This window comes from Diospyros lotus, chromosome 9 (assembly GCF_014633365.1).
Source record: "Diospyros lotus cultivar Yz01 chromosome 9, ASM1463336v1, whole genome shotgun sequence".
NCBI classification, from domain to species: domain Eukaryota; kingdom Viridiplantae; phylum Streptophyta; class Magnoliopsida; order Ericales; family Ebenaceae; genus Diospyros; species Diospyros lotus.
Window position 1 is genome coordinate 6,232,703 of NC_068346.1, and position 71,723 is coordinate 6,304,425.

General features: G+C 34.4%; 6 protein-coding genes across 11 annotated transcripts in view; 1 reads left to right on the forward strand and 5 right to left on the reverse strand.

Moving 5' to 3' along the window:
* Positions 1–10,676: 10,676 nt before the first annotated feature.
* On the reverse strand, positions 10,677–12,159 carry LOC127810307 (putative clathrin assembly protein At1g25240). The gene has a single exon (XM_052349699.1). It carries the CDS (start codon positions 11,978–11,980, stop codon positions 10,835–10,837), a length of 1,146 nt encoding a protein of 381 aa, XP_052205659.1. The 5' UTR covers positions 11,981–12,159; the 3' UTR covers positions 10,677–10,834.
* A 1,720-nt stretch (positions 12,160–13,879) lies between these two features.
* LOC127809822 (uncharacterized) lies at positions 13,880–19,477 on the forward strand. Of its 3 annotated transcripts, none has more exons than XM_052348952.1 (4): positions 13,880–14,087; positions 15,056–15,241; positions 18,461–18,719; positions 18,861–19,477. In XM_052348952.1, the coding sequence occupies exons 1-3, from the start codon at positions 14,085–14,087 to the stop codon at positions 18,713–18,715; spliced, it is 444 nt and encodes a 147-aa protein (XP_052204912.1). In that variant the 5' UTR covers positions 13,880–14,084; the 3' UTR covers positions 18,716–18,719; positions 18,861–19,477. The 3 variants fall into 3 exon arrangements, with proteins under 3 accessions (XP_052204912.1, XP_052204913.1, XP_052204911.1); XM_052348953.1 differs by having other exon boundaries at positions 13,881–14,065; XM_052348951.1 differs by lacking the exon at positions 13,880–14,087 and adding an exon at positions 14,126–14,951.
* Positions 19,478–19,607: 130 nt separating this feature from the next.
* LOC127809821 (IAA-alanine resistance protein 1) lies at positions 19,608–28,743 on the reverse strand. The gene is made up of 11 exons (XM_052348950.1): positions 27,895–28,743; positions 26,691–26,774; positions 26,529–26,578; positions 25,401–25,452; positions 23,441–23,560; positions 22,482–22,765; positions 21,177–21,329; positions 20,843–20,950; positions 20,077–20,178; positions 19,923–19,967; positions 19,608–19,840 (listed from the first exon to the last, which is right to left on the reverse strand). The coding sequence occupies exons 1-11, from the start codon at positions 28,253–28,255 to the stop codon at positions 19,688–19,690; spliced, it is 1,512 nt and encodes a 503-aa protein (XP_052204910.1). The 5' UTR covers positions 28,256–28,743; the 3' UTR covers positions 19,608–19,687.
* A 620-nt stretch (positions 28,744–29,363) lies between these two features.
* Positions 29,364–35,452, reverse strand: LOC127810355 (65-kDa microtubule-associated protein 6-like). Its single transcript, XM_052349786.1, has 12 exons — positions 34,774–35,452; positions 33,784–33,987; positions 32,764–33,027; positions 31,910–32,125; positions 31,680–31,835; positions 31,435–31,594; positions 31,192–31,343; positions 30,931–31,018; positions 30,772–30,845; positions 30,604–30,678; positions 29,987–30,339; positions 29,364–29,830 (listed from the first exon to the last, which is right to left on the reverse strand). The coding sequence occupies exons 1-11, from the start codon at positions 34,840–34,842 to the stop codon at positions 30,004–30,006; spliced, it is 1,794 nt and encodes a 597-aa protein (XP_052205746.1). The 5' UTR covers positions 34,843–35,452; the 3' UTR covers positions 29,364–29,830; positions 29,987–30,003.
* Positions 35,453–45,321: 9,869 nt separating this feature from the next.
* On the reverse strand, positions 45,322–59,870 carry LOC127810303 (cyclin-J18). Of its 4 annotated transcripts, XM_052349695.1 has the most exons (9): positions 59,781–59,870; positions 59,566–59,642; positions 58,129–58,228; positions 57,955–58,053; positions 57,855–57,872; positions 57,698–57,768; positions 57,441–57,567; positions 57,295–57,355; positions 45,322–45,763 (listed from the first exon to the last, which is right to left on the reverse strand). In XM_052349695.1, the coding sequence occupies exons 1-9, from the start codon at positions 59,832–59,834 to the stop codon at positions 45,663–45,665; spliced, it is 708 nt and encodes a 235-aa protein (XP_052205655.1). In that variant the 5' UTR covers positions 59,835–59,870; the 3' UTR covers positions 45,322–45,662. The 4 variants fall into 4 exon arrangements, with proteins under 4 accessions (XP_052205655.1, XP_052205652.1, XP_052205651.1 ...); XM_052349692.1 differs by lacking the exon at positions 45,322–45,763 and having other exon boundaries at positions 57,124–57,355; positions 59,566–59,639; XM_052349691.1 differs by lacking the exon at positions 45,322–45,763 and having other exon boundaries at positions 57,124–57,355.
* A 10,340-nt stretch (positions 59,871–70,210) lies between these two features.
* Positions 70,211–71,723, reverse strand: part of LOC127809543 (type IV inositol polyphosphate 5-phosphatase 9) — a 3,794-nt gene continuing 2,281 nt past the window's right edge. Inside the window, exons 6-8 of the mRNA XM_052348406.1 lie at positions 71,153–71,261; positions 70,887–71,038; positions 70,211–70,779 (exon numbers count right to left, since the gene is read on the reverse strand). Of these exons, the coding sequence (XP_052204366.1) occupies positions 70,539–70,779; positions 70,887–71,038; positions 71,153–71,261 (502 nt within the window). The 3' untranslated portion in view covers positions 70,211–70,538. The remainder of the gene's footprint in view (positions 70,780–70,886; positions 71,039–71,152; positions 71,262–71,723) is intronic.

The window sequence follows — 71,723 nt, forward strand, 5'->3', positions numbered from 1 at the left end:
TTGTTCATTGTGCTATGCTTGGCTGTGTATGGGAGATGATAGAGATTTGGTGATTTATGGGACACATATTTTATTGAGTTATTAGATTCAGTTTTAAGCTGAGGATACACTCTTTGTGAATTCAGGAATATGAATTGTGTACAAAAAAGAAATTCTCTTTGGCCTTCATAGAACAGGGAATTTGGTGTCCTGGCATGCTTGCTTCCACGCCATCACAAGGCAAATTTGTCTGTCATTATTCAATTTTCTATCTGTTAAATGCTTTCAATTTCGATGAGCTGCAGATTGATGGGCTTACTTGAATACTTATAGCCCCCTCTTGTCACTGTATGTACTTTTCCTTTTCTGAAATAGATTTTTCCAATTAACTAACTTCATGCTTCACACTCTGGGGGTTATGAAATTGATACCAAACGGAAGTGAATCTTGTTTTTTTTTTTTAAATATTACACATTAGATTTCATAACAATCATTTATAAGATTAAATATATTATTAATTATATAATTAAGAAACAGTCATTTACAGAAAACAAAATTATATTTAGTAAATGAAACAAAGAACAAAAAAGGAAAAAAAAAAAATGTACTTGTAGAATGGGATCAGCCACTTCATGGGCTTTGGGTCGATACTTCTAGTATCTTTTTTAACTCTTTTTTTAATAATTTGTAACTGAGGGCGGTATTTATGTGTTAGAAAAATCAAAATTCGTTAGGTACTGAGGCCGTGTGTTACTGACGAAGAAGATGAAGAAGAATATTTTTAAGTTTTTAGTTTCACTAAATAAGGTTGGTTATATGAATTTAATTTTTTAATTATTTTCTTTTTATTATTAACCAAATGTTGAAAAGTGATTTTTAGAAAATTAATATTTCGTTTTAAGATTTTTTTACATAAAATAATTTTGTAAGGGAATGTGGTTTTTTTTGATAAAATAAATAGAGCCTACAAGAAAAGTTTTTTGTAATGAATGAAGCATACATACATTATATATATGTTATGATTCAAACATCATATTACATTTGACTTTTTAATTCAAATTGCAACAAAAATATTAATACATTTCAGTTTACAAAAACATCATAATAATAATTTAGGTCAGCGAAGAAGAGGGACAAGCAAGTAGACATAATTTAGTCGGGGAAGTACTATATTTATAAATAATTTTGGTAAATTTATGTGTCACATATAAATTTATAATAATTTAATATAAAATTAATAATAAATCTATTCACTTATTATTATGAATTATAGTTAATTTTAAATAAAATTATTGTAAATTTGTTTATTATGTTAATTTATAAATAAGAGTTATTTATCAAAGTATAATATTTTCCGATAGGTAATAAGAGTGGGAGAAATTTGACATAATAAAGTGGCCCTCCATTCTTCAGTCATTCATTTGGTGAAGTTGGCTGCACTGACTTGTTAGATTTCGCTCTAATTTGTGTTTTTACAAAGAGAAGAACAATTCTTAAAAAGAAGTATTAAGAATATAAATATATTTTAATTCAAAATTAGATGCTTTATAAGTGCAACCAAACGAACTATTTATATCTTACCAAATGTATTAGAGACCACACATTTAAAAAAAATTAGAAAATTAAGTACAACCATACAATTAGTACTAAACCCATTCAATACTTAAATTAAGTATAATCACACAATTAACACTAAACCCAATCAATACTTAGCTAATGGAACACACACATAAGAGAGAGCTAACTTAATAATGTAAAAGTGAAAAAAAGAAAAAAAACTTCCACAAGTTAGGCTTCATTTGGTCTTCTTTAGTTGATACTAATTTGGATTTGGGCTTTTTTATTTTTTTTTTTGTGTTTTGAAAATATTTGGGCTGCATCAATTCTCCCTCTCTTGAAAACAACTTGTCCTTGAGTTGGTCAAGGTATTGGTTTTGGACCATGGTACTTGTACAAGTCTTGAACGTTGAAAGTCTTAGAAATTGCACAACTTTCTGGTAGATCAATGATATAAGCATTATTATTAATCTTTTGGAGGATGTGAAAATGACCAATCTTCTTTTTCTTAAGCTTATTGTATTTCCCGATAGGAAGTCATTCTCTGCACAAATGAACCATGACATAATCGCTTACATCTAAAGATTGAACCTTTTGTGCTTGTCAGCAATGGTCTTATACTTTGCAACGGACTCTTCTAACTTCTTCTTAACTTCTTCATAGACGTTGGTCACCTTATCGATCAAATGATCAACAATGATACTCACTCTAGGTAGCTTTGGTAAGGGAACCAAATCAACTATGCAATAGAGGACGAATATACACAACTTCAAAGGGAGATTTGCCACTAGAACGATTTGACATGTTGTTGTAGGCAAATTTAGCTTATGGTAGGACATTGTCCCACTGTCTTGGGTTTTCTTTGATTAAACATCGCAAAATATAGCCTAGCGTGCAATGGTAACCTTAGTTTGCCCATTTGTTTGTGGATGATAGGTGTTGTTGAACTATAAAGTCGTAACAAGTCTTTTCCACAAAGTACGCCAAGAATGACTGAGAAATTTGTTGTCGTGATAAAAAAACTATTGTTTTTGGCAATCTATGTAAACGAACAATCTCCCGAAAGAATAGTTGAGTAATGTGGGTAGCATCTAAAGTTTTCTTACAGGAAATAAAATGAGCCATTTTAGAAAAACGATATACCACAACAAAAATAAAGTTCGAACCTCTTTGTGTCCGCAGTAATCCCATAATGAAATCCATGGACAAATCTTCTGAATGGGCATCAAGAATAGGAAGTGGAATGTATAACCTAGTATTCTGAGTTTGTCTTTTTGCAGTCTGGCATGTATAACAACACTTAACAAACTTCTCGACGTCACGCTTGAGATGCAACCAAAAGTATCAAGATTTAACTAATGAAATGGTCTTGTCTCGCCCCATGTGCCCTCCTAGACGTCCCCCAATAATGTGTTCTTTGAGAGATCCTCGAGGAATACATAAACAATTTTCAAAGAATAGAAAACCATCATGTATTTGATGTTTATTTGCAACCCCGTTAATGCATTGTTGCTATTTTTCTTTGAAATCTTCATCATCTGCGTATAGATCCTTCAAATAATTAAAACCAATTATTTCATTTTGAACTGTTGTCAACAACAAAACTTGACGATTCAATGCATATATGACTTTGTTCAACTAGCCTGACTTGTGTCGGAGTGAGAAAGTAAATCTCTGGATATAGGCAATCCATCGAGCATGCATTCGATTAACCTTGGAAGAATTGTTGAGATACTTGAGAGCCTGATGATTTGTGTTGAGGATAAATTCCTTTTTTACTCGGTATGATTCCCATTGTTGCAAAGTACAAACAACCACATACAATTCTTGTTCATATGTTAACCATTTCATCCTTGTGTCACTGAGTTTTTCACTAAAAATTAAAAGCTAACGACTTTATTTCTTGATATAGAACTGCTCTAACTCCTACCCCAAAAACGTCACAATCAACTTCAAAAGGTTTATCAAAGTCAAGACTTGCTAGAACATATGCATTTGTAAGTTTCTCCTTTAAGACTACAAAACTTTGTTCTGTTGCCTCCTTCCAAACGAATTGCTTTTGCTTCAAATAGTCAATAAGTGGTGCAGCTATGGTATTGAAGTTCTTCACAAACCGCCTGTAGAAAGTTGCAAGGTCATGAAAACTCCGAATGTTGGATAACAAAGCCCAAGAAAATTAGGTTGTCTATCATAAAGCTATATTTCTTCAGGTTGCCATGCAACTTATTTACTCGTAACGCTTCAAAGACTTCTTTCAAATGTATAAGATGTTCTTCCTCGCTACGGCTATAGATCAAGATATCATCAAAGTATAAAACACCAAACTTCCCAATGGAAGGTTGAAATACTTGATTCATTAACATCATAAAAGTATTTGGAGAGTTAGACAGACCAAAAGACATGACTAGCTACTCATACAACACTTCATGAGTTTTGAATGTTGTCTTTCATTTATCACCGGGATGGATACGAATTGATAGTACCCACTCCGTAAATCAATTTTGGAAAATAATTTTGATCTTCCCAATCTATCAAGCATGTCATCTAATTGAGGAATAAGAAATCGATATTGTACCGTAATTATGTTGATGGCCCAGCTATCCATGCACATTCTCTACCTTCCATCTTTCTTTGGAGTTAGAAGTGCAGGTATGGCTATTGAACTCATGCTTTCTTGAACCAAGCCTTTGTTAAGAAGATCTTTGACTTGTTCATGCAGAATCGCATATTCTTTAGGACTTATGCAATAGCGTGACAAGTTGGGTAAGCTTGCTCCAGGGACAAGATCAATATGGTGTTGAATATCCCTACGTGGAGGGATTTTGGTAGGTAACTCATTGGGAATAATATCATTAAATTCTACTAGAAGAGGTCGAACCAAATTTGGTACGTTTTAAGAGATAAAAGCTTTTTTCGGCACAAAAATGAGGTTGGTTTTGACCTTCGAGCAAGCCAGACAATTTAGTTGTTTCATCAGGATAAAACACGTTGTGTAATACCCCATATCTGTGTGAGGTCACTGCGTAATTTAGATGAATCTAAAATACCGAAAAGTGGGTTTAAAAGTAAAATAAATCTCCGAATCGACCGGAGGGAGTACCTTGGACCCTAGATGATTAAGAAAAATGGTATAGCATCATCAAGTAATATAAGTTATGATTTTTGGTGATGAAAGAAATTGGATCGGGAACAATTTTCGGTACAGCTGTCGACCAGGCTGAGAAAATCGAATCGACGTGAGAGACGTCCGAAAAGTCAACGGACCGTGTCAATGGCTAATATTTTATGTATAGAACAACCCTTAAGTGATTCCAGGTTGAATTGAGTGGATTTAGGGTCAAAACAATCAGTCGGGCCTAAGTACAATTTTCCAAATTTGCCCGAGAGAGGTCAAAACAGTAATTTTTTGAAAGTTTCAAGAGATAAATGAGAAGTACTAATCTTGTGGGTCTTAGTGATAGTGCTGGGAAGATCAGCGGCTTGAGGATAAGGGCTAAAATGCAAAAGAAAGTTTCAAGAGGGCCAAACTGCAATTTTAGAAAAATTTGCACACGCATGGTAGAACTGGCCGAGAATTTGGCCAAAAATTCCAGAAAAATGGCAGCCAATCTCGTCAGGGCATGGCCGAGGATGGTCTAGGAGAAGTGTGGGAAAAGCTATGGCTGGAGATTGGCCATGTGAGGGTCGATTTTGGCCTATAAATAGCGAGGGTTCTTGGCCGAATTTGAAGCACCAAATTGCTTGATTTTGAGGGCGAGATGAGCGTTTCTGGAAAGTTTCGTGAGTTTTCGAGATGTTTTGAGAGTGTTTCGAGGGTGGCCGGAAAGTCGCGCGGTGGCCGGATCAGGACTGATTTTGCTAGATTTGGAGGCCTCTAGTGGTCGTTTCGGGCACCCAAGGGTACCTTCATGATTGACTAGGAGAGAGCTTCCAACTGGTGTGATCGGGGGAGGATTATGGTGTCGGCCGATGACCAGCTCGTCGGAGAAGAAAGAGCCCATGCAATACATGCGCAACATCACTCGCCCGCGCGTGAGGACGCGTGAAGCCTCAGGTATTTTTGAATTTTTTTTATTATTTTGAGAAAAATAAATTAAAAATTATGGTGGAAGAAAATTCTAAAAAATGGTGGAGGAAATGGTCATTTTGTAATTTTCAAAGGAAATAAGGCTTATGAAAAATAAGAGGAAGTATAGGAAAATTTTCAGAAAATTCTAGAAGTCAGGTAATATTGATTTATGAATTGTTGTGAAGAAAAATCGAGGAAAAACCTTGTGTAAGTATTTATTTGAATTTTTGAAGAGAAATATAGAGGAAATAAGAAGAAAATTGGAGAAAATAGATATTGATATGCTTTTATGAATAAATATGATAATTAGGATGCCTTGCGACTTAAGGTGAAGTGACTCGTGCAAAGTTCGAGGTGGGCACGCAAGTCGAGGCTATCGCGCTTTTCGAGAAAATTTGAGTTGCGTCTGAAGGTGAGTGTTTATCCTTGTGGCTTGGTTTATTGTGAGTGGTTCTACTAGAAAAATTAGTTTGTGGCATGTGAATGGTTTACTGTGAGTTGTTCAATCCACATTAAATTTCGTACATATTCAATTTCGTACGCACGTATTAAATTTTGTACGGTAAATTGCATACATTGAGATGTTGATTTTATGACATACATGTTATGATTTTCGGCATTGGCATGTTGTGTGTTGCCCATGTGGGACGTGGGTTGTAATCCTGTGACGTGTCCCTCAAGTAACAGCACTCGGGATATGTGTCGAGGATTAATGCTATGTGATCCACCTAGGATGGGGTTGAGACGGACTTCACCCTACGGTACCCAAGTGGCAGGGCTGAGAATGGATACCACCCCGGTTGTTGGCTCAAGTGGCGGGGTTGAGAGTGGACACCACCCTAGGTTCCTTTAAGCTATAGCATTAATACCTAGGTGATGTTGATTCCGGGGATAGTGCTGATGCGATACTCTTGGGGCTAGGGTTGTGTTGGGTTTCAGAATGCTTTTGAATAGGAGCGTAATGCCTAACAATGATAATGGGGTGATTCCAGGATTTAGATGTTGAGGTTGTCCCTCTTAAGCAGGATTGTGTTGTCAATTGATCGATGTGGTCGTGTCGCCTTTAGAGAGATTGCATTTTCCCCAGTTAGGGCTAAGTGCTATGTGGGATTCTCTTACGCTAGGACATGTCAGGATTTGTCGGTTATTTTGCATATTTTCATGAAAATATTTTTGAACTCTCACTTAGATGATTCAGCATCTAATTTGGACTATGTGTCTGGAATATCCAAACGTTCCAAGTGAAAGCAGTGGCGCCAAGGGAAATGATGTTGTCGAGATGTAACTGCTATGTTTAGTTTTCGTAGGTCTTTGTCTATGATTACGATGTTCGGAGATTATGTAATATTTTGATATTTTCATGTGAAACATCGATTTGGTTATTGTAAAAGAAATTGTCGGTTATATATCATTGAGGTTTCGATCTTGCTTCCGCTGATGTGATTGATAATACCTGTCTTAGTCTATTAATTTTTAAATTTTGATATGCTGAGAAGGTACAATCGGGATTGTCGGGAAATGGTTATGATGAGGGTATGTATATCGAGAGGCTTATGTTGTGTGTATGATGTTGAAAAATATATATATATATGTATATTCCCAAAATCTCGAGATAATGCACATTCTGGGAAAACGGGACGTTACACGTTGTCTTTATAGAACATGTATGTATTATTTTTTCCATTGTGTATGGCATTTAAATCAAATTGCCATGGATGACCTAGTAACATGTGATAAGCATCCATATCAACAACATTGCACAATACATCATCTTTGTACATGTTGATTAAGAAAGGAATACGACATTGCTCCATCACTTTTTGTTTCGCCCACATCCTTGATCCACCCATGGAGATGGGTGTGGCTGAGTTGGTAACTATAATTTAACCACCATGGTCTTGGACACTATGTTCTTGTTACTTTCGCTATCAATGATAAGATCACATATCAGTTAACTAACTGTACATCGTGTCTTAAAGATGTGGCGCTGAAAGTCTTCTTCTTTCTTTGGGGTATACATTAGTTGCCTAATTACTAATGATACACCTTTATCTTTGTAAGTGAACTCTTCAAGTTCCGCCTCTTCCTCAAACTCATCATCTTCCAGATAGACTTCTTCTTTAATGTCATCATCACGAGTAGCCAAATTGATTGGTTTTCTTTGATGATATTGGTTAGAGTAATGACCTATCTGCCAGTAATGGTAACATTTGTTTCCCCTTGGGACGATATAAGGGTCGTTGGAATTGGACTTGTTCATTGTTTTCCTTTGTGGTCGTGCAATTGGTTGGCTTTGAGAAGGGTTTTTCCTTGGTGTTTCATCATGTAGCCTTGTCACAATCTTTCCTTTGCCCAAATTTGGTTTTTATGGTGGTGCAAAAGATTGCAATAGCATTGGGTTACGAGTTCCCCTTTTGCTGAGTTGTGCTTTAATTTTCAAAGCAAGTTGATTGGCACTAGACAGAGTACTATGCGAATGCTTAAACACATTGTCTTGAATATTGGCACAAAGTCCATCAATAAATCTTGAAATCTTCTGATTTTCAAATTCACGGATGTTAACACGTGCAACAAGTTTGTGAAATTCAGTAACATACTATGTACCGATCGATAGGCTTGTCGACAATGTCGATAGCAACTGAAAAGTGCTTGCTCGTAATCTGGGGAAAGAAAGTGCTTGACCATCAATTGTTTCATATGATGCCAAGTTCAAACTTTGTTTCTGCCATGCCGAATCCTTGCTGATTATATATAACTAGTCCCACCAAGCTAATGCGCTTCCTTGGAGTTTATAGGCCACCAAGTTGGCCTTCAAGTGTTCTTCTGTTCCCAATAATCAAAGAATTTTTCTACTTCAGCCAGCTAATCAAGAAATTCTTCGATCACAAATAGACCATTAAGTTGTGGAATTTCAATCTTCATACGATAGTCATTTTCTCGAGGCCTTTGGTTATTTTTTGGTGGAATTGGATCTTCTTCGTCTTTCCTCGAATCTTTATCTTGAAAAAGTTGGTTTTTGTTTTGCCTAAGATTTTGATGAGGATTAGCCTTGTCATATCTCTCTTGTCAGAAGTTATTGTTTGGTCCACCAAGGAAGTGTTGGAATTGTTGAGTCAAGGTTGTAAGCATTGCTTCCATATTCTTTGCTTCCATATTTGTAATTTTCCTTCAAGTGCATCATTGATTTCTTTTTTCTTTTTAAATAAAAACAAACTCTCCAAACTATAAATTGATTTTTTTTTTTTTTAACTCTTGAGGAAAAGGCCAAGAAGACTCCAAAATATATGTAGGATTTTGTTTGAGCTTGAAATATGATATAGTAAGGTAGTTGTTAGGCCTTGATTTTGGTAGATATTGGTCTTGGATAGTAGAGGCTAGGATTGAAGTGTTTGTAAAGATTAGTGGCAGTGAGTTTGGTTTCAAGATGGGAATAGTAAAAATAGTAGAAGAAAATGAGGGTTTTTTTTTTCTTTTCTTTTTGAAAATAGTGGTGATTTGTAAAGATGCTGAAAATGGAAGCAAAGTGATGGGGGTGGTGATGGAAATACCTTGGTAGTGTTGAAGTAGTAATCAGGAAAGCTTCGTCTAATATAGAGAAAATCTCGAAAATCTCGAGAAAATCTCTTATATCAATTGACGTAGTGATTTGCTAGATTTCGTTCTAACTTGCGTTCTCGCAAAGAAAAAAGAGAAAAATAATTCTCAAAGTGAAGTACTGAGAGTACAAATGTATTTTGATTTAAGATTGAATGCCTTACAAGTGCAACCAAATGAACTATTTATAGTTTACAAAATATATTAGAGACCATACACATTTAAAAAAATTAGGAAATTAAATACAACTATACAATTAGCACTAAATTCACTTAATAGTACTTAAATTAAGTATAACTAGACAATTAGCTTAAACTCAATCAATACTTAGCTAATGAAACACACACATAAGACAAACCTAACTTAATAATACACAAGTAAAAAAAAAAGAAAAGAAATAAACTTCCACAACTTAGTCTTCATTTGTGTGTGTGTGTTTTTAAAATATTTGGGTTGCATCATTGGCTATCTTATTTAAATGAAGGTTTAAATTTTTTAAACAAAGTAGAGCGAGACAAGGAGAAATCAGGGAGGCCCCAGCCAGCAGCAGCCTCAAGCTAACAACAACTAGTTGCCTATTGAATCAAATCAAATCAGCCACAACAAAGCTAGGAAAAGGATCTTCCCCCTTTGCATACAATTATAGAAGCATTTCAACTTAATTTTAATAATGTTAATAATTTACATTCATTTATTCAAAAAATTATCCATCAACCAATTTTAATTTTTCTAAAAAGTATAATTTATATTTATAATGTTTTTGTAAAATTAATTGATTATTTTCTGATTTGAAGAACAATATTATATATAGGGATGTGGAACAAGTCAATTACATCTACTCATTTTGGATGTTAATAATTTTGTTTTAATTTCTCTCGTTCTCTGGCCGGCAGCCCCAAGGGCCCACTTTTAATTAATTGAAAATAGAAGAATGTTAATTACTATCTTAGATTCAACCCAGAAGAATTTCATGTCCCAAAGCTCATAAAGGACACTGATCGATTGATTTAAACACTGAAGAAGAGTCAGCTTCAAATTGCAATTCATGAACATTAACAAACAGTGGTGGTGGAGACCTGAATTCCATGGGTATCATAAGAGTGAATGCGATAGCTAGATATATAGATGCTTAATTAGAGGACAGTGCTAGCTTGTTATATGCGAATGTTGATCATAATCCTATTTCCACGACATGTAATGTTGCAGAAAAATGTTACAAAGACCTTTATATAAACATGTTTGTCTTCTCTTAGTCAATTTGGTTTGTTAATGTTGTATCTCTCACTTTGTTCGCTTCATTCTTAATGTCTGCTGTTAGTAAATTAAATTGGTGTTTGAAGCCTCATTTTTCAAAAATAATTTTTACATATTTTATTTTATTTACTTATTTAGGGTTAGAGGGTTGGCAGTGTCCTCAACAACAAGTAGACCAACACATCTCCTAATTGGAATACCAAAAGAAACATTGAGACGAGGGAAAAATATTTTTGGAAGTTACTTCTGATCATATCATATGTTTTGTTTTTCAAAACAAAACCCACAGTTTAAAGAACACTTTGATATTTCATTTTCCCCACTTTTCTGTCCATTCATGCGCAGTTGATCAAAATGCAAATCCAAATCCAAATCCATCTACTACAGGAAACTAATTAAATCTGGAAGATCACGAGGACAATTACCATATGGCTGATCATCATCAAGTCGAATCAAAGGCGAGTCGAAAGGGTTCTCTTTTCTCAAACCAGGACTTGTAATTTCTTCTTTCAACTCTGCCAAATCTTCATCAAACAGTTCCCATTCTTGCGTGATTATCGTCTGCAATCCGCATTTCAGAACCTTCTCTTCTTCCATCGGTTCCTTCTCCTGTTCTGGAACAACCTGATCATCCTTTCGACTGCAAATCCTATCCGGAACTCCATTGATGATGCGCTCGAGCTCTCTGATGCCTTCTTCCGGCAGCCGTTTTATGGTGGGGCACTCCGACGCCCTTAAAACTCCGATCTCACGGCAATACTCGAAGTACAGAGCGAGCTCCTCGCTCTGCACGGTTGCTTTCTGAACGAGCTTCAGAGCCCACGAGGCTTGAATTTTCCCGGCTGAATGAATCTTGACGAGAACTTTGGCCATGGCGTTGCAGACTTTGCTGTACACGTCGTAGACCTCGAGGATGACGCAGTCCATGGCTTCGAGAACAAGCACCGTCATTATCTTCTCCGTTTGGGGCTTGATCTGGAGCAACAAATCAAGCAACTCTTGCAGTTTCTGAATCCTAACCAGATCCTGCGTGATGGGTTGCTCTTCCGTTCTCGATTTTTGTTCATGCATATCCATGCTAACGAAGGTTGATTTGTGATCGAGAAACGTGTAGTAGGCTCGAATGAAGGCATTGAAGCCCCACGTTTTGGCGGCGCTGCCATGACCGTCACGGAAGTTAGAAAGATCGAAGGGGAGCCGGCCGATCTTCTGCGCCGCCGGGACCTTGCAGGCGAAGACGGCGTGCATGAGAATCAAGCCTTTTAGGGCCACGACCCAACTCCGAGTTTTCTCCATTCTCATCCATATAGCCCACAACAAAGGTTTGAGGTAGGCCTGCGACAATCGTACCCAAGACACGACTTTCTGGGTGCTTCGATAGTCGAGCGCGGAGTCGTCGTGGCTGGTGGCCTTGATCACCGCCGCCTCGATGTCAGGGTGCCGGAGCGACGTCCGGCGGCCGAGGCTGGCTATTATGATGCTGTTGCGGTCCTTCAAGGCTCCGCAAGCCCTTCTCCAAAGCCTCATGGTATCAAAAACTTATTTTATGCGATCGTCGACGTCACTGTCACTGCAATTAATCAGTCACTCTATATATATATATTGCAGAGTGACAATGGGGGTTTAAAATGACAATCACATGGGAATAAGTTTTTGATCCGTTCAATTCAATTTGGTTTTCTGGCCCATGTTCGAACATTAGAACGAATCAAGATTGCAAGCACAACTCAGCCTAGCTGGCCACGAAACTCCATTAATTCTCCACCTCGCTAAATTCGGCAAGGTTTACGTTGTTTTCAGCTTAATTTTAGAAACCATGACTGCACGTAAATAGTAGGTAACGGTCACCACTTGACTCCGTCGGAGCCAACTAGAAATAGGGACATTTGGCTTTGTCGCTCTCCATGACTACTCAAACCTTTCTTTCAAACCCAACTCGAAATGTAATGGGCAGACGACACCTGTAAGTGTCTTTTCTTTTCTTTTAACACGTGTATATGTTTTATCTTTTCTTTTTTTAGCCATATGATATAAACAGTATGTTTGTGAGTGACTATGATGGAAGAATTAATGAGTCATCATGAGTGGGCAGATTGGGACTCAATCTTAATTAATGTGTTTGACTGATTTTAATTTATATATATTTTTTAATTTAGTTTGATTCAGCATATTTTTTTTGGGATTTATTAACAATCTGGTAAGGTTCAAGTTGAATTATATTATTGGGTTTACAGACCGACCACCCTCTATTAAAATTTTTAAAGGAAACCTCAAGGAAGATCAGTAATATTTGTAAGAATTTAATGTGATTAATATAATTTAAATAAATCTAAAAAATAACATGTATATATTACCTTAGATTGGATCATAGTAATTTATATAAAATTTGAATCGTCTTACCTCCACAACATCTGTAAATTAAATGAAGTTAAATTTTAGGCCATTATGTTCAAGTTATCTTCGTTGTGATTAAAAAACCAATATATCTTGTCTTCCGAATGTATTATATAATGTGTCGATAAGTTACTATTATTATTTTTTTTTTCTAAAGTTGATAGGTTTTCGTTTGAGTTGTGGATCAGGAAATAAATATAATAAGTAAAGTATTTGATAACATTCAGTTTACTTATGTGTGTTGGAGGGTCTAAATTCAATTTGAGCATTTTGATATATTAATTAAATAAATATTCAAATATTTTATTAAATAATTTTATGTAATCAACCTTACGTCACCTTAATCTCAAATGAAGCTGAGATCATTTTTATTTATAATTAGTCTTATTATCTCTCCTTCGATTGAATTAAACTTGCTCGATTTCATATACATGTGACGTAATAAATATGTTTATTAATATTTTATATATATATTCAAACTAGTTTAATCGTAATTCTTAAATTTTATCTTTAATAAGTATTATTCTAATCGTCTCCCTCGCAGTAATTATAATATATATGTATTTTTGTAATATTTATTTTAACTTGTGTTAAATTATGATAATGGTTAAAACTTGTATTAATTAAGTTTGTAAATATAATAAATGCAAAAAGAAATTTGTATCTATTGTTCAAATATTAGTGGCTTTTTATGGGTTTTTTTTTTTTTTTTTGGTTCTTTTGCTAATATGCATTTTATAGTGTTTCTCTAATTTTCTCAAATGGCTAGAGAATTTGATTTTTTTTAATTGATGAAAATCTACCATTATTACATATTGAGTGTAAATTGAGTAAACCTACCAAATTTGCTTAATAATTTACAAATATTTACTAAATAAACATATAAAAATTAAATCTTAATCATAGAGAAAGTTAATGTAGCTCTTAACGAGTGAAATGACAACCTTAGACTTAGAGAAAGCCTATGCTATTTTGGGTTTTAATTTAACAAACAAGATCTTAATTCTAATTCTGTATCTTTCCCCCCAACAACTTTATTTTCCTGAGAATGACATTTGAAGGCAGGCTGAAAGGTTTCAACTTTCAATTCAACCATTTTGAAAGTTGGTGTGGCAGCGGTTCGATTGGCCATGGAGATGGGCTGTTCTACTTCTCACATTCTACTTGAGACTTGAGGAGGGTGATTCCATCGCAGTCATCTCTGCATTGCGAAATCGGGTTCACTTCTTATATTCATATGGTCATTACATATCCTCTCTTTTTTTTTTTTCACACGCTAGAAGTTTGTTAATGTTCTGAGTTTCTGCATATTAGGAAATCGGTATCTCTGTGGCGCACTATTTTGCTCAGTTTGGAATTGCTCTGACAGAAGAATTCGTGTGCAATTTTTTTTTTTTTTGAAGAAGTCAAAAAACAAATTCAAGAAAAGGAGGATTTTTTTTTTTTTTTTTGGTGGGGTTTGATTTTGGATGTGCATGTCTTAAGAATTTCCGAAGAAGAAAACAAAAAACAAATTCAAGAAGTAGAGGGTTTGTTTTCATTTGTTTTTATGTTTCTGGATGCATATGAACTGTTTGTAAGAATTCCCGAAAGAAAAAGCAGCGCCTTTTCCGTGGACAACGGCTACTTAAAGCAAACCAAAGGCTCGCCCTTTCGGCTTTGCAATCTCGCTTTTCTTGGGTTGCACAGCTAATCCCCCCCCGGTTGCCCTCGCTCTCTCTCTCTCTCTCACACACACACACACACACAGCTTGCTGTTTCTGCAAAGCCAAGAAAAAGATGGAAAGTTGGGACACAGCTATGTTTTTCTCATGCACTTTGTTACTGTTCCTAAAGCAAAACAAAGTGAAAAAGCTGTCTCTATCTCCCATATATCTATGCAGAGGCATAGATTTTCGTGGGATAGGGACCCAATAAAGAAAGAAAAAGTCTGAATTCAGTAGATATGGTGCTTGGAATCTTTTCTCGCCTTTTCTTGTTCAGGCGATCCCCACCATTTCACCTCTTTCCCCCCCTCTCTCTCTATTTGATTGGGCTTTTCCTTTTCCCTTCTGGTATAATCTTGTCATTTTTCTACATGGATTTTTCTTATGGGTATAATTTTGTAAGAGCCTTTTCTCTCTCTCCAATTTCATATATAATTGTGTACTTGGTTGGGGATTCTGTGCTTATTTTATGGCTTTATTACTCTTGTTTCTGAATTTTTAGGATAAGAAAGAGAGCCTTATTCCAGTGATAGATGAGACCAGCAAGGCAAGAGATAGGGTTAGGATGGATTTTTGTCAAAATGGGGTTGAATCCAACACTGAGTTCTGGCCAATAGAGCATCCAACTGAGCCTCCAGATGAGGATCAACCTGTGAAATGCCCAGTGCCGGACTCCTCACTTGTAAATGTAAGTTCTACTAAGAGTTCCCCCCATTTGTTCACATTTACTATGTAGCTGAGCTTGTTCTAGTAATCTGGCTTTTGATATGTTATACTTTTGCTGTGCTTAGTAAAAAATTGATGATATAATGGTTGTGATTTTTGGTTGTTTCAAGTATTGGTATCTATCTCCCTAGAAATACTGAGGCACGAAATTTAATTTTTGAAGGATGTAAAATTGAAATGGAAGCATCAAATGGAACAGAGATAGCTAAGACAAAACTACACAAGGATTTTTTTACTGTGGTTCATCCACAAATTTGGGCAGTTCACTGGCAAAGATGTTAATTTCCATAATGATCCATTAATACAACCTTTTCTCCATCTCACTGATCACTGCCACAAAAATCCCTAAACACAGCTACGAAGAGCAAGACCCAAAAGTGAAAACTTTGGCACAGATCAAACATATTGTTTCTGGACAACGTTGTCATTTTTTGATCTGTTTGTGAAAGTTAGATTTTATTTAAACAACATTGAGGGTGGGTGTCCAAGGAAGTATCTTACAAAGATTGGCATCTTATTCAGCTAGAATCATTCTTACACACCTAACTGGGGAACCGGATTCCCTAAAGCCGTTCAAAAATTATTGCAAACACTGCTTTTCTTTGGGTTTGGGACACATTTTAAATAGAAACATTATTTTCTCAAAAAATATGGGCTATTCACCATAAGGTGCCACACATAGTATTTTATAAGATTATCCTCTCAAGAACATAGTCAAGATAAAATACAGTGTTCGTCTAGGTAAATTTCTAGGGAGCCTTACACTGGAACTCAAGAGCTAGATAATCTCCATGAAGTATCCATTTTGCAGCTTCAAGAATGTAACCTTGTTTGAAGCTGTGATGTGATTATCCATGCAGAAAGGATCTCCAAACAAACATTGGTGTAACACAAGGGCATCTCCAGTGCATGAGGCTTCCCATCCTGTTCACACACTAAGCACTCGTCCAATCACACCTTGCCCTCGCCTCCTCAGATTGTCAAAAATGAGGATTCACTTGAGAGGCTATCGAAACAAAGAAGGCCAACATGGGAGGGGTTTCCATGGAAGGCTAACTCTCCTTTTATTTTTGCTAGTGGCCTCATATAATGAGTGGGCAGTGAAGATTCCTTCCAGACAGATACGTATCCGTAGTGTCCTGCCCAGTGATGTGGTGCTCATGTAACAAACCAAACATGGGGGATTTGGAGTCGATTTTCAATCCATAAGATGACACTAAATTGAGGAGGCTGTAATCCACCTTAATGGCACAGGCGAAAAACATTCCCCCCACCCTGAAGAAGTTTATTTCTGACAATATTAAAGAGTTCAGGAAAGATCTCACATGACAGCCCACACTCGTACCATATCTGGCCATAACCTCACTTTATTCCCTCCGCCAACTTTGAATAAGGTGGATTTAGGAAAATAGCTGAGACCTGCCTAATACCCCTCTGGAGCTCTATAAGGGGTTCTAACCACCCCGGTTGACCATCTCCAAAGACAACAATGTTTATACTCAGTAACACTCTGCAAAGTCTTGCCCCCTCACGTGGAAACCTCCAACCCCCTTAATGGGCATGCATACCTTGTCCCCTAACCCCCACTAAATGGTACTTCAATACTATTATACCAATCAAATGAGAATCCTTCTATAACTTTGTTAATCTCTTGGGTATAGTAATCAAAGCCATGTTATGCTAAGAAGACAAAACAGGGTACGGTTAGTGAAAGTAATCCTACCACCCTTAGACAGATGTCTTTTCCAACTGTCTAGCTGATTTTTCATTATCTAAGAAAACGGTATCCTAAATTGCATTAGCTTGAGAAGATGGATAAACTGTGTAATAATTTAGAACTACACCCTAACAGGCCTTAAGTGATTATGCCATTGACCAACCATGGGCACAAAGCTTAATTTTAGAGGGATTGACTGTACACCCTGATGCTGTATTGAAGCACAATAGGACAAGCGAAGGAGCTCCTTGCGTGGTCCATAAAGTAACAACAAAGGGACGTTTGATACACGGACACTGAGAACTTCCATGTAACCTCAAAGCCATTGATCTAATCTAAACTATAAGTTAGGAGACCAAGAGCCACTGTACTAGGCATGAACAAAAACAAGAAAAGAGGATCACCCTAGTGAAACTCTAGAACTATGGAAAATAATCTACAGGGACCTTGTTCACCAAAACTGTGAACTTCTGAGAAGATATACAATCAAGAATTCAGGCCCACTGTCTCAACGCAAACCCCATCCTCTTAAGCACATAGACTAAAACTCCAATTCACATGGTCATAAAACTTTAAATAATCCTCGGACCAGGACTTCTGCCCAGAATCAATGCATTCATGAGCAATAAAGCAGCATCCAGATTCTGCACCCCCCACCCCGTGTGCGCAGCGGAAGGCATTCTGGAGTCCAAGAGACTACACTAACCAGCATCCTAAGCCTATTAGATGATACTTTAGCAAAAAAGAAAATTTGGTAAATACTCTGTGGGAGGCTGATAGGCTAAATCCTTTGACACCCAGGCTTCCCTTCTTAGGAATGAGAGCTATCAAAGAAGCATTTAAGATGTTTTTTACACTTCTGGCAATACATTTTCAGGGCAATATGCATAATGGAAGAATAGAACAAGCATCAAATGAGATTCCAACGGTGGGTTATCTATGATACAGTTATCTGTGAACCTTGGTAGGTAATTTTGGTTTGCTAGAAAGTTGCTTCTGCCCCTAGAGTACATATAAAGATTGACCATGTTATGAATAGTCGTGTTGGTTGGTATGATAGTCATTAAATAACTCTGCAATCAGCTTCACTCTACATTTGGTTAAATGTCTGCTTCTTGCACATGTAAGAGTCAAGATACTTATTATTTCCTCAATGTCCTTGGACATTCATCAGTTTTAGTTGCTGGGAAACCTTGAAACCTAGTTTTGTCTAGTTACTGCATTTCCATCACGGAGTCTTAGCATTTGTTGTCAATCGATAAGATCCTAGGAGACATCCTTAAATAAGCCACTACTCTATTCTATTGTATATGTCAACGCTTTCAGGGTCCCTGATGAAATCTTACTTTGACAACCATCTATTTAGCAGATGACAGATCTTTCATATATGGTAAAAGTATGAAAACCAACCCTGAAAAATCAGCAAGAGTTTAACCTTTTAACTGAAAGGATGGCCAAATGCAGGAGGAGCAGTTCTGCGATAGCCCCCGGAAGAGGACAGAACTATCAGCAGTAGTGAACAAAGAAGGAATGATGGTGGTAGCTGCCGCAGCTGCAGAGCCTCCTGCTCAAGCAGTGCGGAAGCGGCACCACGCAGCCACTCACAGGGATCATACAGTAGTAAATCCACCGTTGAGAAGGCCACCAGTCCATCCTCTTCCAACCCGTGATTTTACAATCTTCCAATTGCTTCAGCCGTTCAATAAGTCCGAGTCATGACAAGGTATTCCATTTTCTCATGTTATGCTTCGTTTCCTTTCCCCTCCCCCTAAGGAGAAAGGTGAATCCTTTGAGTACATGGAGAAGTGTTTTCACCAAATTCATTTTCCCAAACTGACTTAGCCTTGCCTAACATATAATATAGGGCATTGCTTTGGGAAGCCGCCGGGGTTTCTCGCAACCAAGTTAGCCTTTGAGATTCAGATGTATACTGTCTTCAAACTTCTTGTAGCTTACTTGTATTAATTATATAGTTATGTCTTATGATTGTTCAATTGAATTTCACCTTTTTCTTTTTCTCTCTTGTCCTTATTGCCCTACTAAACTTGGTAAGTAGCTAGAGAAGTTCAGTGCCCCTTGGTTATTATTTCCGTATTTGGGGGTTCTTTACTTTTAAATTTATAAAAAAAAAAAAAATCTTTTCCAGTGCATGGCCAAAGGGAGTCAATACTTGTATCCAGCTTTTGCCTAATGCTTTTCTGTTTTTTGTTTTTTAAAAAAACCTTTCACAACTCAAATTCAAGCAGCTTCACCGTTATTCTCAAGATTTGCCCTTTTCTTCTAATGCTTTTAGGATAAAAAAAATTATACAATTTCTAATCTTCATATTACAATTATCTTTTAAAACCAATAAAAAATTCTCCATTATTTTCAAAAATTAAAAATGTCACAAATACAACTGTTCTGAAAATTCTTGAAACTAGTTAACTAATCACATAAATGTTAGCAATCAATAATTCAATATATATATATACATACATACATACACATAAGTGCTTGCGAATGCACAATATTGAACTGCAATAATTTTTTTGCCAAAACTCTTGCACAATAAAATTTTGGAATATCAAAACAAAATTGGGAGTTGCTGCAAAACTATATTCTGGATGGATTGCTGAAATTCCATTTGACAACTTAAAAATACATTGATCCTTGAACACTGCAATTTAAGCATGAAAGATGAAGGTGCTTTCATTCAACAAGGGATATACAAAGGGCAACAGCCATCCCAGTTACAAATGAGGATAATTGGATTGCTGTAGTTTTTATTGCAGAGCTGCCATTGTTCATCTCTGCCAGAACTCCAGCAACAGCAATGTATACAAACCCGCCTGCTGTAAATCCCTGCACAAATGGAACAGATAAGGACTGCAATATCGATATGATACCCTCGAACGCAGAATGAGCAGTCAGATTGAAGACTAACCTCAATCAAAGATGATTGTCCTGGATCTTGTCCCAAAACTAAAGCCTGTGTGATAATAGGAAAATTCATCTTGAAGTTTTTTGTTCAATTGAGATCATTAATGGGGAGGAACAAAAAACAAGCCTCAAATGTGCCACCCTGAGATATTACTTACCAATGCTGTTCCTGCTAATGCCACTAGTGCTGAGAGGAAATTGAAAAAGAGAGCTTTGGAGGGACTGAAACCAGACCTTACCAAGATTCCAAAATCGCCTATCTGCAAAAGGGTTCAACACTGATGAGGAAACTGAAAAAGAGTGCTTTGAGACTCAAATCAGATATTTTCAAGATTCCCCCAAATCACCTATCACCAAAGATATATATATATAGATATATATATATACATAATCAGTCAAAAATTAAAAGTTTCAAGGATGAAATAAAGCATGGCAGCATGATTATTTTCTCATCTAGCATAGATGAGGGCGAACACAACAATGCCAACACAGAAAATCCTCAAACAAGTGGCAACAACACATTTCAAGCAAGTTCAATACAAAAGCTTTGGTCATCAGATAAAAAGTAAAAAACAGATACTGTAAAGATCTCTTGCTAATCACAATACAGCATGTTCCTCTGGGAAAGATCAATGAATTCCACGCTAACATAATGAGCATTGTCAAATCAAGTAAATTCAACAATAGGTAAAATTGGAGTAGTGAAGAAAGTCTCAAGAAAAATGGCTCATCTAATAGGACCAAAATAGAGAAGCAAATATAACAACGTGCAGCATGAAGATCCCTTCTGAATCTTTTGTATTTAACTTGCTGGAACTTACCTCCAAATTAATGTAAATATTATGAGTTAAACTTTATACAAATTATTGTTTATTGGAAAAATAATTTCTATAAAAAATAAAGGAACAAAGGGGAAAAAGGAACCTCTTGAGGAAGCTCATGGGCAAGCAGAAATAGTGTTCTGGACCACCCGCCCACAGATCCATAAAGGAGGAAAGCACTTCCCAAAGCCATCCCATCAGTGAAATTATGCTGAAATGACAAATGCTTCAATATTTCAGCTAAAAAAAATATAGAATGAAACTGCATACAGATTTTCTATGTAGAACTGTAAAATCCTTGTATCGAGCATTCCAGCATGCAGATGCAAGTGCCCCATTATATCCATCTCCACAGACATTGACACAATCATAGAGAAACAACTTTACTTAATATATGAAAACAAAAGACAAGGGCAGAACATGATGATAGCACATACCACACCATCGGAGAAGAGATTAAGATAACCAAACACAAGATTGGATGGTGAATGAGAAGATTCCCTTTCACTCGCAGATTTAGTACTGCTAGCTGGGCCATTCACAGCAACAGAAGAGGGTTTACCTTCTCCAGCATTAGTACCAGTATTTCTCTGCAATAGTGTCAAAAAAAATAGGTAAGTCACTAGTGGTAAAGAAAAAAAGGGCAAAAAAAGGCAACAGGAACAAGAAGGGCATGTGACAATTAGGTACCATGAGCACCGGGAAAGTTAATCATCATGAGCCAACAGGAAATGTTGCATTTTAGTATTAATCTTCATTACTATATCATAATCATAATAGAATCACCACCTTGATTCAAACTATACTTTACAAACCATGTGCATGCCATCTTACTGTTCAAGGGTACTTTAACCATATAGGTAACATTGGAAACTGGATCATTATTCTTGAAGAGGGATGCTTCATCAGATACGCAAAATTTTGTTAACAAGAGTACATTTGATTTGGAAATCCCATGCACTTTAGCACAATTCTTCCCTCATATTTTACATTTGATTGTTTCTTGCCTTTCTTTCCTACAAAATCTTGCACCACATTAAGGTGTGAATCAATATTTTTTTGCTCAACATGTGAATGATGGACAACTAATAAAGCTTTTACATTGCAAGTTCAATTTTCTAGGCAAAAAAAGCCAATGCATGAGGCTCCTTGCTTTGTGAGGGTTGTTTTTGTATAGAGCCTTACCCTCATTTTGCAAAGAGGCTATTTTCACAACTTGCACTTTTTAATCACAAAGAAACAACCTTATTGTTGCTATCAAGGTTCACCCTCTTCAATGCTTTGGGAAAATAAATAAAAAATGTGTTTTCATGCATTAGAATGGCAACCACAAGAATTGACATTGTGGCAAAACATGTTTTAAAAAGCAGCATTTGTGGTGGGCAAATACAATATTCCAGAGAAGCAGCCTATAATTTCTCACTACGTGCATTTATAATATTCCACCACAAGAATAGACATTGTAGCCAAACTACTGTGCATGAATAAATAGCAATTCTTTTGCACGTTGCAGATACAGATCATAGATCTATATATTTCACAGGTTCATATATATTTGTGCCTAGAGACAAGTCTTTTTTTTTTTTTTTTTCAAAAAAGGTGCAATCTACTCCAGCTACTGCATGACCATACCTCCTGGTTCACATCTTAATAAGTGACTTAAAACCACACCCAGCTCAAAGACAATGCCATCTGAGAGGAAATTTATATGAAATCACAACAATTGTAACTTCTCATCTTACCTTCCGAAGTTGAGTTTCAGGCTGCATTTGCTTTTCATGGATTAAACTGTCATCAGACCTTCCATCAGGAAATGCCCCCTTCGATGATGCTTCCAATATGTTACCATTGTTTTCATTGAGAGACTGCTGCTGATTCTCGTTGTGGCCATCGCTATCATCCTTCAACTTTTTACTGTTTCTATTATTGTAGTGGTGGTGACTATGGTTAGTGGCATTGGCTCCGCCGGAATTGTCTTCAACATACCTCACAATTTTCTCAACAAGAAGAAAAAGGACAATTCCAGCTGCAACAACCATAAGAGATCAGGCTGTAACTATCTAATCTGAAAAGTGGTTGATAAATATCACTTCAGAAAAATGACAATAAGATATACACAGTTAGGAAATTGATGGAAATATCAAGATTTATACATTAATATATGATCAATCCCCAGTGGTAACTCATTAAAACAGTGTCTGGATGTCCCTTTTAAATTTGAGTGAACTTCATTGATTGTTTACATAGATTATAGTACAGGAAATTTACTAACTGTTCGAATGCCATTGCTTGAAAACTGCATGTTTGATGCTCAATAAGTTGCTTGGTATTTCCTCAAATGGCATTATTCAAATGTCATCTGAAAATTTCAAATTTGATATTTAATAGATACTTGCTATTTTCTCAAATGGCTTACTTGAAGAAGATAAGTGACCTGACACCTTTAGTGATTTTCATGTTCAATACAATATCTTTTTTGAGTCAATAGGCTTTGTATCTCACGAACATCAGTAAGAGATTTCTTAGTGTGGGAGACTTATACAGGAGGTCTTTCAAGACACTTTGGACATAATAAGACAATTGGGTAAGTAGAGCCCCAGTAGAAATATTGCTTGCAAAGGTTCAGTTATAGGTATAGATAAAATAGCACTATACGACTGAGATCAACAAGCATGAACAACATGTAAGTTTCTCAGGTTACCCAGAACAGATAATCCAACTGAAAGATCTTCCAAGGAATGGGAATGCGAATGATCATCTCCAGAATGAGCATGAAAATGAGTATGACCCTCATGATTGTGGGAATGGGAGTGTTCACCACCTGTAAAACATTAGATGGCACAGACAATTATGACCTCAAATAATCCAAAGGTGCTGCATTGTTTTGCAAAAAACAAGTCTGAACATTCAGATCAATCTGTCTATCAAGCAGAAAAAGATGATAAAAAGACAAGCTGCAAAGGGAAGAAAGCTTAAAATTCAAGGACACGAGCACAAACCTGTAGAACAGATCCTGTACTAGTAAAGCTATTTAGCCAAAAAAAAAAGGAAGAAAGCTGAAGCAGCTAGTTTTTCTTGCTTTCTTGTAGCATGCATGACTAATACATAATCAAATATGAACTGCAGAAATAAATGTTTAAACTCAATATTTAAGGCATAAGCAGCAATCTTCAACTGCAGAGTGAACTGCTGTTGACTCATATTGAGTGGTAAGTTTGAGTTTGAGAACTATCATCCCTTGTAGACTGCAAAACCTTAATGATTTCAAAAAAAAAATATGACATACAGGCTAAAATATTACCACTCCAGCACAATCAGGATTAACAATTTTGATGTCCAAAAATCTTTCATGGAATTGCTCCTCATTCAATCTTCTCAGTTCCTCCTGGATTAGCATTACATATTAGAGCCCCTCTAGTTGCTATCCACTAATTTGGAGGGGAAAAATTGGTTCTAGGCTTCTATGCAACAAATTAATTCTATGTGAATGTCTCTCTTCTCAAAGCACTTGTAAAAAACCTAAATCACAATCATCCAGGGCAACTCATGATACTATCTTTAAAACAAAATGTTTTCAGCCATCAGATTTATATAATCCCTATTCCAAGGGCATCATGGCATTATATATATAATATTTTGGTAAGTACTAAATATCTAAAAATATAACAATACTAAAAGATTTCTTTCTAACACTTTGTTGATATTTCAGCCACAAGGTGAATTTAGTAAATAACAGAATTTAAGCACATGTATTCCACTTGATCTAAAGGAACAATGGCATAGTGGTAAAATGAATTCTGTTAAAAAAACATATGTGAAAAACAAACCATTGATGCAGCATCCTTGGCCAAGTAGCACCTTAAACACATCACATAGTCTTGCCTTATAGCTATATTCACTTGGGTCAACATACCAAATACAAATATGAGTCCACTTCTGGGCTTGTTATTTAAATCTCACACCCTCAGAACACTTTCATTTATTCTGCATCCATCTCAAACCCTTTAGATTCATTTTAGTACATCTAATTGGTCTACTGCCATCCATATTGCATTGCAAACCATGCAGACCCCAAAACCACATAATTTTAGCTGATAAACTAAGTACTCATCTAGTTGACATCCTTTGACTCCTGAAGTGGTGAAACATGGTATATAAAGAAAATCAGTCTTACCCTAGAAAAACATAGGGGTAAATGAAGAAAAAATGCCAAAACTTTTGCTTCATTTCCAGATTTCTATAAGTTTTAAGTTTATCAAATCACTTCCTAATCTTCAAAATTTGCTGCAATGTTATGCTGTTGTCAAACTTCCATTAATTCTGCTCTAACCATTAGTCAGGTGCTCTCCCATGAATCTTCTAACAATCTGCAATAGCAATGATGTGAGTGCACATAACTAATGGCTGGGTGGATCTTAATGGAGCATATAACATTACGATAGATTTCAAATGTTAGGAAGTAGATTGATAAAATAGAAACTTCAGAATAAATCTGAAAATTCGGTAAAAGTTAGATATTTTGCAGCCCTTTACCCAAAACATAGATTTCCATATGTTCCTTTGATGTGAGAATTGCCAAAGCGCAACGAAAAGTATATAAAGGGGAGAACAAAGTAAGCATAATTGAAGTACCAAAGATTGACATCAGACTTGTTGCATACCAAAAGCATGTGGTAATTGGTGAAGAAAAGCATCCCCTAGCATAGCCCCAGCCTACAAATGGAAAAAGCTCAATGAAAGTAAACAATTTCATAAACCAAGAAGCTGAAGAAATGACATCCTACAGAAGTTTAATTTTCTAAACAAACGTAAATAAGACATAGATATACTCATCAAAAGCAGGAAAGAAAAAGAAACATAAAAGAACAGCATCAGTTGGAATAAGTAAAGAGAAAATAGCAACTTGAAGAACTCTACAACCGTGAGAGACCTGTCATAAATTTGATAAATTAAAAGAGCATCAATTTCATCTAAATAGGGATCAACAAAACTCAGTACATGCAGTTAATAGTTCTGACAAAGTTAGCCTTCCAACAGTCCCTAGGGTGGTAATTCAAGAAGAACTTGATAGGGAAAAGGTCAAAATAGAGATAGAAAAATTTTTAAATAGAAGAGCCAATTACATGAAATATATCTCGTATTGCTATTGTTCTCCAAAGCAATAACAAAAAGTTGGAAAAACTTAAGACACAATTGCATGAATTGATAATATCCTACAATTCTCCAAAGCAAGAATCAAAAGTTAGAAAAAAGAATTTCTCTAATAACTAAAAACTACCACTTTAGTTTATTAAATAAGTCAAATATGAAAGGAAAAGTAAGTAAAAACTATGCAAGATATCCAACTATTTTCGAATTTGCTACAAGCAAATGTAATAGCAGCATCATATACTAAGTGTCAAAATCTTAGGCAGTAGCACAACTAATAAAAAAAAAAATAGCAGCCTCAGTGGAAGTACAACAAGAACATATCAAGCTTTAATCCCACTATGTGGAATCAACTACCTTAATTCTAGCTCACCAATTACTTCTATCCATGACATCAGAGACAAGTAGTATCACAAATCCACAGTAGTCCATTGCATTATATTTATTTAGGAGACAAGAATAAACTAATCAGATATCTTCTTGGAAAAGATTAATAGCAACTTCTTAATGATACATAACCTATTCATCAAAAAACAAATGATACATAACCTAACATGTATAACAGCTCAAAACATGGAAGTAAAAATTCAAATTTACTAAATTCTTAGAAACCAAGAAAGAAGAAACAGGAAGATTCTGACCCCAAATACAGCTAATGAGTCAACAAGTGCCTTCGATGGTTTTCCATGCACTGAAAGAAATGGGAAAGGTTAGAATTTGCATAAGGAGATAGACAACGAATTCAGTAAGAACAACTGCTGATGACACATATGTACATAAGCACGTCTAGCTAAGCTACTTACTAAATATGAAAGGCAAAATTATCAAGCAAATCAGGGAAGCCATGCTCACCAACAATGAGCACCCCATCGCATGAATCCAAAGACCTATCCAATGTAACAAAAAGTAAAATAGATTAGAAGCAACCAAGGGCATCTTTTAAAGACTTGCAATCTTCACAACAATCGGTCATTATTTAATGATTCTTCTAGTACACGCTACACAGTGATCTTGCACTTATTTTCAGCACAGCAATTCAAAACTAAGATGCTCAACATGCTTGACAGAAACAATTTCAAGTGAATTGAAGCATGCCATTTGGTAAAACATGAGGTACAAAATCACAATGTAGGACATATACTACCAGCAAAATAAATAGTCAAGTGTGTGAAGAAACATAATATTATCATCGAACTGGTAGCATCCACAAGTTGAAATCAGAACAAAGAAACAAATTAATATACCATAACGAGTCCAACAAATAGGAATACTGCTTCCCTTTACGAGCTACAATAAATCTTAAAAGGACAATAAAAAATCTCAAAGAGAAAGGTTGTCATCTCATAGGTAGAATAGAGATAAAGGACATTTATCGGGGACAGGAGGGACAATAACAAAACAAACACATGGGCGCAAATAGTAAGTTAATCAATATGCAAACAACATATTGTGAATGTAAAGAACCATATGAGGATGATTTAGCATCGGGTGCCTACATCTACAGTACCATTTTGACAACAGGCCAAATGTAGATTGCTTATAAAAAGATGACAGCAGAAAGTATTTATTTAGAAGAAGAAAGATGCCAACAGAGAGTGGATTTTGGTGAAGTGAGCAAGACATATAAATAGGGGTATCAATCTCCTCTTCTTTTGTCCATACATCAAAGCACAAGCTCCTGGAATCCTAAAATGTAAGTCATTAATCTTTCAATTACGTGAGACTCCAAATACTGGTCAGGATGCAAATTGATTCAGCTGCGCCAGTTACAATAAAACTATAAGTCAAGACTTGATTAACTTTAAAAAACAAACTACGCACCAATTTTTTCCAAATATTTTAACTTCATGTTCCTTCGATTTTTAACAAATCAAACGGCTCAAACCAAATGGAAGCTACTGAATACCAATACATCAGTTTTCTCTTTTTGAAGCAGATAACTTTAACAAAGCAAAACCTTGGTAAAAAATAAATAATAAAAAAACAAAATTGAGATGAACAAAATACCGAGAACAGAGAGCTCTGGAGCGCCATGGTCGTGAAAATGATGATGATGGTCATGATCGTGGCCATGATTGTGAATATGGGAGTACCCAAACCCGTGAAGTTTCAAATCCTCTTCTTCAGCCAGTTCTTCCGCCAGCTTGTTCGACCCAACCGTTGTCTCCTCATGATGATGATGATCATGGTAGTGGTGGTGGTGACCATGTCCGTGATCACACTGGCTATTATCATGAGAATCATGGACGACAGACGCACATGATCCAGAACCGTGACCCTCGTGCCCAAAAACCAGATTCGAACCCGATCCAATTCCCAAAACCAACACAGCCAGCACAAACCAGATCCGGGTATTGCGAATCGCCATATCTGGGGCTGTTGAAGCTTGAAATCGAATTGGGTACCAAAACCTAGTTAGGGTTTCGAGTGGGGGATCAATTTGGACGGCGTTTGCAAGTTCCTTCAATTGTGATGAAACAGACAGCGGCGAGAAAGAGCACGATTATACCGACAATGACCCCAAAGGTCAGTACATCCATATAGATATACAAGGTTATATATATAATATCAGATACAAGGTCGTATATATAATATCGTAACGGCGAGCGTTTCGGCCCGAATTCCAAGGGAAGAAATCTGGATTCTGGAAATCTGTCTGATAGAGAACTCGCTCTACTCTCAGTGTCTCTGAAGCTTTCTACTGCTGACAAGTGCAGGCTTCCATTGCCACACCTTTCTGGTTTGAAATTTGGATCGACTGGTGAGTGTTTCTGTGAAGCTCACATTTTGGGGATTCTTAAAGAAGGCCGGTTGTTGCCGCTTGTCCCACCCACAGCAATTGTTTCCACTTTCTATTGACTTTGGTTTTGGGTAGTCAAATAGCCACTTATGATTTATGACGGGAATTGAAAATTTACAAGAAAATGTTAAATTCAAGTTAACAGATTTGTTCTCCCGTCGTCGGCTTTGCCCTACCCCTACGTATATAATATATAACATTCTTGTTCAAGTTAATTTAATTATAGTATTTTATTTTTTTTATAATTTTAATTATATTTCTTATTTATATTTTTAATTTAATTTAATTTATATATATAAAATAAAATAATGAAATGAGTTAATTTAAAATATAAAAATTAAACTAACTCTTAAGTAAATAAGTATAATCAAAACATCACAAGATTCATGTTAACATATAAAAAAATCAAAATAAAAAAAAATTAAATTAACTCAAAATGTAAGTTCATAGACATAATTAAAACCACATGAATAAAATGTAAAAACATACAGATAAAAATATAAGTTTTGACCCTAAAAATAATTATAGAATAATGATGTTTTGGGTCAATTTTGGTTGTGAAATACAGAGAAAGGTGACGTCAAGGGAAAATGGGCAAACACGTCCATTTTAGCTCTTAATCCCACTGGGTTCCTAAGAGATAATGGGCGGGCAGAATGACAACAGTGAGCCAAACTAAGAGAAGATATACATCTTGTGGGCCTCACAACTATGTATAAAAAAGATCCTACAAACAGCATTACAAGACAAGTTTACTCCAGAGTTGGGTACAGATTCAGCAAACTGGAATAGACATATATACAAAAGAAAAGAAAAAGCAGCAATAAAAGAAACACAGACAGCATCATCCACAACCCAAATGGTCAGTAAGCCCCTACTTCAGCAGCAGCAGCAGCAGCCAAAAGAGTACAAGTTAACTACCGTTGCCCTATATATAATTCAATTCACCAATGCCACCTCCAAACACATCAATTTCCCGAAGAGTTAGTTGCCTTCGAGCAAGCTGTCCCAAGTTCCTTCTAAAATCTCGCAATCATACACTAGTGTACACTCCATTCGTATTCACAAGGTTTCCACCGCCTCAATCCGGTATATTACCGGTGTAGGTGTTGGTGTTGCTGAAACGAGGCAGGTTGCAGGATTCTGCAAGGGCCATAAATACGAGTTTCGGTAATATGGAACAACACCACACTAGCATAGAGAAACTATTTCGATTTCAAAAATCAATCTGTTGAACCAATGGAACTGTCTAAAAGAGTGAAAAATGAAGGGGGGTTAAAGATCACGAGGGAAACATACCCGTTCAACTTTCAATTTCAACCTTGAGGGGGAGATCCTGGCTCAGAGCCACCAACAGAAGAAAACGACATAGTATCTTCTTTTGCTATAGCCACAAAGTTCAGCGGTGCAGTAGACAACCGTCTCATTTCCCTGAAGTACCCATTTTGACGCCCGGAATATGAGCGAGGTGTTAGAAGCTCAGTAGTTGGACTGCCAACTGAGTTCCGGCGAGGTGTGGGAGTCATGGATCCATTTCCATTTGCTCGATAACCATTTGATTTTCTAAAGCTACTGGTTCTTCTCGGACTAGGTCTTGACCCATAGAGGGATTCCTTTTCTGTAAGCAGTAGATCTTGGAGCTTCTTTTGATCCTGAGCCAAGCCAAGGATGGATCAGATATCATCATAACATGGACAGAATCACATTTCCAAATGAGGAGCAATTAGAAATATAAAATAAGATAATCTAGCTTAATTCTATAAACTACATAACATGGCTATAATTTATACAATCTGTCTTTCCTACATTATTTTTACGTCATAAATGAAGAAACAAGTGGATAAAAAATGTTTTAGACACTCTTCGCTGATTCACAGTCAACTTGCATCAAAACCAAAAATGAAATGAAAACATACCCTGTGGCGCTTCTTCTCCTCTTCCTTTTGTTGCCTTGCAAGTTTGTAATCTTCTAGTATTGAAACCAAACGTACCTAAAAGGTATGCAGAGAGAGCTACTTCAGGAACAACGACCACATGGGAGGGGAGGATGTTGATCTAGATATCTTATGCTATAGTAAACTCACCCCATCGTACAGGAACAATTTCTTTTTCTCGTCCTCCCATGCTAGTGTTCTATTTATCAAATTGTCAACAATTGCTGACAAAAGTAACCCGTTAGCTCCAGATAATCATGCTAGGGGAGGTAAATGACCATATAATCAAGTAAGCTCAGGGCAGAATACCTGGAATCTTATTTATAGTAATTCGAGCCCGTTCTGCACGTTTTAGGTTTATGTGAGCACCTCTTCCAGCACTATATCGATTGTCATCCTAAAAATCAACAACACCATTTAGAATGCAACTTCTACAAGTTCTCATTTTCTACTGCAACTAGTTAAGAAGACTCGTACACTAGTCAAATCTGTACGCTATGTCACAATTTAGGCTGTATGGTGAAGGTGTTGAAGAAATAAAGGAGGGAAAATAGATCCTTTCCAGCTTACTTGATTATACTCTTCAAGCCAATTTTCCTCATCACAAGCAGAAAGCCATCTTACTATTCTATCCATGATATCTTTACGGCTAAGAGCTTCATCTTTTGTTTTGTTTATTTGAGCTTCAATATTTGCCAGGAGTTCACCAGGATCCACAAGACCTAGCCAACAAAACATTTCAGTCCGTTGATTAGAAGAAAAGATTTGGAAATGGTACAATCAGCAGATTATGACGGAAGAGGAGATGAATACCAGAATCTATCAAAGCATTAGATTTTTCAGGAGCAGTGCTTGGATCGGGTTCAATGTGTGTCTTGTGGCATATATCCTCTAATTCTGACCTTTTCTTCATAACCAGTTCTTTCATTCTGCTGGCTTTTAGTTTGGTGAGTCTCTCCAATTCTGCTGATGCCTATCAGAAATACATGAAAATAAAGAAATTATTCATTAATTAAAAAGAAGAAAAAGAGAGTGAAAAGGTGGAGGAGCTTCCAAACCTGTTCAATATTTTCCATAGAAAGAGCACCTGGTTCCAAAACTTCCAACTCTGAGGATCCTAGTATTGAAGTTATCCTTGAAAAGTTACTCCTCTCTTCTTTTGTTGAGTCCATCAGATTCCAAAGTTCAGACAATGATGCAACAATATCCTTCAACTGCATTCAGGGAATGGGTCAATTCATTTAGCGATAAGGTAAACCAAGACATAAATGCAAGGGATCTACATTACCTTCTGGAATCGAACTTTTCTTTCTGTTTTCAACCTAAGGATTGTCTGATCTAGACCCTCCAATGTGCTGTCACTGATGTTTGTAGACTGCTCAATGCTTGCTCCACGCAAACTAGGATGCACATCGCCCACAGACTTGCCAAAATCCAATCCAAGGACACCGCACAAGGAATGCACCTCATTCACATACTCCAAAACCTTATGGAGCCGCTCGGACTATAAAGGAAAAACACAAAATAGCTAAAGATTGGTCGTTTAATGCAGAAGAGGGAAAGCCTTTTCTATTTTGAAAAATTAGCTATAAATTCCATATAAACGACATTGCAGAAGCACTATGTTCTAGTGATGCAGGGAGACAGGTGTTACGTTTGCACATTGAACAATGAAAACAGAGCATAAAGTTGCAGAGATTAAGCTAGCATAATGATTTAAGTTTTTGTTCTATGCTGATTGGAAAACAGGAACCAGTGCATCTGCAAAAATATTAAAATAAAAAGGAAAAAAGAAAACAGTAACCAGGGGCTATTTTAGATGATTTATTCAAATGCAAAAATTAAAATAGCTTCATGCTACCATTAAGTAAAAAAACTCGCATTGGTCCAAATTTACTAACTACTATAGTGCATTGCCAACTTCCAGGAATTGGATCACTTACATTATTACAATGAACTGAAATTGACTTTCACACAAAATCTTAGATTTATGCAGATGACAAGACAAGAAGCCACCATTCATCAGGGAAATGATGTCCAAAGCAATGACAAGAAATTATGTTCTATTTTTACACAATTACTTAAAAATTATATAAGAATCCACTAGTCAATAAACCAATTGAAACAGGAGAGAACATGTACCTTCTCCTTTTGCAGAGTGCGCAGCTGTGTTTGGTATTCAGTGAACTTTCTTGACGACAAGTCTTGTTCTTCCAGATTAAAGGAATTCACTGCACTGATGAGATGACTATATCCTGAAATCTCAGCAATGATCTTATCAATTTGAGCCCTGATCTCAACAAACTGCTTAACCCGTTCCTCTTTCTTTAGTTTCAAGTCTTCCACCAATGGTGTGACAAATGCAAGTTGCTCCTTCAATGATGTTGCTTTCTTCTCAGTCTGCGTCTGTTAGTTTACAATTAAAAACCATTTAACGAGTGAAAGTAAAATCATTCAGCTGCAAAAATAATTGAGAACAAAGAAGAGGGGCAGTCAGAGAAAGATCAGACAGAATACTAGGAACCATAAGAAAGTTGAAACTAGAAGACAATCCAAACCAAAACTTGAAGATCTAAGGGTCACTCTCACATCCAGGACTCATCTCAATGTTGAAGATTCACTACTTCTACATGCTGGTCCGGAAAGGTTTTGACTTAAAAATAAATCATGCATTTGAAACAACAATTCAATATTGATGACCGAAAGAAGAAAAACAATCATGGTAGATATAACAGACACACCAGCATGTCTAGTTATTCATGACAACCGCATTAATCAAGGAATGAGAATCTCAGATATAATGAAATGCTATGACTAAATACGCCTTGTATTTTTTCATTTGTCTCCTGGACAAGGAGAAAAACAATTGCTTTTCAAATAATATATAAATAAGGCAAAGTTAAGATCCCGCAATCATAAGCCAGTGTAAAAGTCAACCATGAATGATGCTGGTACATTTTAATAGCATAATCCATCAAAAACCATGATCCTGCATGTGAAATACCTGATAATAAGCATTTTTAAGATATAATAGCCAGTGTAGCACAATGAAACATCTGAAATACTAAATCATACCAATTAACTTGTATTGAAATTGAGAAACAGAAAGGTAAAGGTCAAATAGAATCACGAAAAGATGAAAGTTTCAAAAGGGGCCTTTACCGGTGAATAAAGATTAAGTTCCCCAAGAGCAGCCATGAGGGTGGCAAGCTCAGCTTCCTTTGCCGCAACAGATTGATGGAGCCGCGCTTTTGTGTTGGCAACTTCATCGACCTTTCTCCGGTACACTTCCAAGCACTCTCTCTCCAGGTCCAACAACATTCGATCTCGATCCACTTCACTCTCGCCAATGTCATTCCACAATTGCTGCTCTTGTCATAGAAGCAACATTAAAAAAGGAACAGTAAGTTGGGGGCATCTATATATAGATAAAGAACAAATTTGTTGGTAAAGCAAAAATGTTACTTTCCAACTAGCATAAAAAAGAAAGGTAAGTTTATTTTTTGGTCGGCTAGTATTTCAGTAGAAAATTAAAGAGAAACACCAACAAATATGAACCACTGCTCCCCAATAAAGAAAGAAAATATTGGAAGAGGCAGAAAGAACAAAGGCAGGAAAATTTGAGAACTAAAGAAAAGAAGAAAGAACTTGGTTCAAAACTGACCAAGAGAAATTACCCCTTGAAATTTCACTAAGAAAAAGAAAACTGGCAATTTTTTGAACAAATTACAGGAACAAACTTAAATTAAACACTCTTAAGCAACAAATATGAACAAAAAAACCATGGCAGTAAACCCAACTGAATCAGAGTCAACAAAGGCTTCATAAAAGCACTTTCAATTCAAGTAAAATTGCCTCTTTAAAGTCCAAGAAGAAACAAATTTGGTAAGTACCAATCCAGACAAAAAACCATCCACTTCAATTCACACCACCATCAAGCAGAATTCACCTCACTCTACAGAAACAAGCAACTCTCTTCCGAACCGACAAAAAATAAAATAAAATAAAACGGTTCGAAAGCAATACTATTTCCACAAAAATCATCGCAGTAGACACCAGAAAGGGTACAAAAATTCCAGTTTGCATACAAGAAACTGAAAAAACACTTCTGAAAATAACCAAGAAAGTAGGCAAGTAAGAGAGAAGAGAGACCTGAAGTTCTCTTAGCAAAGAACTACAGCCAGTGCTTGTACGGACACTAGTAGGACTAGCCATGAACATTGATACAGATCTCTAGCTTTCTCTCCCTCTAAGCTTCTCCTTTTAGGGTAGAGCTCAAGTCCAACTACAAGTTCTCTCAAGAAACCCAATAACTTTCTCTGCTTTCACTCAGTGAAACAGAGAGAAACCCAGAGAACACCCCATAGAAAGTATTAGGCAGGAGAGAGAGAGAGAGAGGAGTGTGTGTGTGTGTGTCAAGTCAAAAAGAGGAGGGCTATAAGCAATAATGAGCTACATTTGAAAGTGCCCATCTACACAGAGCTGTCTCTGGTCCCTCAGATCTGAAGCTTCCGGCGCAGAGCTCAAAACCCACCCTCCATTACCCACCAAATCAACCAACCCACAACTTGTTTTTGCTTTCAGAAAACAGAAAGAAGAACCCAAGAACCCAAAGCCCGGATCCTTCCCGTCGAAAAAGGGAAAATATGTAACGGATGAGAGAGAAGAATTTGGTGACTATAAGCCAAACAACGGGGGAACAACAACAAACCCAAAGGGACCCAACACCCACTAGAGAGAGAGAGAGAGAGAGAGAGAGAGGGAGTTTTAGGGTTTCTGGGTTGGGGCTAAATTGTGCCAAAGCTACAGGCTTGGTTACTCAAAACGGGATCTGTGCACATTTGCATAGATTTCTAGGATTTTTTTTATCTCTGAAAATGGGAATAACGCTTCCACAGCTAGTAGAGGAAGTGATGAGAAGATATCAAATATAAATAAGAATTATGCTAAATGTACATTTATTTTGTACATCTTAATCTACATAAAGAGATATTATGACCAAAATATCCTGCGCCTCAGTCATAATATCCTCTTATCTAACCCGAAATGTATAAAATGATCTATAATAATATTTTTCTATAAATAAATTGAATATGCATGCATATAGTTTGGTAAGTTCAAAAGCCAGTCTCTATGAATGCGCGTGGAGGCCACGGAAGAATAAGGAGAGAGTGCTTGGTCACGTTTATTAAAAGCGCGTGGAAAGAAATGTCGATTTAGAGGGTTTCCAGCATGGCAACAGGGAAGCTAGCTAGCTAGCTGGCTATTGAGAGTCCACATCACTTGGAAAATTGCGTGACTATGGCCGGTGCGGCACATTCCCCACACAATTAAGTTCCTTAGAGCCCAAAAATATTGTTCTACCATCACAAAAGGGAAAAAATAAGAAAAGATTAAAACTAAAATTTAAATAATAATGATTTTCACATGTCCAAATTTGAGATTCAAATAGGAAAAAAAAAATTAAAAAACCATTTTGCATTTGAAAATCAAGACCCAAATAGGAGTGTATTAACTTAGTAGAATAAGACAAAATTTTGAATAAAAATAAATATCAAAACTCGATCGAGAACATATCATATATCAAAATCTAAAATTTATTTATTTATTTAAATTTATGATCATGATAACTTCACTATATGTTATTTATAATATTTTGAATTCATATTCAAAAATATTAATTAAATATGACTTTACGAATTTATAGTATGTGGTAATATGTTTACCTATTTAATAAATTATTATTACTAACATAAGATTGAATCGAGACCAACAAAAAAAAAAAATGGCACAAATGTATATGCAAATACCATTAGTGCTAATGTTGGTTTTTTTTTTATACTTTTATCAAGTTTTGAAGACAATAGTTTTATATATAATATAGTTACTTGCCTTTCTTTTTTCAAAAAGTTTGCTCCTAAGTTAGTGTATCAAATAAATAAATAAAATTTTGAAGGAATATTTACTCCCATTTTACATTATGATGATGAATTATAATAAACATTATTGTCAACTACAAAAAAGGACAGTATTTGTGTAATTGTTAACAAGTTTAGTAGAGATGATCAAATTGGCGATGGTTGGCATAAAATTTAAAGGCTGATGTGATCTATGGGCATAGAGAAATAATTCATCAGAAGTATGAAATTTGGAGTTGGTTATAACACAAACTAAAAGAAAGAAATGAAGAAAGAGAGGCTAAAGCCCTCCAAGAATAGAATATAGATTGGATGCATAAAAGTCAGACAAGATGAGATTCATGATGCAACCTCAAAAGAGTGTGTCTTCTTCACTTGAAAAATATATAAAAGAGTGTGTCCTCTTTAGTTTTAGCTTAAGATGCTCAAAAAAGGTTTGCAGTAAATATTTGCATGATTGTATGGTTAAAGTTGATGTCTCTTTCTTTGTGTGATCATAAGCCTCTTTTTCACCCTTTTCCCTGCGTATTTCCCTTACCCCACCTGCCTTGCACGTTTACCATATAAGACTTAGCTAGTCTTTATTAATTAAGATATGAATTAAAAAAAATAAAAATATTTTAATAATATTTTATATTTATTAAATTTATTTGATAACCCGTTACAAAGAAATTACGTGATAATTTGGGATTATTTAGATAAGTTTATCTCTTTCCCTCAAAATAAATTTATCTTAAACTTTATAGATAATAAAAAAATGACACGTGTGCCTCCTAATACATTCTAAAAAATTTAATAAACAGTTTGATAAAAATTTTGAAGTATTTCTCATAATTATTTTAATCATTTCATATCTTAGTTTGAGAAACATTATAATATTATCTTAGATAGCGTTTGTTAAAATAATTAAGATAAAATAATATAAGATAACTTATTTGTAAGATCCAAGATAACTTATCTGAAGAGGGAAGATAGATAAATTTATCTGAAAAGTTCAAGATAAGAAATCACATAACTTATTTCTCAATAAATTTAACAAAAACAATAAAAAGTACTTTTGTTTAGATGTTTTCCATATTCTACTTTTTTCGATCTATATATTGCTTAACAAATGTTATCTTAATATAATCTTATCTTATTATTTTAACAAGCATTATTTAAAAGAAAAATTTTACGTTTGACATAAAATATTAATTTACAAATATTTAATGAAAATCATTCGTTTGAAGATTGGTGATAAGAAACTATGTCTCTCTTGGGTTTGTAATGTTACTTTTTTGATTTCGAGTTGGTGGTCTGATTATTGATGGAGTGCTTGCTTATGTGCACAAGGTGTTGGGTTCAAATCAAATCTTTTTACCCTTAATGTTTGGTGGTCTCCTTTTACAATAAACTTGAGGTTTAAGAGAGAAATGTGTGATACTGTTGCCATCTAATGCATTCAAGAGTTTGGCTTGATTATGGGGATGGTTACTAGATGTATGGGCTCTATGACAACTTTGTTCACTCATTGTGACAATAAGACTACAATTTACGTAATAGAAGCTTTACTGTCTAGTAGAAAAATATTAATTTACAAGTATTTAATGAAATGAGACGAAATCATTCGTTTGAAGATTGGTGATAAGAAACTATGTCTCTCTTGGGTTTGTAATTTTACTTTTTTGATTTCGAGTTAGTAGTCTAATTAGTAAAAGAGTGCTTGCTTATGTGCAAAAGGTGTTGGGTTCAAATCAAATCTTCTTACCCTCAATGTTGTCTTTCATTTGAAGTTTGGTGGCCTCATATTGTGATAAACTTGAGGTTTAAGGGAGAAAGGCATGTGAAATCACCATTTAATGCATTGGAGAGTTTGGCTTGATTATGGGGATGGTTACTACATGTATGGCTTCATGTAAGAATGCTATTCATGTAGCCCCATGAGTATGGTTCAACGATAAAGCATGTGGAGTGTGACATAAAGTATCAGGATTAAATTCTCGTGGTAACATTTATTTTATATAAAAATATGAATTGAATGTTTTACTCTGTGTATGTATAAACTATTACCGTATTCAGGTTTACTCGACAGGTGAATCGGGGGAAAAGTTGCATGTTTCCAAGACTAGTCGGGTGAAATTCAAAACTTGGGTTATCAAAAAAAAAAAAAAAAAAAATGCTATTCATGTAGTAGAATCTGGTTCCTAGACTCACCATTTGTTTCCTAGAGAAAAAAAATAGTAAATTTTACTTTTGAGATAAATTTACACACAAATTTATGTAATACAAAATGTATATATGACTAGTTAATTCACCTAAAATACACTTGAAGAGCAATAATATGGGCTCTTATTAGTAACAGAAAGAACGAGAATAAGACTTTGGTGCGGCTTAATTGTGCTAGAATTAGAAAGTACACATCCTTTATTTGGCCTATATATGAGTATCAATGCTTTCCAGAATATATAATAGTAATAGATGCAGTATATATGTTGGTTTAAAATCACTCTTTTCACACTCCTTATTGAGTGTTTGCTATGAGTGAGAGACCTCTAACCTCTCTCTTTGCACTTTTACATTAACGAGGTTTTATTAATGTAACTATGAGTGAAAAGAATGAAATAAAGTAAAGATAGGGGTTTTGAGAACTTCTATAAATGGGGTGGTTATGGCTTTTCTTTTTTTATTAATGATCTCAATTAAATTGAATCAATTCTAGAATGCAAAAGAAATGTCACTCAAATTAGCCAGTAATTGCATAATAGTTAATGCACCCAAAGCATTCAAAAGTTAAATTAAGCAGCAGAAAGTGATCTCAATTAAGAAGATGCAACTAATGTAGAAGTTCTGAGGTATATTAAATATAGATAGATAGCCACCGTCCCAATGAGACTTCAAACCTTATATTTATTTATTGATTATTTAGGTAATTGCTTGTCACGTGATTAATGAGTTTAAATAAGAGAGAGTAACAGGTGCTATATTTCTAGAGTGCTGATGGCAAGCTAGCTGTGTCACTAATTACTCTTTCTCTCTCTCTCTCTCTCTCTTTATTCTTGACAGTAAAAGATAAAAAAATGTACCAAGAATTTGCATATGCACTAAATGGTTATACATATATCAAAATAATAATAATTGTGTCACATATTTAATTATCATAAATAACCTATAAATTGATTATGAAAAATGATTTTATTTTTGAAAACTACCTTCAAACTAATGTAATTGTGTCACATCTTTAATTATCATTTGCATGCTTATAACAGAAATATCAAACATGTATCTTGAAGTTGTATGTACATCTTAATCTTATGTCATCACTCAATAAGGTAGGGTTAGAAAAGAATCATATTTGTATATGAATTCAATCACAATCCAGTGTTTAATTACTTATAGTATGACGTTTTTTAATTTATTTTAAATTGAAGTGACCTACTAATTAGCTAACTACCATATATTTGTTAATTAATTATTTAATACTAATCATTGACTTCAAAAGGAACATATATAATACAGAGATATAGAAAGAAGGGTTAGGCTGATGAGAAGATGATGATTATGATGATAATGGTGGACTAATATTTTAGGCCTGTCTCCTGTGCTTACATTTGATTGACAGTTGATCTACCAACATTAATATCTCACTCTCTCTCAAATATAATCAACCAGTAGATGGATTAGGTTGCTAAGAATTCAATAATGGCAAATGCACCATCAGTGGTACTCCCATTCAAATGTTTCATATTTTTACAATTCTCTTACATCATTATTGAAATAATAATAATAATAATGGTGTTCAAAATATTAATAATGGTTTATTATGATATCTTCACACAATAATAAATGTCTAAACATAAGATTATAAATCTGAAAATAATGGATTGATATGATAGCTCTCAGTATCAACCACAGCAATCATGCAAGCAAAATGCTGTCTCCTTTGATATAATTACTATGAAATTTCTTCATCATTATTATATCACTACCAAATTTCTTTTGCATCCAACTCTCTCTCTCTCATTCTTTCTTCCTTTTTCTTTCTTGTTCGTGAACTGTTGTGTGGACACACTTAGAAAGCAGTGTCTTAATTATGTATTTTCCTGTCCCTCTGTTCTCAACGTCAACAAACACAGAGTCATTGACTTCTAACAACTCCCAAACCAGTCTTAACAATCCCAACAACTCTGAAGCATGGCCTAGGGGGTATGTACTTTTTCTTTGGACGATGCTTCATCATGAACACCCCCACCGCTTGACTCTTCAATTTCAACAAGAAAGATTAATCGCGAGACATGTTTTATGTGGCCAGACTTTGAATCCGCGCACAATGAGATGACCAGAAAGCTAACAGACCAACTTTAATCGCTAAGTTGTGTCCTGAGGGCGATGTGGGGGGTGGGGGGAGGCGATGTAGTGTGTGTCGGGCTTAAAGTGTCTTGATGAAATTCCTCTTCCTCCAATGGTGAAGAAGTCGAGTGAGATAAAATCTGATTAATATAAGGAAACAAGGAGTCATGCACACATATGAGAGAGTCTTAAGAGCTTTCTCCTATCAAGAATTACTTGAAAAATAAAAGTTTATTGGGCCCAAACCATACATGTTCGAAATGAAAAGAAATCACATAAAACTAAGTTCTTTTTTTTTTTTTTTTTCTCTATTGAATTAATTAATAAAGCAGCAGTGGTAGTTGGAACTTGGAAGGAGGTACATTCTGCAATCAGATGAATTGTGGCCTTTAAACAACTTCAAAGGGTAATCTCACTGAATTTAACTCTACAGCCCGACAGATTATGACTGGAAGCCCAAATATAATCACCACTAGTTGGATAAAATTAATCATTCCAAAAAGTCTTTTGAACATTTTCTTCCTGTTTCGAGTGATACCTACCATTCATGTAATAGAAATAATAAACCTTACTAAAAACAAATTGTAGTTGTAGGAATCATCACTTTAGTGGTGTTTCTTTTGAAAAGTTATGTAAAAGATGAAAGGTGAGAGAGTGAAAATGTAAAGAGGAAGCATCTCTTACTGCTAAGGATCCTACACTACACATTCACTTAAATCAACCAAACATTCTTTACAAATCTCCCTCTATTTGAGCTAAAAATTAAGTTACCGATTTGTTGTCTGGTGGTCTAATTAAACTCAATAATCATGTCAAATAATTCAGTTGTTGCACTATTTGGTGCACCTAACAGGGTTTGGTGCTTCAAAATTATTGTTAACACAAAGCTGGTTAAGCCTAAACCCTTTGTTGATCATTCAGAATGTAAGATTCAATGTCTAGAACTCATAATACTAAATTGGACTTTCATGCATTTTCTTTTGTTCCATTATTGTTCTTGAATATAACTTCTTTAAATCTTATTTTCAAGGGAATCAAATTTAGATAGTGTCAGAAAAACCTAGATGAATTGCTGTCTATAAATAAGTTTTTTTATTAGTATAAGTGCTTTTTTTTTTTTTTTTTTGATACTTCAATAATATCTAGGGCTATTTGAAAAATAACACAACTAGAATATTGAATTATCCATTACGATGTACTTAAAATTTATATATATATATAATATGATACAATTAAACTGTGATATCATATGGAGAATTAAATTTTTTCCTAATTTTTTTTCTAAAAAACTATAACATGTTAAGATAAATATCCAAAATAACATTATTCCCCATTCTCTTTCATTTGTCTAATTTTAAAATGTGGGGTGAAATTTTGGGTATCTTGGGATGTATAATACAAAAACACCAACTACAAGTTAAAGTACACAATTTCGTGCCAAGTATACCCCCATTTTATTTGGAAATTTCCTGGCCTTTTGCTTCACTTGTTCTGACGGTAATTTCCAGTGGAGTGACCTTTCCCCCATTATCTTGCTTTCAATGTTTTATCTCAAAAAAAAAAAAAAAAACAAAAGTGGATACAAATTTAAGTTAGACCCGAATGAAGAAAATTTAAAGAGAAAAATTTGAGAGACTTAACAATTTTTGGGAGACCCTCTTGTGAACCTTTCTCAAGTATCATCGGGGGAATCTTTTCGGGTCTAAGAGTATGTCAACTAAGTTCTAAGATCTTCGTTTAGATATCCGTAACAGATAATCTCAAAAAATTGGAATGCCTTTCCATCGAACAATCTCAATCTTTTAAGATATGGAGTAATTTTTTTAATCAAGACATGATCATAATTTTGTTCAAATTATATTTCTATTACATCTACATATTCTCTAAAAAATTAACTTAAATATCAAAGTGCGTGCAAGAGACTACCCACGTCCCTTGATTGTTTTCTGTTTTACAAGTCTTCGGAAAGACTAAAACTTGAGCCATATATTCTTTCGCAATTATTTATTATTATACCTAAAGAACAACAAATCTAAATGAATTTACTGTTTTGCATGTCAGGTTCTTCTCTTTATGTCTCTAATTATTTGTATTTAAAAATAATTTTAAAATTAATTAAAAAACACTTATCATTAATATATATAAGATATTAATGAATAGATTTAAAACAATCATAATTTATAAAATTTCACTCGTAAATAAGACAAAAATCAAACTCCACTTGTTGACACTCCTGCACAATAACAATTATTTCTAAAACATAAGGACTTTGAATTATAAAAGAAACAAAAGGCATCTTTATCCACATTATTGAACCAGCATAGATGGTGCCATCATGCCGATGCAATACATTATCCACTCTAAACAATCATCAATACCCATGTGCAAATTTTGTACCTTCTTCCTTCTTGGATTCTCTCTCATGATCATCACAGGAACAAAGATTGATTATCAAAATAGGATCATCTATCAGTGGAATTTTGACTCCATAATCAAACGTTACAACCTGTATTCGTGCATTCTTTAATTCAGGACTTTCTGGGGACCAGTATGATGATAAACAATGCAAACTCCTCCTTTCTATCTAATTATCACTTCCATTTCTCCTATGTACCCATAAATACATGTTTCTTCATATTTCTCCTATGTACCCATCAACACTCTTGCTTTAAGAGGTAAATTATAGGCTACATCCAAATTGAGACGAGACTCAGTGCATTTTAAAAAATCTTTAAACATTTTTTACTTCACGTAACGGGAAGGCGGGTAAACTTTCGAATATACCAAAAATGCCACTGACTCTCTCTCTCTCTCTCTCTCACCCAATTACAGCGAATCGATGGATTTCTACAAAAGCTATCGCAATCTCGTGTGTCTCCCACTCTCAGCTCTTTTGTTCTCCGCTTTGGCTTTTATTTTGTTTAAAGTTACTTTTAAAATCAGATTTTTTTTTTTTTTTTGCAGATAGATAATATTATCAAATGGCATTTTTAATTTAAATATTTTAAAAAAAATGAAATTTATATGTAAAAGCTTACAGCACATCCAAAGCTGTCTTAATATTTTCATCTTTTGAAAATTTAGGCTTCGTTCATTTTTAGAAAATAATTTCTGGTTTTTGAGTTTAATTTTTTAATTAATGATATTATAACATTTTAAGTTTTAAAATGTCATAATATTCATTTTTAAAAAATTTAGAAAACATTAAAAAATATATTTTCTAATTCATAGTATGAAGTTAAAAATTAAGTTTTTTTACTTTTCAATAAGAAATTTAATTATTTAATAAAAATTAAAAATAAAGAACAAAAAAATATTATCTACTGATCAGACCGTAGTATCTTTTCTCTGTGAACGTGGGTTTTCTCCAAAACAAAGAAGGGAATTCCAAATACAGCGGGAACGAGAATTTGCCAATCCAGTAGTGCCGTTCACCAGTACAGCTGAAGCTACCTTCCCATCACCTCTTAATTTTAAGTTTAAGAAAAAAAATTAATTAAATTAAAAGTCAATTTTTGTTTTTGTTTTTGTTTTTTGTTTTTTGAATAATAAAAATAAAAATAAAAATAAAAAATGAAAATTGAAATTAAAAAAAAAAGAACCGAATGGGCCTAAGTTTTAAAGACGTTCCCTGATGACAAGAATAAACAAAAAGAATGATTAGACTTCACAACAATTTTAAGAATATTTGGTGTTAGTCTTTGAATATGATCTCTATGGACAGAAAATGCAAGTAATGTAACAAAAATGTTTGACATACTTCAATTTTTTAGATAATGTTTGTCTCCAACACTCGTTGATATTATATAGGTTTCGTTTTCAACAATTAAAGGGGGGCTTGACATTATGCCTTCTTTGTCTAGTTATATTTTTATTTTAACATTCAATTTGTCAAAACATTTCTAAAACTTGAATCATGTTAGATGTACACCCATTTTGTACATCTTGGACTACATAAGAGGGTATTATGACCAAAATATCATGCGCCTCACATGTGTATCTATGCGTCTCATAAGGGGCTTTTTGTCATTGGTATACCTTTATGTAATCTAAAATGTACACAAAAATATACCAATAGTATTTTCTCTAAAATTTTCTAAACAAGACAACAATGCTAAACGGTAAACTATTCCATATAATATTCTAAAGACTAACTTATGTTGTCACCATAATTCATTGAGAGTTTAAAGGCTAAGGAGTTTCCTTACCTATAAGCATGAGTAATATATATAGAGTATTGAATTATAGTTTAAGTCTTAGTGAATTTTTATTTTGAACATACTCTTTCATGTGTTACCGTTTGAACTCAATATATTTGTCTATTTTTAGTACCATGATAAATTATTAACTATTTTATTATCTAAAAAGTTTTAAATGAAGAATTAATTTTATTTTCTATATTATCATTTTCCCCCTAAAGAATGTTCTTTATCCATCTAACTATTGCCCTAGTTTATCATTAAGAATATCAAGGAAATTTCATGGGAGCACGTATTATTTAGTTTGTCTCCTAAAGATCACTTGCTAGTATGGTAAAGGAACTTGCAGACAGCCACAGAAGTAGAATTTACTTAAGACTACTTCCTGGCAGAATCATGCGGCCGTGTGGTGGAGCCTACAAATCATTAAAGAGCCCCCAGATATTTCCTTTGTGTTTTTTTGCAAGTGTCCTTTGCGTGAATCAGCTAGCCACAACCTTTAATTGTATGATGAGGCCTTTATAAAAAGAAACGCATCAAAATGAGAGTAATTTTTATTTAATGAGGGTGGATGGCATACCACTGGGGCTTCGGTTATTCAAACTCCCGGTACCACAGAAGAGTGCTCAAATACATGCTTAAGAATGTCTCTGACGATTTCTACGATATGATCCTCCTTGCATCCTGTAACAAACTTCACTGCAACAATAAAACAATCTCCAATTACCAGTATCAATTAAGTGTCCATGTGGGACAAAAACCCACACCTCATTGAAAGAAATTCAAGGCGCAGATTTATTTATGTGGTGTGCTTCCTTGCAGGGAGACTAGAGATCATTGCTATCATTTTCTTTTCATATTCAATAACAATATATTATTAGACTAACACAATGATAATAGATAGCCCAACATGGGGCCCCGGGGCCTATTTCAATGACCAAGATGCTTTACAGAGTGCATTATTCATATCATTGAACGCAAGGGATCCACCAAGACTCGCATTATACAGTATCTAACGTTGACTATACTCAAGGTACAGTTCTTTTTTAAGAAAAATAAAAAACGTAAATAACCAGAAAATAATATATTATATTCTCATTTGATACGAGTCAGTTCATTAGTTATTTTATAAAAAATTTAGTAAGAGTTATATAAGATAAGGTCTTTCTACCTCCTTTAAAACCCGTAAATTATATAACCAACAACTACCAAAATAACTATTAGCATTAAACACTGTAAATAAACTTAACAAGGAACCTCAAATTTCAACACGAGATATGAAGAGCCAGCCTCCTACCACTTAAGTGGTAAGTTGCAGGGCTTCTTTTATTACAGTTTACACAGACCTTGCATGTGACCTCTATCCAATAGGCAATAGTTAAGCCACAGTCCACAGACACCGGTAAAAACAGATGCGTGAACCAGTGCATCCAAGTACCGACTGCAACAAGTTAATTAACTTCACCTACGTACGAAGCATATATGCCAAATCTGATACGTTATCCAAGTAATTATGACTTTCCCCCTTTACCATTCATAATGATATAATATAACGTATTAATCGAACGCCCTTTTGGCCATCTTAGTCGTCTATATCTAGGAAACTTACACGTCCAGAAGCCACGCTATAGGAAATAGCTTAACACCCAGTAGAATCTTCTGCCGAGCTCATATATAAATGAAATAGGGACATGTCAAAGTCCCATTAACTTCAGTTGAGAAAGATAGAATTGGCGTTGGGTGGAGCCATGGATCACGCAGAAGACGACGCCCGTTTATTGAGCTGTTGATAAAGAGCATAATGACGCAGGAAATAATCTCTCTAGGAATAGGACTGAAAAAAAAATACCAAATGTAGGGAAATGGTGGGTCCAAATGGACACTTTATTTAATCTTAGATGTTCATTGTCCGCAGCGGTCCAGCAGATGCTTTTTGGATAAGGATGAGTTCGCAGATAAATAGTACCACAGCCAGTTGGATGGGAGAGAAGAGACAAAGATGACTCTACCTGGCCTGGCCTACCAAGGAAGCCAAATGCCTGTTTTGAGTGTTATTTTTCGTATTCACTGTTCCTAAAAATGAATTTTCAAATGTATCCATCAAAATTATCTTATTTTTTAAACTTATTTATCCTCAAAATTAAAAGCACAACCAAACAATCTAGGCATTTAGCTCAACCCCAAGATCATACTTCCAATCACACGCGTGGTATTTGAAGGATCCTTGGTCCTTTTTTGAGTCCCAACTCATCATGTGTCATGGATACCTTAAACAACTAGACTACCAGCTGGTGGAATAAGGTACGGGCCCCCCTAAACAGAAAATTCCAAAATGTGTACCGGCCTCGCATTCATTGTTGTACACAGAGAGAAATAGGTGGTCCATGAGCTCGACTTTAATGATATCTTTAAGATGGTTGAACTTTCTGGCATTAGCGTACTGTAGTGGGATTATCACCATTTAATTAAGAACCAATGCTTTATGTATTTCTGGAAGGGCACTAATTAAAGTTTCACACAAGAAAAGTAAAACGTGAGTGGTAGGCGATGCGAATTATTTCCCAATCATCTTCATTCTAGTATTTAAAAAATCCCTGTTTCAAACCAAGGCTGAATTGACTAGTACCAGCGGCTAATATTCTCCTTCCTATACAGCTAGCTTTGACCCATTTGTTGTGGCTAGTGAAATAGATTTTGAATTTGCCGTTAAAATTTGCGCTTACGAGGAAGACTATTCAATTGATATCTGCAGCTCAAATAGGGGTCAAAGAACTAGGCGGATCCAAGAAAATGGAACCGTCAAGGACATGAAAAGACCTAGGAAGCTTACTTGCAAAGGCTGAGCAACCCACTGGCAGTGAAAATCACAACAACTTCCTGTTGATTTGATCTCAGCACTGAATGGAACACATCTTCGAGGTACAAAAAAATGTACATCAGATGCTACAAAATGTTGGCAGCTGGACCCATGTAAAGCGGATCTCGCGTGGCCGGTGGTCAACCATCAATCTCCTACAGCTCCTTGGGAAAGATGATGGCTGGGTTGACAAGGAAAGCAGCGGTACGAACCAATGATAACCCAACCTATCCATACACGATTCGGCTGATGCAGAAAGTGAGATCCACCAAATTCAATTAAATTCCTCATCATCATTTAAGTCCAAGAAAGAGCAAGGCAAGGCAAGGCAGGCTAATGGCTATAACTCCTAGTATCATAATACAGAAGGCCCATATTCTGCTATTAAGTCTATAACCAATAGCAAATAACCCAATCCCTAGTTTCCCAGACCAATTTGGTGGTAAATTAATGGGCTCCGTGTACAGTTTCTGAAGCATCACAACAGGAAGAACCCAAAATAAACTAGAACTGGCTTCGGATACAAATCCAACCCATTTAATATCTAACAGGCATTTTAGTTTTGGCCACCTAAGGCTTTAGAATCGACTAATCCAGTGAGCACTCTTTAGCAGAAAAGATCCTGGAGATGGAGTTCCACTGAATCTACAAGCTACAAAATGACGCAAACCGCGAGCGACGGTTGATTTCCCCTTGATTGGTGCTATGAGATACCCTAATATGCAACTTATAGAGCTTAAATTTAAATAGCTTTTTGCAGATATTGTGCCCACATTATTCAAAGACTAGAAGCTCAATTGTCCACTCTCCAATCATCCTGTTTGACATAGGAATTGCCGAATGTAATATTGGGTAAATTGCACTTAGACCAATGTAGTTTCAGTTTTTTGCACAGAGAAATAGTTTTAAAGGTCTTTGTGGTTTAGTTTTTTGCTGATACACCCCTCCATCACTAATGTTATCACTTAAACTATAATTAATCTAAATTAAGCTAATTAAACACTAATTAACCTAAAATAAGTTAATTAAAATAAAAAATAATATAAATTAAAAATGAGTTGGTCTGCTAAAAACACGATAGGTTTTCCAACCATATAAAATCCTTTTGTTGGGATGGTTTCTTCTTTTGTGGAGATAATTCAAAATATTAGTTTATTATTTAATAGTAATACCCATTTGAGTTAAGCTGGTATGAAAGGGTTAAGGGTGTTTTTGTCCTTAAAAATGTAATTTTTTAAAAATACTTTTTTTTTATGGAGAAATGATATACAAATTTTTTATGCTAAAGTAATATTTATTAACCAAAATATGAGATGTAAGCTTGACCACGATTCAATTCGAACTGTGAATCGAACTGAAATCGTCTTTTCAGTTTCAATTCAAAAATTGGAACCAAAACCCAAAATTTACGGTTCGATTTTAGTTCCTAAAAATAAAGAACCGGAACTGGAATCGATTTATACCATTGAAAAATAAATTAAATAAATATAAAATATATAATACAATGCACAATAATTGATATTTAAAAAAAATTAATTAAAATAAGGGAGTTATAAATTCAAATAGTAAGTGAACTAACTGAGATTTAATTCCTTTAAAACCCAAAAGAATATGTAGGCAACTTGATTTATATAAATTAAGTTCAAGATCATTTTTTTTTCTTTTTATTAAATCGATTATGTTATATATTTGCATCAAGTAAGCTCAAAATGATTAGTGGAGATTAGTCAAAGCCTCAAGTGGTAGTTAGTTAGGTTTTTAACAGTAACTAACAGCCGTGTTTAACGGTAATGCTATGTCTGTGAATAAACATTGTAATGTCCGCTCCTATGGTTTATAAATAGGGGGTAGGGGTAGTTGTTTAGATGCATGAAATAAACGAGTGCAATTGTGAGAGAAAAGTCTAATGTTGATACTCTTTGTAATCTCAATGAAATTTGTACTGGTGTGAGACTGCCCTATCGTACTGATTTGTTCAAGATCTAAGAAAGATTGCTCTCGAGTTTTAAAACTGGATGTAGGATCATCAATTTCTTGATGATCTAAACCAGAATAAATCTCTTCTTGTTTTGTGAGTGTTTGATTTTTCTGTCTTTACATTTCTGTTATGTTTTATTGTTTCTTATTCTGTAACTTTTGTGTACAAGTGTGTGTGTGTTCTATAAGGCCAATTGAGTGCATTTCAATGTTCCCAAGATAACAAATTGTCGAGTGTTTAGTCAAGAAAAGGCTAGAATCTTAGTCTAGAGTCATAACCAAGTCGCAAAAATAACATCAACTGTATCTGCTACAAGGTATGATATAGAGAAGTTTGATGGGCAGAACAATTTTGGTCCATGGAAGATGAAGATGAGGGCCTTATTGGGGAATCTTGGACTGGAAAAAGCATTCGGATGGGAGGCTAAAATGCCAGCCGCGTATAATGCAGAAAAGAAGAAGAAAATTGATAAGAAAGTCTTAAATACTTTAATTTTTAGTCTAGAGGATAAGGTGCTATAAGAGGTCTCTAAGATAAAGATAGCAGCATAATTATTGTTTAAATTAGAGAGTCTATATATGACTAAATCAATGTCAAGTAGGTTGTATTTGAAGGCTAAGTTCTTTATGTTTAAAATGAATGAAGGACAGAAGTTACAAGATCACATAGATGAATTTAATAAATTGTGTCTAGACCTTGAAAACATAGAAGTGGAATATGATGATAAAAATAAAGCCCTAGTATTACTTCATTCTTTACTAAAATCTTATGAGACATTTGTGGATATATTGAAGGATGACAGGGAAAGAACACCATGATAGTGCAGATGCCTTAGTCATTTCTGAAAAGGAAAAAAAAAAAAAAAAGGTTTGGATTTTGGATTATGGTTGTTCCATTCATATGACACCGTATAGGCATTGGTTTCTAAATGTTAAGGACATAGGTTGTGGTAAGGTATTGTTAGGGAGAATGTAAAATAATAGGAATTGGAGACAAAAATTAAATTGCATGATAGAACCATTGGAACGTTAACATCTGTGAGTTACCAGATTTAAAAAAAAAAACCTTAATCTCTCTTAGAAAATTGGATAAGAATGGTTACTCCTATAGAGGAGATGTTGGAGTCCTTAAAGTATCTAGGGAGTCATTAATATGCATGAAAGCTAACTTGCAAAATGGAATTTATGTACTGCAAGCCTCCACGTTATGTGTTGAAGTTGTAGTAGGAGAAAATAGGGTCTATGAACAAACTAGACTTTGACATTTTAGATGACACATATTAATGAACAAGAACTTAAGGAATTGTCCAAATAAGGAATTTTAGGCACTGGGAAGGTCACACAGTTAGACAAATGTGAAACATGTATATTTGGAAAAGATGCAAAACTAAAATTCTCTAACAAAGTTATTCATTCCTCTAAGGCCCTTTTACAATATATTCATTCAGATTTATGAGGTCCTGCACAAACTTTATCCTATGGAGGTGCTAGGTATACTCTGTCATAATAAATGATTACTCTAGGATGGTTTGGATTTATGTTTTAAAATTAAAAAACCACACTTTTGAAGCTTTTAAAACATGAAAAACCATGGTAGAAAATCAGAAAGGTAGGAAAATCAAAATCGTTAGGATAGATAATGGTCTAGAGTTTTACAATAAAGAATTTACCTACTTGCGCAATGAAAATGGTATCTTAAGACACCTCACAGCCCCAAGTAATCCTAAACAGAATGATTTAGCAAAAATAATAAATAGAATCCTACTTGAGAGGGTTAGATACATCTTTTATGCTAAATTACCAAAAGCATTTTGGGGGAAAGCTATAGCAAGTGCAGTTTATGTGATAAATAGGTCCCCATCAACTGCCATAAGCTTTAAAACCCCTTATGAGATGTGGTTTGATCATAAGTTGAGCTTAGACCATTTGAAGGTGTTTGGGTGTTTAGCCTGCACATGTGAAATAAGGAAAATTAGAACCTAGGGCAAGAAGTGCTTGTTTATTGGTTATCTTATTGGGGTAAAGGGATATAAGTTGTGGAATTTGGAATAAGGGCTGCCTAAACGGTTCAGTTCCAATTTGTCATAAAACCGAAACCAGAACCATCGCACCAGAAAATGGAATTGGAATTGTGTTCAGGCCTAAAAGGATGAAAAAGGTGGAATATAGAAACCATTTCAGACAAAAAGTGATTTTCATTGCATTTGTAAAATTTATCTAACAACCTACTGAAAAGAAATCATGTGACTTTTTATCTGAGATTGTTCAGATAAATTTATCTCTCATATTTCTAGATAAATTTATCTAAAACCTTATAGACAAGAAAAAATGACACATATGCCCTCCCTTCTAGATAAAATTATCTAGAATCTTACAAATAAGAAAAAAATGATCTATATGCCCCTTAATGCATTATAAGAAATTTAACAAACAATTTGATAAAAATCTCATAATGTTTCTCAATTTTATCTTAACCATTCCATATATTGGTCTAAAAAACATTTTAACCTTATCTTGCTCATTTTAACAAATGTTATATAAAGAGATACAATTCAATTTTGATCAAGAGTTGTTTAGAAGTTGATCTATGGTTTTATTTGGCTAAAATTTGGTTAAGCGTGTATACGATACACACTTTTACAATCTAAATGATGGAGATTGATTTTGGGGTTCTCTATTAATAGATTTTTTTGGTAGTTTGTGAATTTTTATTTTGTGAAATCTCTTTTATTTTACTTATTAAAGTTATTTGGTTACTAATTGTGATTATTTTTGAAAATATAATTGTTAAGATATTGTTATATGTCTCTAATATTACTGATATGCTCTAATGTTAAATTTAGATGATATCTAAAAGAACATTTTGATATACTTTTATATATTATAATAAATAAAATGGAAAAGTATCTGCATTGATATCTTTCCATAATATGATGAATAAATCTTTAGATATCTTGTTAAAGATCTCATTCTTGAATTGTTAAAAATATGTAGACAAAATTCTTCAGTATAAAATTTATTAAATTATTCCTAATCCTTAGCGTTCTTGAATGGAGACTTTGATTAATCGATTACAAATTAGCACACGAGATTAATACATTTGATTAATATGAGATACTAATAATAAAAGATGGCGAGTCACATGCCATACAAGTATGAGATGCGAATAATAAACATGTAGGTGATTATTAGTTAAACAATGCACCGAATGTGACATTAATAATAACAAATCACATGATTAAAAAAATTAATGATTTGTTACTAGTTGTTATTTTGTAATTAATCTCCTAATTTGAAATAACATGGTTGGCTTGTATATTGGTGTTGGGCATTTGCTGAAGATGCAAACTCATCCTATTTTAAGCAAAGAATACTTATTTGGTGGTCTATGAAGACATGTTTGACTAATAAGATTCATTATCTCCGGTGCGAGGTGAACATCTTATGTGATATTGTGTTAGATTATGATAAAAAAAAGTCACTAGCCAAGGTGTAAATGATTGAAAAGGAAGTTCAATGTGTCATCTCACATCACACCAAATAAGATTTATTTTATAAGACCGAGTTAGTGAGTTTAATTAACCATGATTCTCACTTGGTCAAGATTGACGTAATGGAAGGATTAAATTATAAGATAATCATCAACGGAATTGTCGTTTATATTTTCTTGATATGTTGCTAAACGTCACTCAAAGACATTAAGTGTTTTGAGAATCTGAAAGATTCTCAAAATAAATTGAAGAGTTCAATTAGTATCAAAAGAGTTTGATATTTTCTAAAACCTAGAAAGTCATACACCCAAAAGTAAAGTGACAAAATAAGTAATGTTGAGCTTATATTTGCCATTAAGAGTTAATAAAGGACCTATATGCAATTAAACAAGACTTCTAGCATAAAACACAAAATGGTCAACTGATTTTTTCAAAACTAAAATAAACTATCAACTGCTTTTGAAGTTGAAAAAATTATGGACTGGTTAAAGAAACCAGTCAATAGTTTTTATTTGGCCAAACATAGAGAATGGTGTGGAGTTGGTAAGAAAACCACTAACCCCACATGTCAGGTGTTAATCTCTTGTGCTGCATGCTTCAATTAGTGAATTATCAAATAATGCCATTAATTATTTTTTTTGCTTTAGATATAAATAGGAAGATTGAAAAAGAAAATATAATGATCCCTAAAAAGAAAAACCTAGCCCTCGACAACTCCTTCCCTTCATCTCTTTTCTTTCTTTGCTCATGTAATAAGTATTTTCTTTTGAAATTAAGAACAGATTCAAGGCATAAACATCCCCTTAATAATCTTCAGCTAGTACAAAGAAGTTTCAAGAGATTTTCAAGCTAGTTTGGTGTGGACAGCATTGGCCCATTTAACTTGAGGAGAAAGTGGTTAAACTTTGAAAGCCACACCAAGGATAGATTCTTTACAAGGTAAAAGCATTTCATTTAATGAATGTATGGGTGTATATTACTAAAATATCTAAGTCATATGAGATTACATGTATTTCTACTACGCACTTTGATTTCAAAATGATAAAAAATCACCTGAATGTCATACATAAAACTCAACATCTAGTTCTTAATAATTAGAGAAGAGGTTCATGCATTCCATGAATTCTTTGATAGTGGAAGACTTAGGTGTACATTGGTTTTTGGTTTGTGGTTTGTGGTTTATACTATTCACATTAAAAAGATTTTTCATATAAATTTTGATGTTCTTATAGTTGATTTATTATTACACTTTAATCTATAGTTGATTTATTATTCAACTTTAATCTATATTATTTTATATTTTGCTTGATTTGACTCCAACGAAGTTAGAAGGCAACGATTTTTGGACTTTTGTTTGTTAAGTTGTTGTCTCGCTGTCTTCTCTCCCAACACTATCAACAATAATCGTCGACTGCGCTACTGCTATTGATGTCACTGGCAATATTACTTTTTCTTTTGTCATGCCCCCCAATGTTGCTAATCCCACCATTCGCCATCGCCTTCCTCAATTTTCTCACATTATTCGCCACTGCCACGGTCTATCTCTCCATTCTCTGTCTAAACGATGAGTCAAGTGTTGCTAATTGCCAAATCCAACCTCGAAATCATTGTTGATCATCAAATCCATTCTAATTGCCAAAATCATTGTCTCAAGAAAGCCATCGTGGATCAGGGTTTCAGTTGAGACAATGAGTCATGGCAGTGGTGAATAGTGTCGCAAAAGAAGACTGATGAAGGTAGTGGCAAACAACGGGGCAATCGACGCTGGGCATGACCAAAAAAAAAAAAAAAAGTTAGCATCGTTGGCAATCCTCATCATCATCATCGGCACCGCCCCCGATGATCCCCAATAGATTCTTACGGGTTAGAAAACCCATTGTGTCCCAAAAGACCATCCATCTATCTTTTTTCTTATTTTTTTATTATTTAGTTTTAAATTAATAAGTGTTTAATTAACTTATTTTAGATTAAGAGTTTAAATAATGATATTAGGGAAGAAAGGGTGTTCTCAATAAAAAAAAAAAAAAAAAACTAAACCACAACGACTTCTAAAATTATTTATAAACTATAAAAGGTATACTAATAACTCAATCAAGTTCAATTTATTCTATTTTTTATATGCCTACACTAACAACGATTACCTTCGTCAATCATGTATCATTCTTCCTTAATACAACTGACAAATTTACCTTGGTGATGAGGGTGTTGTGATACAGAGTGATAATTTCTTTTCACCTAAAATATTAGATAGTTTTTTTAATATTTAAACAACTAAATTAGAAAGTGATATTATATTAATGCTTAGTTAATTTTAAAAGAATGAAATTATATCATCAATACTACGAACATTTTTAAAATCTAAATCTTTGACAGAATTTCCATTTTAAACTAAATAGCTGGTTTTAATAACAATATAAATATACAGGTATGAATACATAAAACTAAGAAATTTCAAAAATACTATATATTAAATATGGACAATGATTTTTAAACGGAATTTGGGGTGTCATTTTTGAGCAAGTCACTCAAAAATCAGACCCCAAATTCAGTTTAAAAAATCAGTGTTCATAAATTATATATCTGTTTGGACAAAGGATTTTTCATTTTCGTAAGTAGAAACTGAGGTCTCCCAAGGATGAGTAGATTAACATGATTGGAGGTGACAACTAATATTGTTTTTCTACATCCATTAAGAGATGGCAGAAAATTTCATCAAACTACGGGGGTGTGGAGGAACTAACTGAGCTAAAAACCCGTCATTGCTTCAGTCCGAAGCTGTGACTTCTGGCTGTTATTATCAGGTCTTATGTACACAAAGCGACATGATCAATGAACAGGTCCTTATTACACTAACAAAAAGTTCTTTATTGTGGATTTCTAAAGTTGTTCACTCAGACAGAATAGGTGCCTGCGATTTAAAATAAGGGAACTTATCTAGGTCAATCAACTTCTCCGGCTCTGCCTCTGTCATTTCAAAATATATGTAGTACCAGGATTGGTATACACATGTTTCAAGCTCAACGTACTGTGGTTGGGACTTTAGAACCAAACACAAGATAAGGTTATGGTTGGTTCCATGGAAATTTTTTCCAAGGACCGGAGTTTAAGTTGAAAATATTAAGAACGAAATTTAGTATTCTCCGCATTTTCAAATTTTCTTCTTAATGCAAAAGAGAAACTGCCTGCCTTTTAAAGCATACCTGAAGTATAACCTTATAGTGTTTATTTTGTAATGAAGTCGAAGAAAAGATGTCCAAAGATGGACACCAGGAGGTAGATACCAAATGCATCAAAGCCCAGTAACCTTCTCATAGCTTTTGCTATTAAAGATTTAAACAATTTAGCATAGGCAAAGTGTTGGAGAGTCCAGGGTTTTGTTTATGAAAAAGCCCATTTTAATAAATTGATGGTTAGTTTCTAAGTCTTTTTATTTCTTTTATGCTAAAACCTGTTTAAGCACACAACAATTTGGTTCGTTGGCCGAGATGCAAACATTTTTGGTTGATATATTTATAGCAAGAGGGAAAAAATAGAAAGGCCATTTGACTCTGAGCTTTTCAGTTTTGGTCATTTTAGTCCTGAAGATTTTTCTCAAATTCACCTCTAAACTTTTCAAAACGATTCATTTTTCCCCTTAAATGCTAGTTTTTTTTACTCAAATTCCTAATTTTTCAAAATGATTCACTTTGCCCCTAAAATACTAGTTTTTTTTTTTTCTCAAATTCATCCCCCAATTAAAACATTTCAAAAAATTTAGTTATAAATTTGAGTCAAAAAAGTTTAGGTGCTAAGTTGATCAAAATTGAAAAGTTTAAAGACCAAATCTGTCCCTTTTTTTCCCCAAACACTAAAAGATGAAGGCACGCCACTTAGTTGAATATATTTCATGTAAAAGAGCATATTACCCCATGGAAGAAGAGGAAACTCCCATCTCTGTCTAGGAACTGTGATAACATATGAAACCACCTGCAAAAATTCTAGACCTATTACAAAGACATAGCAAGTATCATCTCTAAATAAAATAGGATTGGGTGGATGTAAAAGAACATGCCAGTATTGATGCAGCAAGATATCTGGGAGAATTGTAAAGGCTGGATGTCTCCTCCTTTTCGTAGAGAAGATCCATTATATCCATGCATGCTACAAAATTTACAAGTTTCCCAACCCTGGCAACTCCCCTAAACTCATAAGAAGAGGAAGGCAGAATTAATTGACCCATAAGATTAGACAGTGAACGGATCTGACATCCAACCAGATCATTGTTTAGTGAAGGAAGCCACATATTTATGACGATGAAAAGAAACTCACTTGAACTGAATGCAAATCTCCTCGAGGAATTTAAAAGCAATGTTGGATGTACCAATCTCAAAATTCAATACCTTTCAAGAAGAAAAGAAAGACATGAAAAGCATCTCAGTTGACATCAACAAGAGGCAAGCAATCATCATATGTCAAGAGGATATACCTGCATTAAGACCACTTCCTGCAAATATCTTCATCAAGCTCCACAACAACAAATACAGTGCCGGATATTCAAAACAATTACTGAAACGAGAATAGCTTACTGCTTCCAAGAAGTCGCGAATGGTAAAATACTGTTCCTTAATCATCTTGTCTCCCAAAGACTTCACACTTTTCACAGATAGGGGATGAGAATCATGCACCTGCAGACAAAATGATGTACTAAGAACCATGTAAATGACTCTAATTGAAAACCACTGATGAGTGAAATTACCTACTTTGCTTGATATCCATATAGAAATAAGAGCAAACAATTGCAGGTTGCTCTCTCTTATGGGATGCAAAAGCCAGTTTTCCATGCCATTGCTCTGTCTGAATCTTTGCAAGTACAAGTTGACGGTCACAATACTTGCAGTAGCAAAGAAACTTAAACAAACCTATTTTCCAGTTAGCAAAGCATACGAGGATGCCATTCAAAACAGTAGACAGTCAAGTTAGTGTATTTTAGGCACTAAGCGTTCTCATATTTTATGCTTTGCCAATTCTCATAGAATCCATGAGACTGCAGAAAATCCTATATTTTCACTTGGCAACGGCACCTTCGCTGACATTTGAGCTTAGTTTGCACCAGATTTCAAGTCCCTCCCCAACTGTTAGTTCTTTGCTCATTGACAATTGATCTACTCGAATACTAAGGAGAATACTAGTATATAACTTTCAAGAAAAAAAAATATATAAAATGAGCTGGAGCTTCAGAACAACCTCTAATTTTCAATTGTCATCCTTCAGAAATTATTATAACTGCGTTTTGTTTGGATTTTTTTTTTTCTTGACAAACTTGAGTTTTATAATCAGCACAATCGTATTCTATAATTTCACATGCTAATAGATTATTTTTCCCACAAAGAGACTAGATTGTGCCCTTGAAAGCAGGGAACGCACGAATCATTCAATTCCCTTATGCAAAAAAATTGCTAAGTAAACTGAAAAGATTCACAAATGGATTCTTATAGGCACTTTTTTGAGGCACACAAGCTTATCAGGAAGTTAACTTGTGCCATAATGGGAAAAATCTGAATGCGGAAGGATTACTAATAGCAAAAAGATCTATTAAATTCTTTTAAAGATTAACGAGTACTTAATCATTGCTCATCAACAACTACTAAGGGTGACGGAAACACAGAAGGGTTGCTTGTGATGCCAAACTAGTAAAAGATTAATATTAGGCAACCTTTCCACCGGAATTCGGCAAAGGAAATACTTGGCATCCGTTACTATCAGCTTAGTAGTGTGAGAAGGTAAAAACAGCATATATATATATATATATATTAACTGAGTAGCTCAAATTGTCCTCATGCACCAAAGGATTCAAACTTATACATGAATCTTTCTTGATTTCTTAGACTGCTTTTTAGAGTTTGTAAGAGCACTAATTCAAAATTGCAATCCTTAGAAACTGATCATCGTCTACAAAGATCAGCAACAGATTAGTAACACCTCGGCCAAACCAAATCCACGGGTAATTACATGAATCCAGCATTGCATCCAATACTCTCAAAAGTCAGTACCAACCTCTATATCCATTAACATTATTATTTATGGAACAACAACCAGAATCCAATACCAACGGGATCATTATATTAAACTTACAAAAATTGAACATATAAATGTAATCCAGCGCTTCTTAATATGCGAAGTGAACAAGAAATCCCTACCGAGATAAAGAAGGGTAGAACCGATCGGCGAAGAGTGATAACGCCGAGTACTTGACGATCGGACGAATTTCAAGCTGCTATAGAACGAAACACAGCAATTGTGCAAAGATTATCAAACGGAATTAATCAATGATCGAGTATTAAGTGCGTAACTTACAGTTCGATCAGGAAATGAACAGAGAAAATAAAATTGTGTGAAATTGAACCGGAATTACTTGAGCGGATTGGATGAGGAAGGCCAATAGTCGGAGTCGCAAACCGGAAGACATCTCATCTCATCTCATCTTGAAATGGGGATGGCTCTGATTCTGAAGCTCTTGGAGGGAATTTCGAAATGGGTTTACTTTAATACGATGGCGGTGACGCTGCAAATCCGGCCCATTAGATGGCCCGTCGTCTTTTTGGGCCTAAACCAGGCAAGCCCAGCCTTTTCATTTGATTAAATTTTGGGCCAAACCCAAGTGCATCTTCTCCCACTTCAACTCTGGCACCGTGATGATTTGAAAACCTTGGACTAATAAACTCACGACCATTACATAAGCTTTGACTGGTTAATTTATTAATTAATTCACACTCTCTTTATTATTCCCTCCCATTATAATTTTGTCATTATCAGGTTGATTTATTCTTTCTTAACCCTTCTTTTAACTTGAGCATTGAGACTCGTCCTAGGTCTATTTCAGGGTTGTTTTTTTATTAAGATATAGTTAGCAACAGATCAACATATTATAACACTTGTTATAGATACAAAAAGTCTTGCCATTGGTCTAGGTTATTGTTTGTTGATTATTGGTGATATTCTGTATCATCATTTTTGTTTTTAGTTTTTTGTTTTAATATTCAATTTGTTGTGTTTGTTATTAGTTAAAAAATTACAAATTTAAATTCCTTGTTTAATAACTTCAGTCTATTGTATCATCAAAATTAAATAGGATGCTAAGTGGACTTTGATCATGGGAAAATTGATGTTTTAACCGATGTAGATGATGGTTAGTCCACTTGCAAGTACACTCACTATATAGAAAATAATTGATGAGGCAAAAAATTGACCATCAATATATTTGTTGAAATCATGATATTTAGTTTGGATGCCTCGAATCTTGTTCTCTAAGATGAACTGTTACAAAAAAAAAGAAATAAAATCATAAAATAATCTCAAAATTTGTCCAAAAAAGTCACTCTAATGCCTAAGTCAAACGTGAAATAATAATAAAAATGGATTGAGAAAGCTAGAGTTTGTAACAAAAAAAGAAAACGTGAAATAATACTTATCTAGATGAAATGTCGACATTCTCTATTTATAGTGATTTAGAGATAATCCTTCACAGAGAATTATGTTTCTTTATTGAATAATGTTTAACAATAGTTATCATGAACAAATTTGAGGTGATTATTTTTATTGTCTAAGGTTGTCTTCCTAAGATTTAGGACAAAGAATTTATCCTAAGTTTGTTAGAATTTTGTGGCTAGACTTCACCTTTAATTATATAAGATAATCCTAGTCAAATTAGGTAATTCACCTTTGAATAGAATTAGTTTGTCCTCAAATTTATGGAAAACTTTTTTATTGGGAGAGAGGATATTGGCTGGCTAGTCTAAGGTTGAAGCCAATTGTGGCCCAAACATAAAACACATGTCATGTTCAATCTTTAGGTGTAGCATCAAAAGCCCTCTACCTCCTTAGTTCAATGTAATTGAAGTGAGAAAGTAAAAATGGTATCATTCGCTTTGCTCAAGTTGTGAGGTTAAAGGTGGTTTGTAAATGCTGAGAAAGTAAAAATGGTATCACTCGCTTTGCTCAAGTTATGAGGCTAAAGGTGGTTTGTAAATGCCAAGATTGAAGGTTGCCTAAAAATATTAAGGTTAAGGGTGGTTTATAGATGCCGAGGCCGAGGGTGGCCTGCCAGTATTAAGATTGAGGATTGCTCGTAAGTATTGAGGTCAAGAGTGGCTAGTAATTCGAGCTAAAATTGAAGTTCTTACTTATTTGTCTTATTGACATGTATGCATCACACATTTTATCTTTTTCAAACTTTATTTTATGCAAACCTTCTACTAGATCTAGCCTTACTAATTTTGTGAGTTGGTTCATACTAACGTGACCAAGTTTCTTATGTCAAAATCAACTATCTCCATTGATTGCAGATATACATTTTACATTATTTGCTAAGAGGTCAATTATATATATTTTTTCACATCTTTAACCAACAAATATGACATTTAACTCATTTTTAACTACACATTTAGATGATTCAAATATCACATTGTATCATTTATCACAAAGTTGACTAATACTAAGCAAGTTATGCTTCAATTCATCAACAAGTAGCACATTTTCAATAATAGTAAAATGAACATTATCTACTTTTTTGGCACTAATAATTTTACCTTTGGCATTATCCCCAAAAATTACAATGCTTCCATCTTTTGATTTTAGTTCAAAAAAGTTGTTCGAATCTAAGGTCATTTTCCTTGAGCATCCATTGTTCAAGAACCACTTTGAGTTTCATTGAGACTTTGATTTTCCCTGTACACATTTCAAACATTTGTTTTTAGTACCCAAACTTTCTTGAATCCGACATGATTAGCAAATTTCAAAAGCATATTATTAGAGATCCATACTTAACTAATTTTCTTTTATATGGGCATGCGTAGGCTTTATGCCCTTCTTCATGGCAAGAGTAGCATATGCCAAACAAGGATAATTTTTCTTTGGATTTTTACCAAAATGTATTTCTAAAATTCTTTTGGTTAGGGTTATAAAATTTATTTTTCTTTGTTTTGTTATTATTAAAAGAATTTCTACTTTACTTATTTTTGACAAAACTATTTTCTCTTTTGTTTAGTTTTTCAAACTTTCATTCTCATGTTCAAGATTTTCAATTTTCAAAATAAGAGAAACACTTTCTATTTTAAAGTTTTCGATTTTTATTTTCATAACATCATTTTCTTTTATCAAAAAAGTCATTTCATTTTTCAAAGTAGCATTTTTTGTAGAAACTTTTTCTAGTTTGTTAAACATATCATAAAATGCATCAATAAGTTGTTCATATGTTAAATCTAATAAAAAGGAAGTATTTGATTTGACCTCATCCTCGAGAGTTATGAGTGCTACACTTGCAACTTCTTCTAGAGGTTTATCTTGTTCACTTTTTTCACTATCAGTCCATGCAGCTACCATTGCCTTCCTCTTTGATTTCGTAAGCAACAAGCATTTGGGCTAATGTGACCATGTTTCTTACACTCATAGCAAATGATCGACTCTTTCTTTTGGGACTCATATTCATCTTCTTCTGAATCTTTTTTTTTTTAGGAGTTTTCTTTTTATCGGCATGTTGTATCTTCTTGTCATAAGGGCAAGCTTATCATCCTTATCACTGACATCTCTTTGATCTTCCTCTTCGTTTGAGTTCAATGCAATGGTTCTTTTCTTGTTGTTGTTGTTGTCATCTTCTTCTTCTTCTTTGAGCTCTATCTCATAGGTAATGAGGAATCTCATCAACTCATCAAGGGTAAGAGTCTTGAGATTCTTTGACTGTTGGATGACACTTTAAAATATTTCTAACAAATTCATGGTTATGATAAGTTTTTCCAAGAGATTTGAGATCATTAATAATATCAGTAAATTTAGTAAACATTTCAAAAATACACTAATCAGATTTTATCTTAAAAAGTTCATAACTATAAATAAGCATACAAATCCTAATTTCCTTAACTTGATCAATCCCCTCATGTGTTACTTGTAACGTATCCCATATTTTCTTAGATGTGTCACAACATGAGATTCTATTAAATTCAGTAGGTGAAAGTGCACAATATAAAAGATTCATAACTTTAGCATTACTTTGTGCCTTCCTACTATATTCTTCATCAAAAGCTTCCTCAGGTTTTGGACCTACTTCCCCATTTTCTATAATGCTAGGCATTTCTATACCCTGAGTTATGGCTTTTCTATACATCATAATTATTTGCTTGAACATATATTTCCATCCTAACTTTCCAATAAGTATAGTTTGTGCCATTGAACAGTAGAGGTTGATTTGTGGACTAACCTTTAGTTGTACCATTTCCAATAATGGTTCGCATAGTGTAGAATTGAAGATAAAGATCACAAATAAAAGAAATAGATAACTAAAGAAAATTATATACTTACTTTGATACCAATTGTTGTCTAAAAAAAATACCCAAGAGGGAGATGAATTGGGTTTTTCAAAAATTTATAATTTTAGCTCTTGTTTAAAACTTTTAATTTGTGGTATTGCTAAATGGTAATTGCAATATGGATAAGAACAATAAAATCAAGCAACGACAAGGAACACACGAATTTTATAGAGGTTCGGTTTTGAAGAGTCTAGTCTTCTCTCCCCCAAGACTGAGTTTGAGGATATCACTAAGAAAAATATAACATTAGCTTTTAATTAGAATTGGAACTAACATATAATCCATTGTCTAAGTAAGAACCACTAGTATATAGTCAGCAAATACAAACCCCTCACACAACAAGTGAGTAAAAATAACAAACTTATAACTAGAGATAATTTCAAACAAGTCACAAATGTTGAGAATTTCACCAGCCAACACACTTCCAGCACTTGAGCTTAATTTCTCACTCTTATTTGAATACTCTACCAATAGTTTGTTATGTTGTTTTGGCCTCTATACTCACCATATATATATATATATATATATACACATTTTCAGAGAACTAGCTATTACAAAGAAAGGTAAAAAATAATTTTGAAATTAAAAAATTCTTCAGTTTTTTAGATTGCAATTGAAGCATATAAGCATTTGTAGGTATCTTAGCTCACAAACATATTAGAAAAAGTGAAATCAAAATACCTTTTATTCAAAAAAGAGATTCTACTTTTTGCATGTGGAAATCAAGATATGATTTAAGGTACAAAGTGAAAAACATTTTGTATAAATATACCTTTGAGTAAGCAACAAAAGAAATGCAAAAAACAAAGTACAATAGAGACGACCGTTGGACTTCGATCGATCGAAGGCATTACTTCGGTAGAGTGAAGTTGTCCAATAACTATTCACACAACTTCGATCGAAGGCTAGGTCAACCTAAGACAAGAGACCAAGATTCTAGTCAACTTTGGTCTACTTAAGTTATACTTAGGTCGATTGAACTTACATACGATCAAATAGAAACATTATGTCTGACTTTAGTCAACTTAGACTAAACCATCAGTCGACTTAAGATACATAGTCATGAAAAACATACATTTTCTTCATAAGGAGCTGATAAAAATATATCTATATCATAAATTATTTATGTTATCATCAAAATTATATTTCTTACCCTTGAACTTAACACTTTTCCTTTAATAAAGATCTAGGAATACATAGTTGATTTCCTCACATAAGGAACCATCATGGACATGGAAGTCTTTGGTAATTTGGTTGGTTGAACATCTCCCAAATCTCCTTGAAATCCTCATCAATTTCATACAACGCTAATTACTCAAATTCGATTATTTTGCTACTCAAAGTTATCAATTGTTTTGCACATCTACTCAACGCATTTTCCACCTTATTCTAAATTCCCGATTTGTGCTTTAGTTTGAAAGGAATTTTTTGCAAAAATTGTGTCCACCATGCATGCATATCCTTGCTTATTCTATTTTAATTATGTAAATACTTTAACACTTCATGGTCAGAATATAACACAAATTCATGATTAATCAAGTAATGTTCCCCATCTTCAAAGCTTGCACACCAAAATAGAACTCCTTATTATAGCTACTTTAATTGCGCCTTGCATTACTTAACATTTCACTAAAATATGCCACGAGTCTTTTTTCTTGGGATAGGATAGCTCCAATCCCTACTCCAATTGTATCGCACTTTACCTTGAACAATTTATCAAATTTTGATAAAGCTAACATAGGGGTAGTGCATAATTTTTCTTTCAAACTACAAAGTTTGTGGCTTGTTCATCTCCACATTGGTACTTTGTTTCTTCAAGCACTTAATAATTGGGGCTGCAATATGTTATTGAAGTTGCATATGAATCGTCGATAGAACATTGCAAGCTCAAGGAAACTTCTCACTTTTGACTATTTTCGATGTATGTCACTCTTTAATTGCCTTAATTTTTGGTATATGCCAGTCTCTAACTGCCTTAATTTTCTCCTTGTCAATATATTTCATCCCTACTAACAATATATCCAAAAAAATAACATTTTTGGATTGCATAAAACTATATTTTTTAAGAACACATACAATTTATTTTCAATCAAGATAGTTAGCACATCAAGTAAGTGCAACAAATAGTCCTCTTTTGATCGACTATAAATTAAAGGTAGGATATCATTGAAATATACCACAATAAATTTTCTAATAAAATGTTTTAATACCTAATTCACTAGTTGCATGAAAGTGATGGGTGCATTTGTTAGTTTGAATAACATTACTGATCATTCATACAACCATCATTACCAGACCTAATCCAAATCTAATGGTACTCCCTTCGATGGTCAATTTTTGTAAATCACTATAAGCCCCATAGAATTTGTCTAGCATATCTTCTAGTCTCAAAATTGGGAATTTAATTACATACCCAAGTGTGATTTTGTTAATTGCTTGGTTGTCTATATGTATTTTCCAACTCTCATATTTTCTTTTCTTTTTTTTTTGGTGTCATTAAAGCTAGGATTGCACATGGATTCATGCTCTCTTGGATGTGCCCTTTTTGCAACAACTCCTCCAACTTCTTTTTCAAGATTTCACTATCTTTTGGGCTCATTATATACTGGGATAGATTTGGTAAGCTCGCACGAAGAATCAAGTCTATATGGTGCTAGATGTCTTGCATTGGTGATAGTTTATCAGGTAAATTCTCGAGCATTATCACGTCAAATTCGTCTAGAAATGATTTAACAGCCTCAGGATGCCCCACCCTTCCTTCAGCCACCAACACTTGCTTCATAATCAGGGCATGCACTTTTTTTTTTATTTCATACAATTTGACTCAAAATCATGTCTTGAATGGATAATTGTAACAAATGCTCATCCCTCCACTTTAGAAGCCTTGGGGTGCTCATTCTTGATTGGTAGTAGTGTGAATTTTATTCTTGCTTTATTCAATTTGTATGTGTTTTCACATCCAAAATGCTATGCATTAACATCATATTGCCACAACCTCCCAAACGACAAATGACGAGCATCCATATCTACATTATGACAATCTACTTCACCAGAATATTTTTCAATAGAGAAAAGTACTTTACAACACTTCTTGACTTGGATTTTCACGACCACTTTAATCCCATATGATAGTGTATGGACTATGATGTTTCTCAATTGTTAGTCCCAGGGTTGCCATCGCCTTTTTGCTTATTATGTTCTCGCATCTCCCATTATCAATAATGATATCAAATAATTTATTGTTGATAGTACATCTAGTTCAGACCAATTGGCGGTGTTGAGTTTTTCTTTTTTGCTTTGGTGCCAACATCATTCTTTCTTACTACATAACTCTATGCCTGGGCCTCATCATCCTTCTCATACTCTTCATTTTTTCTATCTAAACTACAATAAAATTCTTCTTCTTCCTCTTCTTTTTTCACGATATTCACTGTTTTTCTACGCAGGTAATAACTAAAACAATGCCTTAGTTGATTGTACTTGGAACACTTTCGAGGTATTGACTTCACATAGGGGTTAAGAGTTTTCTACCCATCATTCCCCTCATTCATAGGCTTCTTTCCAGTGGCTTTATCTTCTTTTTGTCGATCTTCCTTGTATTGATTGTTGCTTGTTAAACTCTAGAATTGGTTTACTTCTTTCTCCAGCATTAAAAGTCTTCCAGGTCCTTTCTTACAGTATCACCTTTATTGCCATTAGGGGTGTTCAAAAAAATCGACAAATCATGAAAACCGACCGAACCGAACCGCACCGCACCACACTGCGCAGTTTTTTGAGGGAAGCGATCCGGCACGGTTTGAGAAATTCTCAAACCGTGCGGTTTGCGGTTTGCAGTTTGAAGATTTCTCGGTTTGGTTTTAAACCGAATCGTCCAAGTATTTTGTAATAATAAAAAAAATATGAAATAATTTATTCTCAAACCCAAAAAAACAAATTTGGTAAACAGATTGTCTGTTTTGTTTATATATAAACAGATTGTGGACAATCTGAAACAATCTGTTTGTACAGATTGTTTGTACAAACAATCTGTTTATAGAAAACAGATTGTATAAATATTAAACAGATTGTTTATATAAATTTTTTATTTATTTTGGTTTATGGGTTAAATGGTTGGTGAAATAATTTATTAAACCATGGAAATTGCACCACGAAAATTGATAGATTAATATTTTGGATGTTTTAAACAAACCGCACCGAACCGCACCGCAAAATGCAGTGCGGTTCGGTGCGGTTTCGATGCACCAAACCAGACCGCGTGGTCTGGCTTGACAGAAAAACCGCACAAGCGGTTTGGCGTACCGAAAATGTCAAAAACCGACCAAACCGAATCGTGAACACCCCTAATTGCCATATTTCATGGTTCTAGTAACGTCCACAACACTTGCACACCAATTTTATATGTAATTATTATTGGTTTCAAACCCTCTAAATACCTTGCCACTTGTTGGCCCTTTGTTTTCCTAAGGTTTTTTCTTTCTACCAAGCACATGAATTCTGCAGTGTATTCATGCACAGTCTTTTGACCTTGATGACGAAGCTAGTATTGTTGGAACAAGATCTATTCATAGTCAGGTGGAAGAAAATCCTTCATCAACAACTATTTCATCATATACTAAGTTCGAATAGGTGTCTTAATTTCCTTTGCGATTCCTTCGTGTCTTTGATCTTTCCCAACATGCAGAAGCACCAATTTTAAATCTATAAGCCACTAGTCGCACTCTCTTTGATCCCTTTGAGAATCTCCATGTAATCGAAAAATCTTTATATTTTTTAAATCCAATCTAGAAAATTATCAATATTTAAATTTTCGTTAAAGTAAGGAATATCTATCTTTAAACGAAAATCGTTGGTATTCCTATCATCATAATTATTAACCTTTCTTCTCTAAATAACGTTTTTGATTGGTTCAACAAATTATCCATAATCTTCATTATCATCAAAGTCTTCTACGTAGACCTAACGTCTTCAAGTAGGAATAGGTTTGTCAACAGGGTGATTGTGAGCTGCTGTTTCTCCTAGCTAGCTAGTCGCTTATCTTCATTCTTGTTTCTGTTTGCATCAATTCCTAAAGCATTAAGTAGTAGATCTATAATTTATTCAAAACGTGGTTCCAAATATTGGAATCTGAGATCCATTCTTGCTTCAAGGCCCTTTTAACAGTACCCCATGATCTTGCTCTTGTGGGGGCCTTAGCTCTTTCATCACTACCAAGAGGACACCCACCACTAATAACTTTGTCGTCTACTATTTGAACGGACGTTTATCTCGCTCGGATATACCACCAGATGCAGAGCATATAACGTGACAAAATAAAGAAAATACTTTACTAATCCTCTCACAATAATAAAAGCTCAAGAATTAGAGAAACATTCTTATTTATAAGATATAAAACTATGTTTGTATGTACTAAAATAAACTCCAAACCTTCTTATTTATAAGCTTGAAGTTTTAAACTTCCTATTTCTAAGAGGTAGAGGAATTCTAATAAAAAAAAAAAGGTAAAAGTAAAACTAAGTAAGAATAAAATAGGAATCTTAATACTTTAGAATAAGGAATTCTAGATTAATTAAGAAATAATTAAATCTTTCTAAAATTAGTAGAATAAGTTTTAAAATGATTAAATAATGAAAATTACACAAATTATTAAAAAGAAAGCCCTGCCTTAGTTTCCCCAATGGTGGATGAAGGATGAATTATATATCCTGCTAGCTACTTGTCATACCAATTTAGAAGGTGACCTCGTGTGCATTTCACGTGAGCTGGCCCTTGGTTGTCAAATGTCAAACCTTCGCAAGAGGATGGGTGACCTAATGTCTACCATAACGTGGTTCGACGCTTGCTAGCTAGTGGGTAAGCCTTTCAAGGGAAACCTTGCCCAAATATATCATCAATAACACCTTAGGTTGTTCCAAGTAAAAACTCTCTGAAGAGTATTAAGTGAAAGTAGGAAAAATTAAATAAACACACAATTATCAAATTATTCCTTTGCTTTGGAGAGTGACTCAACAATTACTTATTGATGGGTCGACATTGAATGAATACAAGATTAAATATCTACTAGCCACAATTAACGGTGAGAGTGTGGAAATATTGCATATATTGACCATTATATAGCAATTAAATATATTTCTATATATAATATTGCCAACAGTTTGAAGTTTTTTTTTTCACTAAACATTTTGAACTAGCCCACCAAACGAACACATGGTGGGACATGGCGTGCTAGTTATGTTTCCCCCATATATAACTTGAACTTTCCAATTTCTTTTTTCCATTTCGTTGATATATGCAAACAGAGGGCGAGAGAGAGAATCTCTTCATATATGATTCGAACAATGAAGAATGGTTTATTCTCCTCCTCTCCAATGAGTTCCATTCATGGGTTTTACCAATGATTGGGAGGTGGAATTAATTCATCAATTTGGGCTGCGGGGTCCACACTAATTGCAGCATGAAAACTATACTACTAGCATCCAACACCCCGTTTAAAAACCTCCAATGGGCTATATATATATATATATATGGCACTGAAAAAGAAAGGATGGCGACAGCTTTCCAGGCTGATTTACAGAAAAAAGAAAAGAAAAAAAAGACAGCTTTCCAAGCTGCAAAACAACACGGAGAAGATGATAGCCAACATCACTATACACTCATCAGCAAGTTTAATTAACAAAAATACAATAGGAAGCTTCGATCGATATGCTTATGCTAGCTAGCTAGCTATAGATTTAATTAATTAATTAATTTTCTTTTCTTTGATTTAGATATTTATATATATACATATAATGCATGCTCACACTCACACCAAGCGATTATGGAGTGTACTTATTCTTAATTTTGAAGCTTGATCGGCGATGGCCATCGGTCGACGGCAATTTTATCCTTTCAAATCTTTCAGACAGGAAGAAACTTTGCAGCCCTTTCAGTCTTCGCGAAACTACCACCTCGGTGGTGAAAATCGCCTTCACCGGCCGGTGATCGGATAATCTTGACTCTCCTCTTGTGTACAAGTGTTGCTTTAATCCATGGCCGAACCAAATGATCCGATCACACCTAAAACAAGCCCTCTTTTCGACGTGAATTTTTGTTGTTATGCATTATTTATATATATATATATATAAGTAAGAGGATCATTATCAAAATATTTGAGAAGTACGTACCATGCAGGGGCACGCTTCTTTTCGCCTTTTTTGCTTTCAACATGCCCATAGTACTCATCCGAATTTGGATGGTACTTGTAAGTAGGAGGAAATTTGATCGTCCCTTCTTGCCACCCTTCCAATACTTGCCCAACCATAAGCTCCATCATTAGCTTTATTTTTCAAAAAAAGAAAACATTAAATACGTTGTTACAATAATTTTTTGGAAAAACGAGACTCTAAACAATGGCTTTTTTTTTCTAGAAAGAATAATTATATTCAAATACCTGATCATTTTGTAATAGAGCATCCCATTCTTCTCCATCTACTAATAATCGCGTCTCTCGTTCTGGGAGAGAGATTCTATAGTTTAAATCTCCAAGCAAAATTATCCTACTGCAATAAGTCAAAGATATTTAGTTAGCTGACATTTCCAAGATATCATAGAGTTAATTGGACCTAAAGCAAGTGGGTTGATTGTCTAATGTTAATTTGGTTTCTGCTATGAAAACAACACCACAATGTTGATAGTTTTGAAGTCAACTTTTCTAAAGAAAGTTAAGGAATAATATTATATCACCAAAGACATTTTACCACGCGAGGAAAGCATACATTCAAATAATTTAGCACTTCATTTGTAGTCTATAAAATTCAGAAAATTCACTGAACAACTACCCAAAGATAAAATATGTTGAGAATGATGATCAACATAATTGCAAAAAGTTAACTTTATACGATTGGCAGCCTCGAATCGATAATGACAACTCCAAACTCATAAACAAGCAATAATTGGTGCTTAAACTATTAGGTTATTGAGGATTACTTCTGTCCCGATTTCAAGATTCGTAATTAGTTAAT

Bases quoted from the DNA above. Each gene is read 5' to 3' on its own strand.
- LOC127810307 (XM_052349699.1), bottom strand. From the start codon at position 11,980: ATGAGGCTTTGGAGAAGGGCTTGCGGAGCCTTGAAGGACCGCAACAGC.
- LOC127809822 (XM_052348951.1), top strand. From the start codon at position 14,793: ATGGTGCTTGGAATCTTTTCTCGCCTTTTCTTGTTCAGGCGATCCCCA. The intron at 14,952-15,055 runs GTAAGAGCCTTT...CTGAATTTTTAG, and splicing joins TTTCTTATGGGTATAATTTT to GATAAGAAAGAGAGCCTTAT. The intron at 15,242-18,460 runs GTAAGTTCTACT...GGCCAAATGCAG, and splicing joins CGGACTCCTCACTTGTAAAT to GAGGAGCAGTTCTGCGATAG.
- LOC127809821 (XM_052348950.1), bottom strand. From the start codon at position 28,255: ATGGCGATTCGCAATACCCGGATCTGGTTTGTGCTGGCTGTGTTGGTT. The intron at 23,561-25,400 runs GTATGCAACAAG...AATGTTTTACAG, and splicing joins CCAATTACCACATGCTTTTG to GTGGTGAACACTCCCATTCC. The intron at 21,330-22,481 runs GTAAGATGAGAA...ACACTATTGCAG, and splicing joins CTGAAACTCAACTTCGGAAG to AGAAATACTGGTACTAATGC.
- LOC127810355 (XM_052349786.1), bottom strand. From the start codon at position 34,842: ATGTTCATGGCTAGTCCTACTAGTGTCCGTACAAGCACTGGCTGTAGT. The intron at 31,344-31,434 runs GTATTCATCTCC...TTTGTTGGCTAG, and splicing joins TAATGCTTTGATAGATTCTG to GTCTTGTGGATCCTGGTGAA. The intron at 30,340-30,603 runs GTATGTTTTCAT...GGCTTGGCTCAG, and splicing joins AGGAGAAGAAGCGCCACAGG to GATCAAAAGAAGCTCCAAGA.
- LOC127810303 (XM_052349691.1), bottom strand. From the start codon at position 59,834: ATGTCTTCCGGTTTGCGACTCCGACTATTGGCCTTCCTCATCCAATCC. The intron at 59,643-59,780 runs GTAATTCCGGTT...TTCGTTCTATAG, and splicing joins TCCTCATCCAATCCGCTCAA to CAGCTTGAAATTCGTCCGAT. The intron at 57,356-57,440 runs GCATGTTCTTTT...GAATTTTTGCAG, and splicing joins ATCTTGCTGCATCAATACTG to GTGGTTTCATATGTTATCAC.